The sequence below is a fragment of the Oryzias latipes genome, chromosome 6 (genome assembly GCF_002234675.1).
Source record: "Oryzias latipes chromosome 6, ASM223467v1".
In the NCBI taxonomy this organism is placed as follows: domain Eukaryota; kingdom Metazoa; phylum Chordata; class Actinopteri; order Beloniformes; family Adrianichthyidae; genus Oryzias; species Oryzias latipes.
The window spans coordinates 7,506,062-7,559,201 of NC_019864.2; the positions used below are offsets into that span (position 1 = coordinate 7,506,062).

The 53,140-nt window shown below is 40.0% G+C and overlaps 3 protein-coding genes across 4 annotated transcripts; 2 read left to right on the top strand and 1 right to left on the bottom strand.

Annotated features, from left to right (window-relative positions):
• Nucleotides 1–6,017: 6,017 nt before the first annotated feature.
• LOC101174827 (rhombotin-1) lies at nucleotides 6,018–27,032 on the top strand. Of its 2 annotated transcripts, XM_020703797.2 has the most exons (6): nucleotides 6,018–6,175; nucleotides 6,303–6,401; nucleotides 7,463–7,676; nucleotides 19,484–19,609; nucleotides 19,951–20,059; nucleotides 26,251–27,032. In XM_020703797.2, exons 2-5 carry the CDS (start codon nucleotides 6,380–6,382, stop codon nucleotides 20,054–20,056), a joined length of 468 nt encoding a protein of 155 aa, XP_020559456.1. In that variant the 5' UTR covers nucleotides 6,018–6,175; nucleotides 6,303–6,379; the 3' UTR covers nucleotides 20,057–20,059; nucleotides 26,251–27,032. The 2 variants fall into 2 exon arrangements, with proteins under 2 accessions (XP_020559456.1, XP_004069493.1); XM_004069445.4 differs by having other exon boundaries at nucleotides 6,019–6,401.
• Nucleotides 27,033–27,133: 101 nt separating this feature from the next.
• On the top strand, nucleotides 27,134–33,120 carry LOC101175074 (protein RIC-3). Its single transcript, XM_004069446.3, has 6 exons — nucleotides 27,134–27,571; nucleotides 29,227–29,453; nucleotides 29,626–29,704; nucleotides 30,092–30,185; nucleotides 31,648–31,775; nucleotides 31,861–33,120. Exons 1-6 carry the CDS (start codon nucleotides 27,451–27,453, stop codon nucleotides 32,274–32,276), a joined length of 1,065 nt encoding a protein of 354 aa, XP_004069494.1. The 5' UTR covers nucleotides 27,134–27,450; the 3' UTR covers nucleotides 32,277–33,120.
• Nucleotides 33,121–37,336: 4,216 nt separating this feature from the next.
• psma1 (proteasome subunit alpha 1) lies at nucleotides 37,337–41,852 on the bottom strand. Its single transcript, XM_004069392.2, has 10 exons — nucleotides 41,678–41,852; nucleotides 40,794–40,838; nucleotides 40,591–40,692; nucleotides 40,250–40,353; nucleotides 39,084–39,172; nucleotides 38,850–38,920; nucleotides 38,631–38,760; nucleotides 38,402–38,481; nucleotides 38,222–38,326; nucleotides 37,337–37,602 (listed from the first exon to the last, which is right to left on the bottom strand). Exons 1-10 carry the CDS (start codon nucleotides 41,678–41,680, stop codon nucleotides 37,540–37,542), a joined length of 792 nt encoding a protein of 263 aa, XP_004069440.1. The 5' UTR covers nucleotides 41,681–41,852; the 3' UTR covers nucleotides 37,337–37,539.
• Between the last annotated feature and the right edge of the window lie 11,288 nt (nucleotides 41,853–53,140).

A 53,140-nucleotide genomic window follows, 5' to 3' on the forward strand; every position in this document is an offset into this window, starting at 1 on the left:
ACAGCAATGCACCAACTTGGTTCTTTGCTGTGTGCCCAACATGAATTTCTATCCTTTATTGTGCTGGTTATTACATCCGCCCAATATTACTTTTACTTTCGATGAAACAGCTTTGGTTGTGACATGACTTCATATGAACATACTGAAATGTTTTTCCTTTAGGGGTCACTCCACAATTCACTCGTGATTTGACTTGTGTTAGCGGCAGAAGCTCTTCCTGACCCATCCATTGACCTAGACCGTGTCTGGATGGTGCGGCTCAATCTGGTCGCAGAAGTTTATAGAACCTGGTTGTCCCAGGTTGTTTCCGTTCCAGGAACTAACCAGATCCAATCCTGACCAAAAATCCACTACCATGACAATAATGATTTTTGGTGATTTAAACATGTACTTGTAGCATATGTCTGATGATGGAGGACGTATATAAAGAAAATTAAGATTAAAATAGCTTTTCTAAGTATTTCTTTGTTCAAATAGTTTTAGTTCCAAAGCAGATGAAAAGATATAGTTTGAAAAAGCGTATGGCTGTTTTGTACATGCTACAATTGGTGGGCGAAGGTCTCCCCGCTCCGTTTTGACTCGATCCATGCACGTCTTTGTTTTCCTCGTCTGAGCTGGTGTCTAGATCTAAACTGTAGGGCTGGTTATCACTGATATTGCTCACCATGTTAACTTGGGGTTGTTAGCGGCTGTAAGCTAGAAGAAGAGAGTGCAAACAAAAGCATGATGGGAAATGAGTGCAGGCTAATTCCACGGCAACCGTCCCGTCGACAATTTAGAGGAAACTTTCTGATCAACTCCTGCTGTTTTGCAGAAACTATGTCCTGGAAAATGACACATATAGTATGAATGTTTAGAGGGAACGTTTTTACGATGGGTGATCGGAGTGGGACTTTAAGCCTTGTGCTACGTTCACACCGGGCTCGGAATCAATTGGAAGTGACGTGTGGATGGCACCCTTTTCAAGCCATGGAAGTGCCAACCGTTTGAAAATTGATCATAGAGGAAAAATGAATCCTTGCAGAAATTTTATGATGCCAAGTCTTTCATATATTGGAATACATCTGTGAATAGAAAAATCCTGGTGTAAGATTTACAAGATTTGCACCACTTTATTATTTCACACTGAGATTCTTCCGACTGTTGGTACGTGTGCGAGTATCGGGTAACGACACACCAAAGTGAACACTGTGTGCTCAACGTGTTTTCTTGAATGAGCATGTAGCCCATGGAGGTAGAAGCTGAATTAAATTGTATTGTATCAGTTTGGGTAACACAATCCAGAACATAAAGGTAGTTCAGCTGTAATCAAAAATGTAAATGATGAATGCTAGAAACTTTTCTACCTGCATCAAAGACCCCAAAGCACTTTCAACAGTCCCGTTCACCCATGCACACACACACATTCACATTCTGCTGCATCTTAACCACTGAAAAATGAGTTACTTGTAATGAAATGTAGTCATTTTTTTGGAGGCATAATTCACATCTCAGCAGCATCACACTGAGCTGAAAGCAAAACAATCTCTGGTTTGTGCAAATTGGAACCAGGATCTTCCCTAACCCTTGTGCTATCTTAGATGACCCCACCCTTACTGTGACGGGTTCTCCCTACAATGACAAAGGTGAATAAAGGTGGAAAGATTTCATGTAATCCATGGACACCAGTGAAGATCACAAATCATTGAAGAAAAAAGGTTCAGAGCACTGTCTAGTGGGTCTAGATGACCCAACTCCCAATGTTAAAGTGCCTAGGATAGCACAAGGGTTACACGCACCAAAATGAGTTTGTCCACATGTCTGTGCTACCTCCAGCATCCATGCAGATGGGTGATCCACAAAGAGAAGGAAACTGCTCTCTTGTTGTGACACACTTTCCCTAAGAGGCTGGGAAGGGCTATACCAAGCTGGAATACATCCACTGGGGTCAAACATGAATCTCATCTATTCAAACTCCTCCCGTTCACTTTCTGCAAACAACCAACCCCCAGCCTGGTTAGTGAGCCCTGAAGTCAAAGGCTTTGGGGATTCCTCTTGGTTCATTGAGACGTACCTGAGATGTCAAACAGTGGGGGCTGCCTGCAAAGCAAGCAACATCCCTCCTCCGTGTTCCACCTTCAAATCTCTGAGGAGATCTGAGATGTGATCTGAGGACCTCTCTGCTAAAAGCTCACACAGATCAAACCCACCAAGGAGGTTCAACATCACTGCCAGACAGAACAGTGTCTCTCAGGAGGAACGCTGAGGTCTCTCTGGGCAGTGATAGCTGGCAACTATAATTAAATACACAAATGAAGCATTTTCATGTAGGATTTTGTTTATGCAAGTATTGCTCCGTATTCCTCCAACAAGATTTAAAAAAAAAACCTCTAGATTGCTCTGGAAAAGCTTTGGAACTTAAAAAATGTCACAAAGTTAGATGTTAGCTTTGCATGATTCTGTTCAGTCCAAAAAATAATAAAAAAAAAAAGATTTGGGACGTGTTGGAAAATATTTTTTAGACACATATTGATTTTGTGAGAGTAATCAGAGGGCCACAGATCAGGGACGCCCCAAGCCATTGTGCTATTCGATTACTTTAAATCACTTTTTATCTGTATCAATACACTATGTAATGCTGTTATAAAATAGTATTGATGTGTAGCTGGCTTGGTAAAGTAAATCCATTATTATATTTTCCTCCGAATAAATGACCTGGCAATTCCAATCCAAGTTTTTTACAAAGAAAGAAAAAACAAAAGCAGCAAAACATCCAGAAAAGACAGAAGAAACTCCGAGTGTGCATGTGGCGTGCACACTGAACTGTTGCTACCTGATACCTGCACATCTACCTGTACGTGTAAATCTCCTGAATCATGTTTTCTGTCACAGCTCTATTCTGATAAATGAAAGACTTGGTGTCACACATTTCTGGTCGGGCACAAACTCCTGTTATTAATTTCTCCTCCGTGATCAATTTATAAACATTTGGCACTTCCATGAATTGGAATCGATGGCAACCATACGTCACTACGGAATCCCTGATTGGTCAAAGTTCCGACTCTTTCAACGTGCGTTCAATAGCTGCGTGTTTTTTTACAACGGACAAAACGGACATGAGAGCAAGAGTTTTAAAGCCCAAAATGGGCATTTACTTCATTGAAAGTGGTCGCTTGAACGGTTGGGAACATAGCATCTAGGAAAACCACACCCTGTTGTATTTAATGTTCCTGCTTTCCTTGCTTCAAATTCAGCTGTTACAGCATTCGTGTGAAGCCTCTCTTGGCGTCGTTTTAAACCAACAGCCCATCTGCAGGACCTACTTCAATTTGTCTGCCCTTTTCACACAGATCACATGATGGCAAGCTGCAGCAGATGGCCGGAGAGGCTTCTTGTTTCCACAGAAAGCTAATTAGGGCTCTAATCACAGCTCACCTTTACTGTCATCCGCAGACTGCTTCTACAGCAATTAGAGCAGCAGGATGCGGCCCTGTGAATGGAGCACACTGGTTCGCCCTGGGCCTGTCGTTTCAGTGGAGGTAAAGAATGTATGTCAAAATAAAGGACAAAAGAGGTCTGATATACGGCCCATCTCTGCAGCTGATCGAGGATGAGACTGTAACCATGATTACCTACTGAAACTATTTAATTAGATGCATTAATAATTGAACTAATTAGCTCCCATGTGTCTGACAAATGAAGTGGGAACCCAGAGCTTCACTTGCAGCTCATCAGCTGATTAATTAGTATGTTGGTCGTTAGCTGCCTTGACTGCCTTTATGCGATCAGATGAGAGTGGATAATGAGGAATAGTCGGTCGATGGTCTTGGTTAATTAGTGTGCCCTGATCCAGGGGCCGTGTTGGAACAGTTGTTTATGCCGCAGCATCTAATGAGGAAGATTTAGAGCCGGATGATCTATTAGGAAGCAGACTGCAGTGTTGTTTGTGGATTGGTGTGAGTCCTGGCCTTGAAGAACCTGCGAAAAATCACTGTACTGTCCCAGTAAGCGTTCAGCAAATCATGTCTTTGCACTGTTCACTGTTAACTTAAAGTAATTGCTTTATGCCCTGTAGTATTTCTATTAATAAAACCTCAATAAAGTGGGACTTGACTTTGAAGGCTGCTTCCAGGCACCATCTATGATGTTCTTCAACTATTTACAGGAAGTTCTGTCAATAACTATTAAGACACGCCGTTTTATGGGATCTTATTGTTATTATAATATTGGACTTGACCTTTCATCCCGTTTAAACTCCCTCATTCCTTTAGATGAGTGAGGTTACAGGCATCTAACTTTACTCTTCATTGATCAGCTAATTGATTTGACTGAAATATGCAAACAGATGGGAACGTAACAGCATCAATAGTCATTTACTTAGTAAATTCCAAAGCATGAATCAAATGTATCCACTTTAAAAATAAAACTCTGCTCTCATCTCTCTGCTCTTCGCTTCTATGTTTAAACTGATGTCCTTAATTGATATTGTTAATTTCACATCAGTTTTTTTACAGGGGTTGGCCTTGTAGTGGAAACAAATCCGGCTGTTGGCTAAAAGTATGTCTAAATCTACAGAATTTAGGATAATTTTCCCTTTTTGTATTGGAATGCAACAGTTCACTTTCCCCATAATCCCTCTGAATACTGTCTGGAAACTGTTCTTTTGCACTTTTATATAACAAGAAGATCCAACTGTTTGGGGTTTAGAATTTCTCCTTAAATGTGCAAATATTTAGGCTGATTTCATAAATGAGTTGATAATGAAGCATTTTTAAATAAACATTGCACAAAATAAATCCTGATGCTGTGCAAACATAAGAAAACGATCCAGCATGTCAAGCTTTTGATGTGATGACTGTAAAGAGCAGTGTGTGGTTTGGGTTATGCATCTGATCTCTGCAAATTAGTTTTCCTTTTTGATCTTCATATTAAAACCAAAATGTGCAGAATAAAGGGTTTGTTTTGGAGAACATGATGGATATCTGGGTTGGTGGGTCCTCCATCTTTTTGTACTTTTCTATGTGTTCATCTATATTATTTAACTCGTTTATGCATATTGATGCTAGTATGCATCAAACCACTTCTGTTCCCAGTTCCCCCCCCCCCCCCCCAATTTAACATTTACTTGTAGCAAAAACATAAGTGTGACTTTTTTTTAGATAGATGGAAATAAATTCAGGCAGCAAGCGGTTAAGAGAATACGTTTTTGTTTCATGTGTGATTGAGCTGCTGGAATGATTATCATTTATGGGTTTTGTTTGAATCTGCTGACATGTCCAGAGTGCACCCCCCCCCCCCCCTCCTCTGGCCCCACATAAGAGGCTGTTCACTGCTCCCTTGAGGAGGATAAACAGCTTATTCCTGTGGAACTTTGAAAAGTTTCAATACAAGAATCTACAGAATATTCCTAGACTTCTTGTTATGACAACCTAGTTTAAGATCATCAAAACACGATCATGGAACTGTACTTAAAATATCCAACTACGGTGGCCCAGAAGGGTCACAACACAACACATTAACTTTATACACAACACACTAACACATTTTCTCCAGAAGAAAAAGAAAATATTGTGTTTAAAAAGGTTTCTCTTCATTTAGATCAGTCATCAATAAACACTAAATATGGGCAAGTGTGTAACTGCTGCACCAAACAATTGGGCTGTATTTTTAACCACAGCTTATCAATTTTGCATAGAAAAGCATATTGCTGTGGAGAGAAGAGGATGCGCGCATGTCAGCCACGGGCACCGGTGCGCATCTGCGCGCGCAGAGCTCCGCATCTGTCGCGCTGGAAAGCCCCGGCTTTCTACGGGTCGCCCCGGAGATAATTGGTGTCCTTGGAGTTGAATAAGCTCATTCTAAAACACCTCAGGCCGGGCTGTTCCGGTGTGTCACTGTGCATTGAATAATTGATTCCGAGAAGGAGGGGCGGCTCCTATCAGATCTGAGCATAATGACTTGATATAATTAGCGCTGAAAGAGGAGGGAGCAAGAAAACATTTGAGTGTGGGAGTTTTTCTTTTTTTTTTTTCTTTTTTTGCAGAGGGACAGAGAGAGGGAGGGAGCTGCGTGCAGGCAGAAGGGCTCGTTAGGGGAGCAGCCTGTGCAGATATACAGACATACTTGTGCTCTGACATCAGCCCAGATAGGACGCAGGCGCTCCCGCTTTCAGGACGCGTCCCCTCTGCCAGGAAAGGTGAGCCCTTCAGGACGCAGATCTCATTTATCCAGCGGATATATCTCACCGTCCCCCCCCTCGAGGACGATGAGGAACGAAGCCGGAGTTTGACTGAAACGCTCTTTTACGCGCCGCGTCCATATAGTCCTCGTCGACGCACGACGCAGGGAGGAGTGGTGTTTCTCCTGTGGCCGGACTGAAGCCCCTTTTTTTTGCTGAAGGATGGTGCTGGACAAGGAGGAGAGTGAGTTTCTTTTGTAGCTACACCTGCATGTGCTCCACTTTTTCCTGCTCTCATTGTTCCTGGCTGTGGTGTTCCACTGTCAAGCTGTAGTTGTGTTAAAGCCATTAAACTTTATCACTCTGGCGTGGGTGTGCAGGACCGCATTGCACTCACAGCCTTTAATTGACCACAAGACTTAATAAAAGAAATAGATGAAAGCAATAATTAGAAACAGGAGTTTCTACAGTGAAGAAGGACTGCAAAAATAATTACAAGAAACTGCCACAAATGAATTAAAAAAGTTCCTATTGTGGGAGTATTTTCAGTAAACCAAATTTTTAAAAATAGTTTTATAATACTGGAATTCATTTATGTCATCATTTGTGGTTGCCAATCTGATAGTTACTTGATATTAGTTAATTTTGAACAATTCGTTTCACTGAACTGATCCAGGACATTTTTAGCCAAAACTTCGGCAGTGTAACAGACATAAAATACCTGGTACTGAACAGTGCAGGTGACGTTTTCCAGATATCCTGTATTTCTTGTATGACAATCAATAATAAATCAAATATGTGTTCAAACAAACAAGTAAACAAGAGTTAATGTCAAATCCATTCACATTTTAGATTCCTAAAGTTCAGCCTCTGTTGTTTCTCCACATCCAAATAATCCAGAGGGAACATTATTAGAACATTCTAGCACACTGTTTGGTCACATGACTTTGCTAAATTCAAACACATGGACTGATCAGGTTTTGCTGTCATCATGTGGGTTGTCCGCTGTGACACACTTGGTCATTTTTCTGTTTTAGTAAAATAAACCTACCATGCCTCAATCCACATGGTATTTTTCAGTATCGATTGTAATCGATTTCTTTCATTTTGGAACGATTTTTTAAATGGTTTTGGCCGATTAATTGAATTTAATTAACAACTTGTCTAAAACCAATCAATCTGGTTGGATTGGAAGAAATCGATCAGTCAGTTAGTCGTCCCACTGTTAGTCTTATATACGGTGTGACTGAAGATGTTGCCTCCCAGACTTTTCATCAGTCTGTTGACCTGTTCATGTCTTTTCAGGCGTGTCTCTCGTGTCCCTTCAGTCCAGAGAGAAGCCGAGAGGTTGTGCCGGCTGTAATGGGAAAATCCTGGACCGCTTCATGCTGCAGGCCTTAGACAGGTTCTGGCACGAGGATTGTCTGAAGTGTGCCTGCTGTGACTGCCGCCTGGGCCGGGTGGGGTCCACGCTTTACACCCGTTCCAACCTCATCCTCTGCCGCAGAGACTACCTCAGGTGAGGCCTCCAAGAGGACAGTATGGCATCTTTGCAGCTTTAAGTCAAACATTTTGTACAAAGGAAATCGCAACAAGTCTGATGTGTTTCACCTGTTTGTTGGTGCAGCTCTACTGGGAATCTGCAAAAGAGCACATTGTACCTGAGAGGTTTAAGTGTTTAACCCTTGTGCTATCTTAGATGACCCCACCCTTACATTGACATGTTCTCCCTACCATGACAAAGGTGGATAAAGGTGGAAAGATTTCATGTAATCCATGGACACCAGTGAGGTTCACAAATCATTGAAGAAAAAAAGGTTCAGAGCACTTTCTAGTGGGTCTAGATGACCCAACTCCCAATGTTAAAGTGCCTAGGATAGCACAAGGGTTAACAAAGCTGGCAACTAATGCTTCAGTCAGCATTTAGCTTCCAGTTTGGAAAAATGAATGCAGTTATGGATCAGGCAGGCTGCTGACCTTTCAGCATGATCTGATCCATTGTTAAATCCATCCATCTATTTTGAGAATCCCCTTTGGGGTGACTGGCTTGCGGGGGGCTAGACCAGTTACTGTTGGGATAAGGTGGGGTTAACTTCTGACACACATTCATACCCAGGGAACAATTTAGAGTCACCTGTGAAGCAAGTTTTTGGACTGTGGGAGGAAATTGGAGTGTGCATCCACATGGAGAACATAAAAACTCCACACAGAAAAGACCCAGCTGGGATTTGAACCAGAGACTTTTCACTGTTAGGTGAGAGTGTTAACCACTACACCACCCATTATTTCTTATTGTTAAAGAAATATAAAAAAAAAATAACGTCAGAAGACAGCAGCTTGTTCTAAATGAGTTCCAGGTTTGGTTTTCCAACAGTTTTTAGTGAACGTTCACTCGATTGTATTCAGACTGCTGTCAAGTGGACTCTCCTGATCTGAACTAAAGCATGTAAACAAAACCGTGTGACTAAAGATCTCTTAAGTCATCGGTCAGGAATTACGAGGGTGGGGCAAAGCAGCTAGAGGCAGAAGTTATGGAAGACTTGCACTTTTAATTCATTCAAACTTTGCTCACAAATTTTGAACGTCTGTATCAACGTCAGGATGAGCACTTTGTACTTTACTTTTGGTCCGGTTTGAGTCATTCGGTTACTGGCATGACTCAACTGACATGACAAAATTGAATTAAGGCTTTGAATGAGTAAAAATATTGTGGTTACATTTCAATATATTAAAATCCATTTGAAAATCTCAAACTAATAGCTAGAGTAACAGTTCTGATTACACTTGGACAGGCGGTTACTGGCAAGAAGATGGCTAAGAAGGTACACTGAACAGTGTTTATGACGTATAGATTGTCATATCGATCATATAGAATGTATGCAATGTGTATTGATTAAACTGCATTCATCCAACCACATTTCATTGAATTGTTGTGTCTTATCGTCGTGGTGTTATGGCATTGTTTTTGAGAACTCTCTAAAGGAAACTACAAGGTAGCTTTTAAGTTGACGTCACTGTAGTGAGACCCAGGGAAGCATGTGAGAAATGTTTTCAGCGGTTTTAAAGAATAAGGGTCCAAGTAAGAAGTGGAACTCTTTTTTCTGTTTTATGTCTTATGACAACCGGCTACGGTGGCCTTTTGGTTCAGTTGTTCCACTCTGGGCACGGACCATATGAGGAATCCTGAGGAATGCTGAGAAATCTGATTTCCACTCCATTTGGAAATAAACAGAGAACACCTCAAAAAATGGGTCAGAGAGCGGTTCCTGGTCCCAGACCGGGGTCCGCTTGGGTGTATACCGACTGAATTTTTTTTCCAGATTGTTGGGGGGAAAAAAAGTTAGTCACAACTGCCCTTACGGGTGGCTACAGGTTGCATGGGGCACACATTTGGCCTGGACAACATATCAAGGTTGTCTCTGTGATGGCCTTGTTGAACCCACAGAGTAAAAATGTGCATGCACAGGTGAACACTTATACAACATGTATGAGTGAAGTAGGTGAGATGCAGGCATGTCTAGAGCTGTTATGTGTGGGATTTTTGATCACTGCGGTGATGAACAAGCAGGAGTCGCGGTGTCGCACTCAACCGCACAACAACATTCTTTATTAAACCGCTCTGGAGTAGAGCTATGACTGTGTGGGAGTTTTGATCACCGCAGTGATGAAGCAGCAAGAGTCGCGTGGTGTCAGGACTGTTGCGAATCCCCCCCCCAACGCAAAATCCTCAGGCGAGCGGCCGTGTCCCGTACTCAAGAACGCACGCAGCTTGTAATGGAAATGAATACAATGGAAATTAATAATTAAGACGCTGTAAAATTGTCGTATTTCCTCGCCAGACGGAAACTTCTGTTGTACAATGAGGATGTGTATGTGCTGAAACCGCACACCTGTGTAAGAAGAGAGAGCGCGTGCAGCGCAAGAGGGAGTGAGAGGCGCGGTACAGAGAGTGAAGGAGAACAGTAATGAAAGGTTTCCCCCAGAAGCCCTTTAACTCTGAACACAGGACTAGCAGAAAAAGTAAATTATCAGCAAAGATGAATGTGTTTAATGTGTTTATTATAGTTCCTATCACGCACCATATGCAGAACTTAAAAAAAAAAAAAAAACGTGCGGTGATGATCCGGTGATGCGGTTATTGTCACACCCCTAGGCATGTCATAAGAATTTGTTCTTTTTTTAACAACCCCAAATCCTGCGCAGGGAGCCAAATAGTGCTGTTGATATGATGAGTCTGGGCTACTTGCGTACAGTCCGACTATGCCAATTCCGGAAATTAGGTAATCAGTGTGTAGTTTGTGCGGACATCCTATGGGTATCTTACATATCACCTGCACACCTTGCGCGCTGCACTTGCCCAATGACTAGAGTGTGGCGTAAGGGCATGATGTGACAGCATCACATGCATGTTATAAGTGTATGTAACTTGCATTATCCTATATACTTCAAGATACACCTACCACATGCACAAGAACGGTGCGTTCCTTTTCCATCATGTTCCTTGAGGTGACCGTATGAGCCTCAAGGGAACTGCAAGACACACCTGCGCTCCCCTTAAGATGTGACCACCTAGAAACCTTGTCCGCCTACACTGTCAACCTGCCAACACACTAAACCCACTCAAGCCATCAGACAGCTATATGTTTTTGAAGACTTTTAATGAGCTGAAAATCCTAAAAACTCCTTAAACACTTTTGCAGTTACTGTTACAATAATACATAAACAAGTCAGACCTTTTAAAAATGATGATTTACTACAAATTCCAGCCTCATTTATTGCTTTTTCATACATTTATTTGATTTATATTTTCCCAAGATGAACTGAAAACCAACATTTAGCACTTGCACATTTCCGCATACAGAAGGTATCTGGGTACAAAATACATTCAAGGAGCTTACAGGATATTAAAACCTGGCTAATAAATAAACTCAATGATTTACGTGTTGCAATGAGGCCAAGCATGACGTTTTTCTTTTCAGAATTTAAATGTGGAGGTTTATCTTTGAAAGACAAAAGGTCAAAAGTGTGAAACTTGAGAAGGTCATGAAAATAAGTAAAAGCAGAGAAAAGATCCAGACCTCCCTCTTCCAAGCGCATTTATGAAAAAATTTGCTGTGATTTTATATTTATTTTATTTCTTAAAGAGTTGTTTTTATTATAACTTGATTTAGAACTTATAAAGGTAGTTTGCTGTGGTAACTCCTTTAAAAGAGAGCCAATAAATAGAATTTTTATCTTGTAATTTATGCAAAACAATTTACAAATTAACAAGGCCGGAAAGCAGAGTTTCAGTTAATAAAAAATTATAAATAAATAAATTCTTAAATAGTAGTGACTTATTTTATTTTAAAAAAAAGTTGCTTTTAAGACATTTACATTTATTACTATATGCTCTCAACATCTGTGTTTTCATTACACATGTGTGCAAACCTTTATTGAAATTCTACAAATGTTGAACAACACAATTTCACAATTACACTGTTTCCATTAAATCATAATTATGTGAATAAACATGGCAACAGATGTGATCAATACCTCGATTTACAGCAGATACAATAACATTTCTGTCATGGCACTAGCGCTCATCATCATCTATCAAAGGAGATGTCTGCGTCTTCTTCCGGCCATGGAGCGGCGAGCTCCTTACACATGGGAGTGGCTAAGGATAGAGCCATTTTGGTGATTTTACAGAGAAGCTGCGGATCCAACAATTCCACATGACGCTCTTAACTTCTGATGAGCTGTGTGATGCTGTGAGACCTCCTGTGGCGCCCGCAAGTTCCTACCAAGAAGCGCATTGGCATCACTACAAACTGGCTGGCTGTGGAGAGTTGTTGGTCATATGACTCATTTTAATCGAAAAAAAGTCTCTCCATTGCAGTTTTACAAAATGTTAATTTCGATACGCCTCAAAACTCAGGATAAATGTGAGTTTCTTTCAAAACTGTTCTGTTTCCATTAGGCGAAAATTACTATTGAAAATCCAATTTGTGCAATTTCATAGTCAATGGAAACGCAGCTAGTGACATAACCCTTGTGCTATCTTAGATGACCCCACCCTTATATTGACGTGTTCTCCCTACCATGTCAAAGGTGGATAAAGCTGGAAAGATTTCATGTAATCCATGGACACCAGTGAAGATCATAAATCATTGAAGAAAAAAGGTTCAGCGCACTTTCTAGTGGGGTCTAGATGACCCAACTCCCAATGTTAAAGTGCCTAGTATATTTATTAGTTGTCTTTCAACATATTTTTGGAAAGGTATTTTAGGTGGAACTTGCACATTCTTTGGCTTTTTTACAACAGCAGTTAAAGGATTAGAATGACACAGGCAAGAGCCTGTGTCATTCTAATCCTTTAAGAGTTAATATGATCACATATTATTATGTGATCATATATATGGATATAGTTAACTATAACTATTTATTAATATAAACTAAATATAAACTAAATAAAGAAATATTTTTAATGAAATATTAGTTATTTTCGCAACTCATTTTCTACCCGGAAGTAAGACGACTCGATCCTTGAGGCTCCGCCTTTTGCGCCTTGTGGGTGTCGCCCAAGCGTTTTTGCAGATCACTGCTAGCTCCGTGGAGAAAGTGGGTGTGTGTGTTAGCCTGAGGGCAACCCTAGCAGAACCGACTCTTCCTGGAAGGGGCTGTTCCTCACTTATCTGAGTCACAATGGGAGAACCCGCTCGTTTTTTGTGGATAGTGAGGGGCTGGTGCTCAGAGTGCTGGTTTTTAGAGGAATACTCAGTGATGCACGACTGGAGCAATATGGGGTTATTAATATAATACATCATAATGCACTAAAAGGCTCAAAAAAGGTGATTTTGCATGGTAAAGGCCCTTTACTGAGATGTCCTTTGCTAGCAAAGGTGCTGCTGTAGCTCACTCTAATGTGGTAATTATTTAAACCTTAAAGCACATGTGTCAAAGTCAAGGTCCGGGGGCCAAATGTGGCCCTCCATGTCATTTTCTGTGGCCCGCGAGAGCATAAACATTTTTAATTTCTTAAAATAAAAATTGGTGTGTATTTATTCATATTTAGGGGGAATTGGACTTGAAATATTGGATTGGGCAACTATACATTAGGACTTAAACACTGTCCATATAAAATAACCTGACAGAATCAAGTTTAAAAGGATTTATGCTAGAGTAACAAGAAAAACCTGTGTTTTCTATGCAACTGTAATTGTCACTTTAAAAAGTTATAATAAATAAATGAGTTATTTAACATTAAGGAGTGGGTAAGTTTATTTTAGTTACATGTATAAGTTATATCAGGCCCTTTGAGGACAACCACTATGCTGATGTGGCCCTCTGTGAAAATGAGTTTGACACCCCTGCCTTAAAGTGTCAAAGTAAGAATATTCATTTTTATGGCGTTTCTTTGAGAAGGAGATAAAACAATTTAAACTTCTGTTGCTATTAGCTAGCTTTTTTTATTTTTAGCAAAGCTAGCGAAGCCATTAACCACCCAAAAAGTTAAAACTCGTTTTATTTAAGACACATGCAGTGTTGTATGACCTACATCTCTTGACCTAATGCCAATAAAATGTGATAACTTTTATTACAGGCATTGTAGCAGACTACATATATTTACAAAACACAGTTTCAAATAAAGGTCTGACTAAAGCCTCTAGTGTCAGAGCTCAAATCAGTTTTTATTTTATTTTTTTACTTTAAAAACTTTCTTGTGGTGTTAGGTCAGCAGGAGAACTCCTGATTTCTCAGCCACATTGCTGAGCTCATGTGTTAGTCTCATGTACAATCCAGCTGGATTTGGTTGGGGCTAAGTCGCTCATTAGCTGTGCTGCACTTAAGAGACCAAAACCCTTTTGACAGTTAAATTGGCTAGATTGCCTCCTGTTTTCCTCATCATCGCAAGGGTGCAGACCAAAAGCCTTTGAAGAGCGGGATTAGAACCATGTGATTTTTTTTAATTGGACCATTAGTAGAGAATTAGCATTGAGCTTCGTAGCCTCGTTAAGGAAAGGCAAAAAACCCACCAGGTGCCCGTGAAGGACTCAGGCTCGTTAGATCAGAACATTCTGTTAATTAGGACTCGCTTTTGTTCCCGCGTTAGTCACTCACTTGATGACGTTTTCCATTTGTTGCCTTGGTTGTGGGGTTTTCAACGCTTTCCTCTGTTACTCTATGGAATCCATTTTTTTAATAATTTCCTCCCAAGACTCCCTTTTTTCTTTGGCCTCTAATAGACGATGCAAATCAGCCACTTGTCTTCATCAGTTTCAGGCTCTGAGAGAGCTATTTGTTCATTCTGCTGGAGGTGAATGAGAGGTGAAACCATCTGCAGATGGCTTGAACATTACTTTAAACAGCAGCTGAGGAGGTTCTCAGGTAGTTAGTTGGATTCGGAAAAGAGTGATAAATTCATCCTGGTGTATAAAAACTAAAATGAATAATTAACAATAGTTTCCTTTTTGTTTATCCCCACCAGATACGCTTATATTTTCTTTGTTATGAGAATTATAAGGAAATGACTCTCATAAAAAACAAACAAAAACGGTTTGCTAAAAAAAAGTGCTTAATTTGAACAGAAGGCAAACCATAACCTCCTCCTTATTAAAAGACAGGAGCACATTTACTTTATTCCCTGCTGACTGTCTGCATTGTTGGAGTCTTTAATCAAACTGTTTGCAACGATGGAAACTAAATAAGTCTTTTAACTTAACAGCCAACTGGTAACAGCTTAGATCAGACTGAACATGTCAGACAAAAAAAATAGATTAAACTACAACATTTTAATGGATGACCAATAAAATCAATTATATTTAGATCCAAGTGCAGATACTAATGAAGTGACCATAGTTTCTGGAGAAAAAGTCATATTTCTTTGCACAGTTTAGCTAGGGGTGCGGCTTATACTCAGGTGTGACCTATATGTGATTGTTTATCAATAATTATACTATGGTCCGGGTTAATACTTGATTCTGATTGGCTGTTGGGTGTGCAATAAAAACGGATATACCACAGTGAGAACCTCACACCTAAAAAAGAAGTTCCGATCACATGGATTAAATGTTCTATATCACTCCGCTGGATTCCTTGAAAGAAACTTTAGCTTCTTCAGTTGGACAAAAACAAGCGGTAAGAGGTGAACTTTCTCTCTGAGCTGATGTTTTTTTAGCCCATTGCGATGATCAGCATATAAATCCCTTTCCTTTGCCGCTGTAGTCCAGGTCTATGCCATGACAACGTGCCGCACCACGTAACAAATAGTCCGCTTTTTGTGAAAAAGCGATCCAAACTGAAAAAATAACAAGAATAAAATACAAAAAAACTGGTTACATTTTTGAAAGTGCCCATGGTATAAGCGGGTTAATGGCCAACAAAGTGTGCATTATCAAAAATTAACGCACTTTGCGTCGGATGGTTCAGGCTAAAACGTAAACACCTCTAGAGGGCACTGTAGCTGAGAGTATCAGTATTCGCTACTGCCGGCATTGGAGAGGCAGAAGCGCCGCTCAGTTTGATGCTGTGTTCAAACAGTCTATGGTTCACACTGATCATAATTAGCCTGTAAAATTTGCGTCCGACGCCTCTCTTTGGACATGCGTCAAATCCGCTGCTGGAAGCTTTTCCTAAAAATGTGTTCATAAACTTGACACTCCGGACATGTGTGGGAGGATCGTTCAAAGTATTTAGCCTCATCGCCACATGGAATAATTTACTGCATCTCATTTGCAATGTATGGAACACATGGATGATGTTGAGAGATCAGGTTTATTTATTTTGAAGAGTTCTACAAAAGTGTCGGTGATCACGTCTCCATGTCTGGATACATGAGGTCATTCAGAGACGCTCTCAGTACAGTGAGCTTCACCATCTACTGCTGGAGCTGCGTCTGAATGTCGGCCACTTTCAGCGGTACTTCTGTCTCTGTGACCCAGTTTGATGACTTACTGTCCCGCATTAGTCTGAGGAGAGAATAAATAAAAATTATAATAAAATTAAACGACCTTTTCATCATCATATTGATTTAAATACGAAAATATCATAAGGTTCAGGAGAAAAACAGATTGTTTTTCCATGTTGGTTTTGGGCTCCACTGCTGATCATGTCATCAACACGTGACACGCCAAAGCTGAGTGCCTGGTAGGTTGACCCAATGCGTCTTCTTTGCCAAAGGTCAGATTAATTAACTCTTAACGTGACGCGCCACAACGCCCGAATTGTGCTCCGATGCCCAAAACACGGTGCTACTAGGTAACGTGATGCGTCCAACACTCAAAACGTGCTGCAGGACCTAATTTCTCATCTGTTTATTGACTTAACATTGAAACTGGACGCCCCAGATCGCGTTTGATGGGAACGCAGCTTTATGTAGAGCTTGGCAGAATTGTTCCAAAGAGACATAGAGCAGTGTTTTTCAACCAGTGTGCCGTGAGATATAGTCAGGTGTGCCATGGAAAGTTATCCATTTTCACTGATCTAAAAATATTTACCATTGCCAGGATATCAGCTCTTTGTTCATCCAAACTGGCCCTGATAAAACACAGAGTAGTTAGGAATATGAAATATCATATTATTTGATTCTAATATAGACATTTGATAAGAATGACAGTGGCTGCAGCTACAGCTTTGTTTTCTGAAAAGACCCCCCCCCCCCTTCAACTGTCTCCACCAATCATTCTTGGACCCTTAATCATATGTCATCAGTCTGACCAATCAGAAGTGGTCAAAGTCTTCACTTCCTTGTTCCGATTTAGCTCATAAAGTCTCTGAGTTCTAACAAAAATACCAGCTAAAGTTCGTCTTTAGCGGTGTAGCTTTCCACAGAATCTGGTGTCAGACCGTGGAACAAGTGAACAAAACAATGAAGCTCAGAGATGCTAGTCTGTCTGCCATCTACGGCAGTTTATGCACTCCATCTCCCACAATACATTGGGTTAAAGTGACAGCATCTCAGCACAATGAGTCTTCCTTATTAAACGTCTTGAAACCACAAAGAACGCACATCAAACATTTTTTTAATATTCTTCATGAAATCAGAGGTCAACAGTTTCGTTTCTCCTTCAAGGTTTGTGTTTATTAACAGCCAAACATCCCAGAGTTTGGTCCAAGTCATCTTTCCAACTGAAACACTTTTCTTATAATGTCTGGATTGAAGGATTTGCTTTCAGACCTCAATCACTTTTGAAAATTAAAAGTTAAGCTTAAACAGAAGTAATAACAACATTTAAGAAACAGGATTGAGGTGAAGTGGTCAACAGACACAGTTAAACTAAATTGAAACAAATGAATCATCTAAAAAGAAATACAAAATTTTTGTTAAAGTTTTCAAGGACTTCATGTTTGATTTAGACAAGAGACAAACTAATCAAACTTCAATATGTTCACTTTTTGTGTTACAGAAAACATAAATATAATGTAAGTCTTTTGTGTAAAATTTATCAAACACATTGTAATCATATAATTGTTCAAAAATTACAGTTGCCTTTACACCAATATTTAAAAATAAATCACTATTTAGAAATAATATATTTGTGTTTTTGTGAGGTCACATAAAACTGCATGTTAATAAACTAGAGGAAAAAACAACTACAAGGGTAAATTTTCAAATAATTTAGTTGAAAATTAGTACTGAAAACTAACGTAAATTGTATTACAACTTTTAGAAAAAACAGCTACAACTTCCAGATCAGAAAAATGCACAAGAGATTGTGGAGGGACTGTACATCAATACAGACTATGAGTTTCTCCTTTTTTAATTTTTGGATGCTGGTGTGCCCCTAGATTTTTGTCAGGGATAAAGTGTGCCTTGGCTCAAAAAATGTTTAAAAACACTGACATAGAGGATGAAGAAGTCAATGGATTTATTGATTTGAAGTGACATAAAGAGACTTGGTTAACTTGATAGCATGTTCTTGATGCCGTAATGCAGGAGTTCTCAAAGTTTTTGTAGCGGAGGGCCAAATTAAGAACTCAACATTAGACTGGGGGCCATTTTTGGTGAAAAAAATTGCTTAACAGAAATCGTTTTTTTTAATAACTTTAATGACCAAGTGTCATTTGTACAGTTAACCAGGCCCTCCAGATGTTTTCCTGGAGGTTGCTGTCCAGATCTTCTACTCATTTAGTAATTGTATCATCTGACAGACTTTTGCTCTAGACTAACAATGTCAGCTACTTTCAGCATACATTGGCTTTTCCCCGTCACTTAAGGACTTGCTATGCCGGACCATTTCCAAAGCCACAACGTAGTTAGCTTCTGTCACTGCTTCACTGGATTTACCCATTTTTGTAAACATCTGGTGTGCAGCATAGCCTCATTGTTGGAGCTTATTGTTGAGCTCCTCGCCAGTAAATAGTTTTTATTATTTGTAACATAGTGACGATTTATATTGAATACTTAAAGCACTGTATTTACCTGCTTGCAATCAGGCACATGACTTTATCCAGCCTATGAGGTACGACAAAGTAAGCATTTGTCCACTTAGCTTGAAAGCACCTTTTCTCCTCGCCAACACAACCTTTTTCCTTAAAGGAACCTGCTCTGGCTCTTTGATTGAGGGCCACAAAAAATCTCCCATCAGGCCGCCATTGGCCCCCGGGCCGCACTTTGAGAACCCCTGACACAATGAATAACTGAATCATATGTTGCACTAATGATTCATGAAGCTAAATAAGCATCAATGAGTTACGGTAGAGTTTATTCAGTTTATTATTGTTATCTATACTGTTATTATGATTTGCCTTTCAAGATAAAATATCTCTTCTTGTTCCTGTACTTCGTTACATATATTTTTTCCAAAAGTACAACTTATACTCCAATGCGACTTCTTCTTCTTTATTAGTTTTTTGCTGCTATGATTTATACTCCAGATCGACTTATCAAAAAAAAATATAGTAATCGTAATAATTAGCACTATAATTTACTTTTAACAATGAGTGTTTTTAGCTGCTTTGGCACATTATAGCTACAAGTCCAGCCCTTTCAAATTCTCAGAGTTGGCGGCCAAACTTGGAAGATGAATAATAAACTTAATGGATTGTTGCAACCATAGTTTAATGACTAAATGGCAGTTCTTATTATGAGAAACTCACCGAGTCGTCGCTTCGTAATTGCAATTGGGAGAATGATCCAAATCGTTCTCCACACCTGAAGTAGCCAGCAAAAGTTCAGATCCTGGCTTTTAAAAGATTGTTTTGAAACGGTGCATGAGCAGCGTCTGTGAGACACAGGGGAACCCTTTATCTCAGCGCTTTCTTCTCCCTGCAGATGCTATCTGAAATGTATCCTTGTGTGCATCCAGATTAAAGGCCTGCTGGTCACCCTCTCCCCCTCTGCAGGCTCTTTGGGGTGACGGGGAACTGCGCAGCGTGCAGTAAGCTGATCCCCGCCTTTGAGATGGTGATGAGAGCCAGAGACAACGTCTACCATTTAGACTGCTTCGCCTGTCAGCTCTGCCGCCAGAGGTAAGATTAGGGGAGCAATTAGCCAGGGAGATCAAATTCAGTTGACTTATCTGGGAGGTGTACTGTGAGCTCATTGGTCATTATAAACATATTACCAGTGCTTTGTAATCAGAACGTGATGAAATCCACCCAGTGTGAAAGCTGGAGGGGTTAAAGACTTTGTATATCGCTCGGAAAGTTAATCAGGCCGCAGTCACGCAAGATTAATTTTCTAATTATCACAGCAGTGAATGCATGATCTATGAAAACACGGATGCAGTGCTGGTGGGGGATGTCATGATTAACTTCAAGCCAAGCGAGAGTCAAGGCTCCCTGTTTCATCATTTTACTTTTCTCCGCAGATTTTGTGTGGGAGACAAGTTTTTCCTCAAGAACAACATGATCTTGTGCCAGCTGGACTATGAAAAAGGCCATCTTAATGGTAGCTCTGAGAGGCAGCCTCAATAAGAGGTAATATTCTGTTGACGATTAATTGCAGCCTCAAACAGCTGACAGAATGAGGTAAACCATGCACACTCATATCTGGAAGACGGTGTTGTATGAGACCATATAAGGCTGAGGACATTCAAGCCCAAAAAGAAAACTATGACTTTTACTCAAAACTATGCAATAACAACAAATAAAAGTATCATTTTGTATATAAAAGTGCTCGTTTGGAGTTTAGTTTGACGAAGGCCTTCAGAATTAAATGGGGCAGCACTCCTCTGTATAAAGAGGTCCCCAACTCTCACTGACCTGCTAATGTACTGGCCCCTGGTGTCTTTCCAAACTAAAATTACTCAACATTGGACATTTAGCCAAAGAAGAAGGTTTTGTTTAGCATCAGTAATGCAACACACATGTGCATGTTATCCACTCAGGGACAAAGACATGCTACTCAGACATGCTACTCAACCCTATTCCATAAAACCTGATTTTAGCTCTGATGGGTTCACATTAAAGTGATAAAATATTAGCAACCATAACGTTTGTTTAAAAGAAAGGGCATTAAAATAGTCAACACACAGAAGATCGTGGGGAAAATGTGAACATGTAACATCACAATATAAAGCCTCATGGTAAGACTACACCAGAAAACTTTATGGTGACATTTGTAACTGTCATTGAAAAGGTTGATAAGTTAATAAAAAAACAAATTATAATTAATAAATAATCATTTAAAGTTATATTTCTGATGGCTTCCATCGGATTTAATGTTATTGTTTTATTTAATAAAAATATTTTGGATAAAAAAAAGCTTTTTTTCTGTAAGTGGCCCACTTTACACTAATGTGTTAGCATAAATTGAGCCAACCATTTCAGCTAAAATGAGCCAAATGAGCTATGTTATGAGTTGACCTTTGTCAAATATTTTGATAGCTCCCCTTATTAAAAGTTATTAAAATATAAATATATCAATATCATTATTAACCAATTTAGTTGTCACTCTAAATAAGGAACACTTCCAGCTTTAAAAGTTTAAAAATTCATTCTTTAACAGTTATTAATTTATAAGTGTCTATAACAAACAAGTTAACAGATGTCACATTTCAGATGAAACTTTTGGGACAATTTTTAATTAGCCATTTTGGTTTTCTCCCTAAATTCCAATAAAATAATAAATTCCATTTTATTTAATGTAGGTTTTCTTATTTGCTGCCTTATTATTTCCACCATATTGTAGCTTCCTTTGCTAGGGCTGGGTGGATAAAACCACTTATTCAATCTGGACCAAGCTTACTAAATCAATATCAATCCATAAAAGTAGAGATCGATCTTTTATGCTTTTCCTTTTCCGGTGACCTGATACATAACAGTAGTAAAGCTAAAGTCTGCTAGCTTGATGCTAACACATAATGGAATTTCCTAAAGGACGGCTAATGCTAACGCTTGACATACATTGCTGACTAGATGAAGAGCTTTATGTCCTCACAGGCATGAATTTTCCAAACTCTTTTAAGGAAACTTTTTTTTAAGTAGCCATTTGTGGTCTAAAGCCCAGTTTTTGCAAGAATCATCTGGAATCAAATTTAATGCTTTAGCGCCACCTACAGCCCAAACTGAAACGCCCTCCAGGAGAGGCAGAGCATTTATTTCTGTAATATGAGTTAGTTTAGAGCCTTTACAATGTTAATGATCTGCACATTTTTGTTGGAGCTTCTCTGTTTGAGAAACCATGAAACACTGTACAGTGTTAACAATCTCATTGGTGTATTATTTCACCAATACATGTTACACTGTGGGAACTGTATCAGATTAATAGTAATATTTTCAAAACATATATAGATTATTATTATATTTCTATAGAATATGTCTAATTGTGTAAACCTTGTAAAATTGAAATTGAATCAAACTGAGTGAATTGAATTGATTCAGGCTCTGGTCAATCGGATCAAATCAATTCTAGAAAATCATTAGTTTTACCCAGTCTTAGTCTTTATAGCTTTTGTATACATCATAACGGAATAGCGAATAACTCTGTCAGGTTATGCACTTTAGTATCTTAGAAAGCCTTAATTCATCTTAAATGAATGCCACTTTTATTGAGATATCATGGTTTTGTCTTTACAGTACCGCCCAATTACAAATATGTGTGATGTAAAAAAGAATAGCTACTTTAATAAAGTTGTTTCAAATTAAAGGCCTGCAAAATAAGCTCAAGAAACTTAAAATGTATGTGTTGTTTTGTCGGATAGCTCAGTGTGATTTGAACAGACAGTGGTCATCCTTATATGTTTATGTTGTCCTTAATTCTCCTGGTGGCGAGGTTGTTCTGCAAGTGTAAAATTAGAAATGCCATTTTTGGGTAAGCATGCTGTGATCTACAGGTCTATATTCTATGTTCTCTTGTAACTGTTTTAGTTTCCCCCTCACATAAAGCCCAGGGGACTCGTTAGGAACAGGTTATCAACAACATCCATTCTGTTTTTAGACTGATAGGAATGTATGTCATAGCAAAGGGGGTCAGGATGAATCATACCCTGATCTGCTCATCAGTATTTGAACTGAGGTTTGCTTTTCTGAAATGTCGATTTAGATGATAAAAAAACAAACAAGTTAAAAGACCAATTCCGATGAAAATGGTGTTTTTGGTGTTTGTAGCATGCATTTTTTTGATGATGAGGAAATATATAAAGAAAATAAGCTCAAAATTGTATTTCTGAGTTTTTCTTTATGCAAATTATTTTTAAATTTTGGATAAAAACGGCATAATCATGATTAAAAGACCACTGGGAACACTTTTAAAATCGATCAAAAGATGATCATAGTAAGACTTTAAACTTGTTGATAGACTGTATTTTTGCACATATACCTTTTATTCCCCATCTAGTCCATATTGTTATGTTTTACAATAACATAAATAAAAACCTTAATCTAAAAAATCTATCTACAATCACAGTTACACCTGATCATAACACACCACCGCAGTGCTGGAAGCTCAGGTTACTCTTTAGCAATACTTCTAATTCTAATGCTAATGCTAATGCTAATGTTAATGCTAATGCTAATGCTAATGATTATCCCGGTGCGGAAAGTCTTCACTTAGTGTACTAACATATATCAACTGACACACTAAAGCTATGAACAAACAACCAACAAGACTAGTTAAAACACAACTAAAACTGACAAACACAAAAACTAAACAACACAACATCTAAACTCCCATGATGCATCTCTTCCAGCGCTTGCCTTCCAGGGAATTATTTGTTATTAAAAATCAAAAAAGTCAAATGTTTGCACTCAATGACACAGATCTCCTCCACAGCACTTTCTTATTTGAAGATGAACTCTATCGTGTTTTCTTTTCTGAGTATTTAAATACTTTTTTTGTGGCACAGACTCACAATCTGATTGGCTATTGCCACTGCCTGGCTCTTGCTGCTGACTGCACATGGAAGCCTGCTTTTTGGCTCCTGGGGGCCTTGGGCAGACTCAACCCAGAACACAAACCAACAAAAATATGACTGCATGAAAACTTCTCCATCATGTACAAGACTGTCACATGTGACATTTTCTAAGAAGATAAATAAATGTTATTTACGTATTAATGAAAAAAACATAATAGAATGTACTTATACAAAAATATTTTGGCTAGCAGAAAAGATTTTGCTTGTGTATCACATCACTGGTTAAACACTGAAAACTTGAAAGCAAAGTAACAAACTGTATAGATGCTAAATTAGACTTGATTAAACTAGACCAAAGGAACAACAAATGACAATTAGGAACACAATCTAACAAACTACAAGTCAGATTTGTACTTATTTTAAAAATTATTTCCTAAATGTTTTTGGAAGAAGAATTTAAAAGTTAAGCTAAATTAAAGCCTCAAAACTTGAACAAAGAAGTCATTTTTAGCTGAGAGCAGTCATTGTTGTGTAAGTTTGGAAGAAACTGTCGTGGGATTAAAGACCTGTCAGTTAAGATGAAGGTCATCCCAAATCAAAGATGCAGAAGGCAGAGAGAAGAAGAAATAAAGGACTCACAGAAAAGCAACCTTCTAGCAAATCAAACAGGTAGAATGAAATATTTAGAAAGAGAGGTGCATGTCAGAATTTCACACTTTTTAAATCTCCCTGCACTTCTTTTAGCATTTAAGTTTTAGGTTTTGCAGACAGATCCTCCCTCACGGAGAGGACTCATGTTTAGAACTTTCTTTATATTAATCCAAACTCCAAGCACGTGTAACAAATCACATCCTCTGTCTAAAAATTGTTTTTCTTTTCTGCCTTTAGTTGAATCTTTCCAGGTTTGTGCTGAATGAATGTAGATAAAATGTGTCCTTTTAAGATACATTTTGATGAGCTGAAATCCATGATGGGAAAACTCTTGGACAAAGTGCAGACTAACATTTTGCTTGGACCGATGAAGTAACTAAAATGCTGTACTGTACTTTGATACTTCTCGCATATGCCCAAAGCCTGAGTCACATCCACCTGTACTGGGTTGATCCATACGGGTGCTGCATGTTTTTGGGTTGTCTGGGTCCGTGGAGGGTCGTAAGGAGGAGAATCCACATCGTAGGAGGAACACAGGTGTGTCTTGCAGTTGGTGTGGCCACCTTAAGGGATGTCATGACAATGGAACGTACCATTGTCGTTCATGTGGTGAATGTATTATTAGGGATTTGTAAGGATAATTTAAGTTACACGTACTTATGACATTCAGGTGAATCTGTCGAACGGTGCCCTCACGCTGCACTCTAGTCGTAAGTAAGGTGCGGGATGATTCAAAAGATTCAAAGTTCACATGAAAACAGAATGGTCTACAAACTTCTGAGGGGCTTTTTAACCCTTGTGCTATCCTAGGCACTTTAAGATAGCACAAGGAATAAAATAGATTCCCGTTCCGGGCCTTTGTCTTTTTGAATTTTGCGATGTATGGTTTGTACACAGCACTTAGTCATTTGGCTGCTTTGTTGCTGTGACAGCCAGCAGATATTATTCCATTTTTTCAGTATTGTTTACCAGCTTATGAACTTGAAAGAAAATTAATAAAAGAAATTCTGCAGGATTTCAGCCATTCAAAGCTGTTTTAATACCCAAAGCATTCTTTCAGGTTGGATGAAGCTACTGCGGCGGCTTTGTTGTCTTCGGATCTTCATCTGAGTCAGTGGAGGAGTTGCTTTAACAATCCCCCCCCACCCCCCCCCACACACACACATTGTTAGGTGGAGACATCAGTCTAACTTTAAGATGGAGTTGAGGCACGGGATTATAAAGGATTGGTTCCTTTTTTAAACATATTTGTCATGGTTTATGATCTGCAGATGTTCAGTCGGAATTCCTCAGACTCCACCTGCCTGAACAGCAAAAGAGCATTTTAAGATTTTGTGATGCGGTTTTGCTTTTCAAATTTACAAATTATCTTCTAAAAAAGTAAAAAACAATGATAGTAAGAGAAACGATGAGTTCTAATCTGCTAGAATATCTCATCATATTTTGATCTATGGTCAAAGTTTCCCAGTGGTTTTTTTTTATTATGATGACGCTGATTTGAGGCAAAATTAAAAAACTTGAGTTGCTTTCTTGGACATAGTTTCTGCAGAGCGGCAGGAGTTCATTACATATTCACTTCTAAATTGTGGACGGGACCATTGCTGCAGGGTAAGCCTTCCATCTTTTCCCATCATCCTTCTGTTTACACGCTCTTCAGCTGGCTTACGGACTGTCACAACCCCCACCTAACATTACCGGTGCAACAAAAATGGTGATCAATATTGGAGCCATCCAGTCGTTACAGTTAAGATCCATATTCCAGCTCAGACGAGGAATACAAGACGTACATGGATCTATTTGTCTGCAAGTGGATGCATCAGGACAGAGCAGAGCAGAGAGACTGTGGATCATCCAGTATGATTTCTATATCACAAATATGATATTTTTCAACTGCCATTTTCAACAATAAATCTGGAGCATAGTAATAATAATAACAAAGAAATACTCAGAAATACAGTTTTATGCCTAATTTTCCTAATAGTGTCCTCCAACATCAGAAAATGCCTCAAGAACAAAAAACACCAAAACCCATCGCTTCCTCTCCTAGTTTTTTACATTTCAAGATGAAAAAATCTAATATTTCAGGTAAAATTTAAATTTGACGTGATTCTGATTAGAACTATTTGATCTGTGTTATTCTTCCTTTTGTCTGTTCCTCTGCAGATGAAGAGAAGGAACCACAGCGAGGAGGCCAAACCCTGAAAGTGACAGCAGAACCCCCCCCCCCCTCTATCCAGCCTCTTTCTTCAGACTGAACCCTGCTGAGTGGGGAAAAAAAGAAAAACTAATTACACATAATGGCTGCAGCCTGATATTTGAATTTTTTTATTACAGAGCAGCTATCACTTCCCACCCAAACACCTCATGGATGAAACGCAGCCAATCAGGCCACACACAAACCGGAGCAGCCGGTCCTCTGTGGTTGTCCAGTTGTTCTGGCTGCAGTCAACCGTACCCGTTGGTCCGAGCAGGGAGCCTTGTCACGGATAAAAACATATTTCCAACTGTTTGAAGCTTCTGCAAAGGATGAGGAGTTTGTCACACTGCCTGCCTTTCGAGCTTGTAGTTATTTAATTCTTTCCTTTAATCTCAAGCTGATTTTTCTTGCCTTATTAAAGTGGATTTTTGTTAACTGTTCCAGTGGTTGTTATTGATCAGGACAGCACGTGCTTTTAGAAGAAGATCCGCATTTTCACGTATAGAATTATGGGTATGGAAAAGTACATTCGATTTTAAAAAAAATCATGATTTGTTTGTCTCAACCATTACAAATGTAAGCTCTATTTGCTGCTGTGTTTTGATTTTTTTGCTTTCCATTTCTATATAAATGAGTTTTGTTTTTTAGATATCAAGTCATTTTGTTGTTATGTTTTTGAACTGTGTAAATTATTATGAAAGTATTTAGTAATAGCCCCACTGGTTAAAATAAAAAGTGTTTTAGCTCCAGCTTTAAGCCAACATTTTTCAGACAATTTTATGCGACAAACGTGAAATACCTGTTTTTTTATGTTGCTAATGTAGGTGGAATGAAAATATACATCAGTAAGGATGCAAATGAATATAAATGTGTACATTTTCCTCTAAATAACCTTCAAGAACACGTGTATAAGAAGGGAAACACCAAACATTAAAGCAAAGTATTCACCGTCACATTTATTCCGCCTCTGCAGGATTTATGACGGAAAACATCTATGAAACAGGGGCCCTCTGGCGCCTCCCAGCGGGGAAACGCGGTAATACCGCTCAGGTGCACTTCCGGTCCCGCTGTCAAAGAGGAAGTTCAACTGAGCTCTGTTTATTATTATTTTTTTCCAGCTCAAGCCTCTCTTGTATGGTAATTTTCGGGTAATAGCAGTGATCGAGATGACGATGTCAACGTTCCAGAAAGTGACCCTGGCGACGTGCGTTGTGCTTTGCGTCGCACTGCTGCTGCCCAAGATCCTGTTATCCAGAGGGAGGAAGGATGCTGCCGAGCGGCCGGAGGGTGCGTCACTATTCACGGTCATTCTCTGACGGTCAAAGGGCCTCCGTTCTTCATTTTCACACAGCAAGGAAGCGGTCTTCAAATGCGGGCGGTCACCTTTTTGAAATGTGCTCAGAGATCTTTACTTAAAGAAAAAATATTAGCACGTCTTTCAAGCGTCGCAGTTCTAGCAGTTATACTTTCATCCCTGCAGGGGGCGCCAAATATACCTGTGTTTATGCACAATACAAAAACGACCGAAGAAGAAGCACGGACGCAATTATGAAATCGATTTAATACGTAATAAACCATTAAGCAATCTATCTATACCAGGAGTGTCACTGAGGGCCACATCAGCATAGTGGCTGTCCTCAAAGGGCCAGATGTAACTTATGCATGTAACTAAATGTAATGAAAAATAAATGTACCTACTCCTTAATGTTAACTCATTATTTATTTATTCTAACTTTAAAGTGACAATTACAGTGGCATAGAAAACATGTGTTTACATGTTACTTTGGCATAAATCCTATTAACTTTTTCTGCTAATTAAAACCCACATAACTCCAGTAATGAAGGATCAAACTGTCCAAGTGAATAAAGACAAACAACATTAAATTGAACTATAAAGAACATGTGTCACACGTGTTACATTTTACAAAAAAGGCTGCACACAGCCGTGCATCCAACTGATGGTTTGATGACAACAATTTGTCTGCATAAACACACATAAGAGGTGCAAACATTGAATAATTACAACAGCTACACATAAATAATATGTAATCGACTAAAAAAAAAATGTTAAGAAACTAAAAACTTTTATGTTCTCCTGGGCCCACATAAAATGACTTGGCGTGCCACATTTGGCCCCCGGGCCTTGAGTTTGACACATGTGATCTATACGAAGGAGTATCAGGGCCACCGTAAAAGAAAAAACAAACAAACTTATGAGAAGAAAATCATAAACCAATGTGAAAAACTGTCAAAGTTTTTTTGGCAATAAAGTTATAAAGTTATGGGGGGGGAGTCAGAATTTTAAAAATAAAGTCGTAAAATTATTAAAAAAACATCTATATTTTTTTGCAAAAAAGTTCATATAATTATGAGAAAAGAAGTCGAAATGTTAGGACAATGAAATTTTACAAATCCGCTTCAAAAGGTTGTAATTTTATAAAATAAAAGCCATGCTTTTTCAAAAATAAAATGTTTCACCAAAGACACTATTCTGTTTATTTTCATTGCAGACAACTGAGAGAAATGTACAACTTTATATTCAGAAATTACAACTTTATTTTCAAAAAAGCCCAAGTTTTTCTGGTAAAATCACAACTTTTTAAATCATACATTAACAATTTTACTCTTGTAAAATGTTGACTTAAAAAAATGTGTATAACAATGTCTTAACATTTTTATGTTTTCCTCCTATAATGTTATCACTGTATTTTTCTAATTGTACAACTTTATTGTTCTATATTGGTTTGTTTTTCTGTCATTGTGGCCCCACTCTTGTACAAATATCATGGGAAACACTTGAATAAATATATTTTCAAAAAGTTAAACTCATTAAATAAGTATAAGAAACAGATAAATAATAGACGAGTGAATGTTTTCGCTTCAGATGATTAAATACAGATTTCTGTGTCTGTTATTCCTTTCAACCCTCCTTCCCCTTGCAGGTTCAGGTTATTTCCCACCCAGGGTTCACCCTCAGATGGCCCCAGAGGGCAGAGGTCAGAGGGCCGCGGGGTCCAGCTTCTCCAGAGCTCATAGTCCAGAGACGTCAGCCAAGACCAAGGGAGGAGGAGCAGGACCAGGAGCCGGGGGAAAGTCCAACCTGGCAGGACAGATTATTCCTGTGTACGGCTTTGGAATCTTGCTCTACATCCTCTACATTCTGTTCAAGGTAAAGTAGATGCAGCTGCCAAAAAGATGGAATGAAAAATAAAAAAAAAGCGGTGACCGTTTCTTCATAAATATACTTCTGAAAAGTGTCATCGGTTTATGATGAAAGGAGGGGGTAGAAGTAGAAATGTTTACAAACTGTATCCAAACTTTTTGTTTTGTCTTCCTGTTAGATCACGTCTAAAGGAAGCAGCAAGCCCCCAGAGAGCAAGTTCCATCCCATCCGCTCAGAGAACATGAAGAGAAAGATCAGTGAGTTTTTATAAACTTTCAGTTATTTTGATCAGAATTGATAGTTTCTATGTTTTAAAGAGCATGTAATCCAGAGCTCCTCCACATCTTCATGTCACTGCCTGCTCCTGAAATCACAGACTTGTTTAGCAGATGTTAGGTTGTTCTATGAGAACTGTTAAATGAAGGGAAAAACCCTAAATGCAGTCATTTTAATGAGCTCCAACTGAATACTTCTTATTTTCGGTCCATTAGTTTAACAGGGAATGTGATGTTGGTTCCAATAACGGGTCATAAAAGGATGAATTCATCTAACCAGAGGAAAAAAAAAACCAAACTGTTCCCTGCTGATTTCTTCTCTAACGGCTCTTGTGGCTCTTTTTCCCCCTGAACCACATGGATCTCCAGCTGACTTTGAGCTGGCCCAGCTGCAGGAGAAGCTGAGAGTGACGGAGCTGGTGATGGAGAACATCGTCTCCAGTGCCCATCACAGTCCCGACAGGTGTGTTTAGCCCTTTTGATGCGTGGTTTTATCCTACCGCAGTAAATGCTAGAAACCAGGGCTGCACGATATGAGGAAAACTCGCGACTTGCGATATTAGTGATCAATGTCGCGATGACGATTTAACTTGCGATAAATGAAAAAATAGCAAAACGAATCAAAACATACTTTTCATTTCACTACAGCAGTTTAAAAATTATCCTCCAAATGATCCTCGTCTAGATAGGAGGCAAACATCCAACATTAAAGGGCTCCATCCCATTGGTCAAATGCATAAATGCATTTATTTGATTCGTTAAATATGTCAAGCTGCCATCAGATTCTTTTAGCACATTTATGGTAACCATTTATTGCAACTTTCGCCGTCTTTTGCGATATGCGTATTGCACAGCTTGCGATTTATTGTGCAGGCCTACAATAAATATAGCTGAAAAAACTATAGATCCAAACCTGCAGCTGCTGAAACTCTGATATGTTGGATGTCCCACTCTGATCATCTTTTGATCTATTGAAAAATCTTTTAATTATAATTATGTCGCTTTTAGCCCAAATACAAAAAGCTGTCATTTTCTCAGACATAGTTTCTGCAGAGCAGCAGCAGATGGTTATTCGAGGTTTGTCTCTGAAATGTGGGCGAAACTGTTGGAACTCCACCCCCCTTTCCCTCTTTGATGCTGAGAGCTGTCTGTTTACACACTCTCCTGCTAGCTTACAGCCTCTCACGGCTCCAGTCTAACATTACATTGAAATGGTGATCAATATTGGAGCTATCCAGCCGTACAGTGCTGATCCAGAGTCCAGTTCAGACGAGGAAAACAAAGACGTACATGGATCTGTTTGTCTGCAAGTGGATGCATCAGAATGGAGCAGATATTTATATGTAACAAAAACAATCTTTTGCAAACTGCATTTTTTTTATCTTCTCCTAATTCACAATGAATAAACCCTCAGAAATTCAGTTTTGATCTTAATTTCTTTGAAAATGTCCTCTATCATGAGAAAAATGCTACAGGAACACGATAAAAACACCAAAAACACCATTTTCATTGAAATGTTTTTTTTTTACTTTATTTGCTACGTTGTGTTGAGATTTTGTTTTTCCGAAGGTCAGTTTTATCATTATTACACTTGTTTTAACCATTTGAACACTTTTTTAATAGTAAATTCTTGGTCTTAAGGAGGGATACTATATTGGGAGTTGTAATTACTTGTAAATTCTTGGTTTTAATAACCAAACATTGACATTTTTTAAATTTTTCAGTTAAAATTATTCAAATAGTTGCAAATAAATTCTTTTGTTTTTTTAATGAATGATGGATGGATGGATGGATAGAGAGAGAGAGAGAGAGAGAGAGAGAGAGAGAGAGAAAGAGAGAGATGGATGGATGGATGGATGGAAAGATGGCCATCCTCACATATAGCATAATGAAAGACCAAACCATCTTCTCTCCCTGGGCTTCAGGGTGACAGGGGTGACTCCAGACCAGGAGCAGAGTCTTCTGCAGACGCTGACAGAGATCACCCGCGTGATGCAGGAGGGTCAGCTGGTGGACGGCTTAGCCCCCGAAAAAATCCACAGCGACTGGAATGGTGCGGGAAAGCAGACGAGCAAAACAAACAAACTGTTTGCTTGAAGGGAGAAGAAATGACCTGCAGCACTAGTTTCTGTTTTCAGATCACCCTGGAGACCATCATCAGTACTGGGAACACCCCCACTGCTGCTGTCAGCACCGTTCAAATGCTGGAGCAGAGCGGGAAGCGGAGGGAGACCCCGCGCCTCGAGGCGGAGGAGGGGGGGACACAGAGGTGAGCTCAGAGATGGTTTCTACAGCAGCGGCCAGTGCAGGCGCGGTGCAAGAGAGTGATTTAACACTAAGGGAGGAGGAGAACAACCATATGGAGGAATGTGGCGATGCTGGCATCCTGGAGGAGGAGCTGGACGGAGTCCTGAAGGAGCTGGAGCTTAGTCTGAGGGTGACGTCCACGAAGGAGCAGGAAAAAACACAGGAACCCGGGAATTTGACAGACAAATCCTGCAGCTCCGTCAGGCGGAGGAATAAGAGGAGGAGGACGAAGAAACCCGCACAGTGACTTCTACATGACCTCTGACCTGCAAGTCAGTTTTAACACCGCTGTTACAGACGGCGCTGTAGCAGCGGTTTCAGGCTGTAGTCATGTTTCTGTTCGCCTGACACTAGTGTTTTATGTGTTTGAGTTTCTGAAAAATGCTTGCAGTGACAAAAAACATCAGATTTATGATGCATTTTCAAATAAATAGAATGTTTCAAGTTCAACCATTGACTGTAAATGAGAACTGGACTGAGTGACCCCTCCCCCTGGTGTTCCAAACAGGAAGTACCTGCTGATTCCAAGAAGCCAAAATCAACTAACTAGAATAGTTATTCTGACCAACAGAATAACTGCCTTTTCTTTTAACACGTTCTTGATCATTTTTTTCATGATATTTTGTCTTTATTTCAAGTTCTAAAAGGACCAATCAGACGCCTCAGTGAAACTTTGTGGTCTCACGTTTGGAAAGTTTGACAGATTTTGTGTAGCCCACTGTCAACTGGTACGGGTGTGGACTTCCGACAAGTTCACTCCTGGTTGGCGAGAGTGGTTGCCATAGAAACACTGACTTTGATTGACTCGGCCCAATCACTGTTTCCTGACGTCCTCTGGTTCCAACATGGCGGGGTGCAGATCACAAGAAAAATGGCGACTAAGTGGAGTTTATTTTGTTGGAGCGAAGTCGTGTTCTACGGATGACATCACACTGACGCCGTCCAGTTCTCCTTTACAGTAAAAGCTTCTGGAAAGGTGGCGAGTATCTCCATCTTCTAAAACATTGAACCTATCAAAGCCGATCCTTCATGCATGAAACGCTGCAATCAATGCTGTTAATAAACTACTGGAAGTGAGGTTCAGAACACGTCTTCCATGGGTTTTTTATTTGTTTTTGATCCCTGCCACACACTTCAAAACTCACCAAAATGTGCACACACACCTGTTACCCGGTGAAAAGGACATTTGAGCATCGTGGAAAACCCTACCTATAAAAAATGATGACATCACAGCGGGAAAAACCATCAAAAAAAGTAAAAAAAAAAGAATGTGGCCAGAAAACATCAAAATCCACTAACAAAACCAAAACATAGGATTTCCAAAGCCGGTTTTGAAATTATGGGTTGGCCACACGATCTACAGCTTGGCAGTTTTTGGCAATGTGTCTACCGCCACAACCAAAGTTTTGTTGACCTCTGACCCCAGGAAGAGGACATGATCTTGATTTAAAAAAAAAAAAATCCCCGTTTAGGATTTTGATCCATCGCCTCCTAACTCCTCCAGCATTGTTGGGAAGCTACTAGGTTTTAAGGTTTTGAATGGCGTTTCCGTGGTGAACTCACCAGAGGCGTTTCCCTGTTAACAACACTTTTTTTTTTGATTGTGAAACTTTAATACTCGAACCATTGGCTAAGGCTGAACAAAACGATAATCAAATTAAATCAAATCAAACTTTATTTATAAAGCACTTTTCATATAAAAATATAACACAAAGTGCTTTACATTAAAACAACAAAATATAAAAACAAGCAAGCATTAATAAATAAATAAATAAATAATAGGGCCCCCCTCCCCGTACCTAGCCCCCCACGCCTTTCACACCTCCCACTCTCTAACTGATGGGAAATGACAATGAAAAATAGGCTGTAAAACATATGCTGAGCACAAAAACATGATGCGGGAAACGCTAGTAATTGGAACCTCCCCCCCTCTGAACAGCCGCATAGAAAGCCAAATGCAGCATCACAGGCGGGGACCACTCCACCACAGCTAAGCGGTGATGCAGGTCCCCATCTAGAGCCGCAGTGGCTGAACAGCAGCCGCCCCAGAGGGAGAGGTTCCAGCTGAGGAAGCACCGGAAATAAAAATGAATAAAAATGAGAATCAAAAAGTAAACATATTGATAAAAACGATAAAACATTGAAATAAGGTAAATTAAAATAACACGTTAAAAATCAGGTTCAAGTTCATAAAACAAGATAAAATGGATAGATAAATAAATAAAATAAAAATAGAAAATACATATAGATAAATAACTGAATGAATAAATATAAGTAGTAAAATAAATAAATAAATAATTAAAATTAACTAAAAGCCAGGTTCAAAAGATTGGTCTTGAGCCTTTTCTTCAAAGCATCAATGCTCTCTGCGGCTCTCAGGTCCTCTGGCAGACTGTTCCATAAACGGGGGCCATAGTGCTGTAAAGCAGCTCTCCATAGGTTTTAGTTTTTACAGTTGGAATGGTTAACAGACCAGTGCCGGAGGATCTCTGGGTCCGCGAGGGTTCATACTTTACTAAAAGATCTGATAGATAAGAAGGCGCAAGACCGTTAAGACATTTAAAAACTGTTAAAAGTATCTTACAATCAATCCTGAAGCATATGGGGAGCCAATGCAGGAATTTCAAAATTGGGGTGATGTGAGCCCGCCTTTTGGTCTTGGTGAGAATTCGTGCAGCAGAATTTTGGAGAAGCTGAAGGTTAATATTAGTTTTTGGAAGACCAGCAAGCAGGGTGTTACAGTAATCAATTTTACTCATGATAAAAGCATGCATTAACATCTCGATATTCGCAAGAGAGAGTAGTGGGCGGACTCTAGCCAGATTTCTGAGATGATAAAAACCAGTTTTAACCACCTGTTTTATATGTGGGATAAAAGTCAGCTTAGAGTCAAAGATAACACCCAGGTTTCTGACTTAAGGAAAGTTCCTGTAGCTTCAGAAACTGTTTCTCTCTCTTGGCTTCAGGACCAATAACTAAAATTTCAGTTTTTTCCTGGTTGAGCTGCAGAAAATTATTTGCCATCCATAATTTTACATCTAAAATACAGTTAAAAAGTGCTTCTATTGGCCTTGTGTCATCAGGAGACATAGCTATGTACAGCTGGGTATCATCAGCATAGCTATGAAAACTGATGTTGTGGCTCCTGATGACACTCCCCAGGGGAAGCATGTAAATGTTAAAAAGCAAGGGGCCCAGGATGGAACCTTGAGGCACCCCACAATTAATTTCATGGACCCCAGAAAAATATGTGTCCATGCTTACCATAAAGCTTCTCTCCATGAGATACGACTCGAACCACTTGAGAACAGTCCCTGAAAGGCCAAGACTTTTAAGTCTGTTTACAAGGATCAGGTGATCAACAGTATCAAATGCTGCACTTAGATCTAACAGAACTAGTACTGAGATCTGACCTAAATCCAAGGCACACCTAAGATCATTAACAATTTTTAACAAGGCTGTCTCTGTGCTGTGGTTCGTTCTAAAGCCAGACTGGTTTATCTCAAAAATGTTGTTTTGTAAGAGAAACTCGTTTAGCTGAATAAAAACGAGTTTTTCTAAAACCTTACTTAAAAATGGCAAGTTGGACACAGGTCTGTAGTTATTAAAAACGGAAGGGTCTAAATTAGTTTTTTTGAGTAACGGTTTCACCACTGCCGTTTTAAAGGCAGCAGGAAAAATACCCGTCTGTAGAGAGGAGTTCATGATATTTAAAATCTCACTCTCAAAAGACCCATAAAATGATTTAAAAGTGATGTAGGGATGGGGTCTAAAAAACAAGTTGTTGGATTAGCTTGGGAGAAAACTCGACCAAGTATTACAGCACTTTGGTGAACCTTGTTCTGTTTAAAGTGCTTTATAAATAAAGTTGAGTTGAGTTGAGTTGAGCTTCAACCAGGTCAAAACTGTCCAGTGCTTCCTCAGGTAAAATCAAGCCAACATTTCCAATAAAAAGGCTTTTCTGTCCTTTTATGATGTTCACTCTGACAGAATCAATCTTGCTCCTGAAGTGGTCTGCAAAGTCCTCACACAATGAGGCGGAGGCTGGCATTGTGTTTTTGTTCACATTTGAGTTAATTAAAGATTCAATTGTGGTGAAGAGGACTCTGGGGTTATTTTTATTTACAGAAATGATGTTCGCAAAATATGAATTTCTGTTCTGTTTTACTGTTTGATTATATAGTTTTAGTTGGTTTTGGTATAATTGATAGTTTATTTCAAGTTTGTGTTTTCTCCAAAGTCTTTCGACAGATCTTCAACGTCTCTTCAATTGTTTAATTTCCTCATTTCTCCAAGGGTGCGTGGGTTTGATTCTTAGATTTTAGAGGAGCAACTGAGTCGAGACTGGATTTTAATTTACTGTTAAAACTTTCAACAAGTAGATCACAGGGGGCCGGTAAGACAGGTGGAGAGTTGGAGCGAACAGATGTAATAAATTTTTCGACCACTTCAGGAGTCAAGTAGCATTATAATATATACAATATGAACATAATAGGAATGTGGGCGTGGTTAACAAAAAATATTTGTTCCCACGACAATCCCAAAATTTACTTTTGTAGATTCTTCCAGTGATGAAAGTGAGGCAATGGAAAAAATCCCTGAACTTTTCTTTGAGCGATATGGCGGGTGCGGAGCGAAATTTTTGAAAAATACATGGTCTTAGATGAATTCTGGTACATTCTGGCAGCTAGTTCTTCACTTCTTAATCAAGAAACTAAGACTAATTGGAGCTTCATGATTTGTCATTCAAACCCCTAGTTTGACTTGCCATTAAGGACTTCCTGGTCCTAAAAAAGAATTTGGATAATTGCTAAAAGTAACACAATCCTACAATCTACGCTTTTCCTTAAAGCTGCAAAACATACAATTGCTAAAATATAGTAACATCAAAACCCCCAAATGGCAAAAAGAACACCAGTAACTATGATATTCTATGAAAGTACCTCATTTATTTGAACGATTTCTGCTTTAGAAATACCGTTTTCTCAAACTATAATTACATCAAAATAAGGGATCTGCTTTAAACTATCTTTCTATAACATATCTTCTCAAAATTAAATAGATCTGTTTGTCAGGAGACCAAAAACTAAAACGCTTGCTATGGTAAAATACTGACAGAGAAGTCACTATTTTTGAAAAAAAGAAGAAGTGTTTTTTCAGTAATTTCTCCATGCGGGGTGGCAGTGAAGACGGTGGGTCGTGCCTGCGGGCCTCACTATGCTGCTCACGGCTTTAATTTCCATTTACTTTTCCTAAAACATCCTTAAACCCGTGTGTTTGTATTCTAGAAAGGAGTGCACACAAAACTCAAAAAAGACAATTTATTACTTGTATGATGGTGAACTTTGACCCATACAAAAGAAACATCACATGTTGATGTCAGTAGAGACTATTGTGGAGAAACAGTGGCACATTAGGACAGCTTCCCTCTAGAGGAAATTCTCTGTGCTGCAGCAAGTCTCAGTGGGTTCGGGATGGACAGGATGCGGATGTGGGGTCGAGTTCCTGCCTCAGTGCTCCATTGGCTCATCGGGAGCGTCTCCAGCAGGAGGATCATCAGCAGGCTGGACAGCCTGGAACACAAACAGAAATGTGTTACATGGTCACCTGTGTTTGCATTGAGCTCGATTCCCTAAGCAAATGTGCTGCTTGACTGCCAAAAAGCCATTTATAAACTAGATGTTCCTGCAGCGTGTGGTGTGGGAGGAGCTACTGTGTGCAACTTCCAGCCTGGAAGCATTGACAGAATATCTCATTTACAGTGGAAGACACGGCTGATGTTGAGAGATCAGGTCGATTCCTTTTAAAGAGTGTCTGTGATCCCGTCTCCATGTTTTGGGTTCATTCAGAGACTCTTCCACCATCTAATCTGAAGGACAGACGATCTCAGCGCTTCTCTGTGACCCAGTTTGACGACTTGCTGTCTCGCTTTAGTCCGAGGGGGTACAAAATAAAAAACGTTCAGGATGAAAATGATCAGATTCTCGTCCATGTTGGTTTTGGACTGCATCTTCATCAACACCATGCAGGCTAAAGCGGAGTCCCTGATTGGCTGACGTGCTCAAAAGGCACACTGACCACTCTGAAAGTGGACGCTCCTGATGCAAGAATGGTGTTTGGTGTGAACGTAGCTTAAGATGCGTAAACAAATAGTAGATGTTGATGGTGGTGATAAGAAGTTCTCTGTTGCACCTTTCTCTGTGGCCTCTCCTCCAGTCCAACCAGGAACGGAGCAACATCATCGTCATCATAGATGGTGAACTCCATTTCTTTTCCCACAATGCCAATGGAAACATTCTGAAAGGGAGTCTCAGGTTCAGAACATGCATAAATGCTCTGTGACACTGATAAGGGGGCCTTGGGGCTGCGTACCTTGGTGGTCAGGTCCTGCTCAGCTGGAAGAGTTTCTCTGAGGGCGCGGAGGCCATGTTGGACCAGGTCGTTCAGATTACCTGACGACAGAAAAACATTCATCAGTTTCATTTCAGACTAATCTTTTCATTGAAGGATTGTTTTAAATAGGAATCATCAGAAACTACAGACGTTCTTTAGGTGTTGCATCTGAACATGCTGAAGGAGAGAACTCCAAACTCAAACCTACAGTCAGAAAACTTGTCCATGCACCTCTCCAGGTACGTGCGTGCAGACTGGGAGCGCGCTCCGATGGACATGGCTTTGCAGTCAAAGTAATTTGCTGATGGACAGGTCTGGAAGATGTGAGGTCCCATGTCCTGAGTCAGAAAAGAAAAAACGGTTAGCTTTAGGTTTTTTTTTGTCTGAATGTAGAGAGAAATAAGATTAAAACCATGAGCGTACTCACATCATAGCCAGCAATGAGGAGTCCCACTCCGTAGGGCCTCCTTCCATACCTCTGTGTTGGGATTTGGGTTTCTGTAAACTCAGTCAAGGATCACTGCTGCCGTTTCCATTTCTGGAAGCAATCTAACAGAAAAGACCCAACTCCTGGTTGTCCAACTTAGTTTTACAAACTCAGCTTTTTCTTGTTTCTTGTAACGTAGCTCCTTGAACAGGAGAGTGTATTTTTAGAGGATACTGCTGCCGATTAAAGACACGAGGCGGGATGTGGGGAGAGGCCTGTCGAAGACAAATCTGGAGTCCAAGCACTCCTGACGCATGAAGTTACTGCAAGACAGAAAAGGTTTTGGTCTTCAGACAAAAGGCCGTTCTCAGGTTCGTGCTCAGCACTTGACTGTAGATGCTGCTAATGATGAGGCCAACAGCAAACATTCAGCTGCTTCTTCATCGTTACAGAACAGAGCTCCATACTGCAACGTTTGTTTGTTTCCGGATTCTGTAGTCCGGGCAGAGAATGAGAGCTGCCTGTTGGTTGTTTCTCATTATTAGAGAGGAGAAAAGTGAACTGGGCTCTCATCGGCTCTACAGGCAGTTTCCTGATTGGTTTTTCTGCTAGTCCTGTAAAAACACTGTCACAGTCATCAAGTCCACTAAACGTGAATGCATCAACTAGTTTCTCCAAGCTCTGTTCAAGACATCCGATCTTTAATACTTGAACTATTTTTAAGATGTTAGTCTGCAGATTTGGTGACTGCCTTAATGCATTTATCAAAACATAGGACTGTATCCATGACTACACCCATGTTTCTGGCCTAGTTGGTGGTTTTTAGATGAATAGATTGAAGCTCTATATGACATCAAACCACTTCTCTTTAGCCCCAAACACAACAAAAAGTGTCTATTCATCATTTTCCAAATATGTGTTTCTGCAGCTCATCGCTTCTCCAGTGGATGGATCAAACGCAGAGAACACTGTTCACCAATCCAGGAGCGTAGCTTTAACTTTCATTTTAAATACGACAAAATGTAAAAATGGATGCACTTAAAATGCGTGCAGGCAATGCGCATCTTGGCTGCAGTTTTTGTGCTGGTTGCAAGTAAATACATGCGAATAACATCAGCCAAGGCAATAACCTCAGTTTTGTGTTTGTTCAGCTGAAGTAATTGAGGCACATCCAGTCTTTCATATATTAAATACTTTTACCAAGAGCTTGTAGAGGGCCTTGCTCTCCTGTGATTTCTATATCTGTTTGTCATCTGTGTAACGCCATAAATTAACCAATGTTAGTGTTTAGATGTACAGTTGACACCCATGAAAAGTGACATTTCTCCCCAAACACAAGAAGTTTAACACAAGAAAACATGGAAAAAATGTTCAGGTCCATGGAAGTCGCTGCAACTCACCAGAGCAGCCGAGCGTCCGCCGTCAGTCCAGCAATGGAGATGCCAATGTGGTTATCAACATGAAGGATCTTCTTCTGGTGGGCAGCCAGCTCAGACTGGGCTCTCTGCAGACCAAAAAGGCACAACAGTAATGTGTGGTGTGTTACAGATCTTTAACGACATGTTTTAATTAATAAGAAAGACAGGAAAGTGCCGGCTAGTATGAATATTAATGGGTGTAACCAAACACTGTCATGGAGGTTAAGGCTCAAATAACACTAAAGGAGAGTTGAGCACGTGAAAAGAGCCGTTTCAGCGTAATGGAGGCTGGCAGCAGTTCTAGTCGTGTTGAGTGACGTTACCTTAAGTGCAACCAGGACCGCGTGAGTTCTGGACTTCAGTCCGACGGTTGCAGAACCTTGTTTCACAGCCTCCATGGCATATTCGATCTGATGAATGCGGCCCTGCGTTTGCACCGACAAACCAAACAGTCAAACTACACACAGCCGGACAAAACCAACACACAAACAACAACACACGCTCCAGTAAGTAAAGGGCAGCTTACCTGAGGACTCCATACCGTTACGTCGTTGTCGTACTGATTGCGGAACTAGGAGGGAACACAAACGCGCGTTATGATAATAACACAGCATCCTTCTCATGATCTACAGCCAGGCTTACATAGTTGTCCTGCATTAGTACGGTTAGTGTTCTCGTCTCTAGACTCCAAACCAACTGCACCGTGTTCGCGGTCAGAACGTCTCATAAGGATTGGAAGGACGCGTTTCAATTACTACAGACTGAATAATTAATCAACCTGTTCGTGTCATCCTCAAGAAAAACGATTGAATCCAGCAGTGGATGCAGCAAACCAGCTAGCTACCTGCTGCTTCTACTAATTTAGTTCGGTTCTTATTATCTGTAATAAAATCAAATGATTTAATATGAATATCATCATCATGATACGTGAAATGATCCCAATGGCTGTAACTCCATAACTGACGGACTACGTTGTGTTTTTAAATCTAGAAGAAAGCGAAGAGCTGAAGAAAAACGAAAGTGAAGACATGACTGGACTCCCGATGCTAACTTTTAGCTAGCTGTTAGGATTAGCTTGTTCGCAACAAGGTATTCCAAAAATATTACATTTCTAATCTGCTATTTGCAATGTTTTCTCACTATTAAACCTGTTTTACTTTAACAGTTTAAAGTACTTAACTAACTTCTATTGTTTAGAGTGAGCTAATACTTAAAGCTAATGTTAGCGGCTGTTTTGCTTACTCACAGTGCAGACCAACTTAGCTAAGCTAACTTTAGCATGGAAATATTTTAACAATTTCTTGAGGCTTAAAAAGTAACAGTTTAGGATCGAATGCGTTTTCTTACATTCCTAGAAACGTTTTCTGGTACCGAACGGAGGATTTGTCGTTAAATTTCCCTCACACTTACCATCTCTGCTAAAGTCTCGCTTCCTCCGCCTGCGCCGGGATCTCGATTTAGTTTCCTGGGTTCCTCGGCAGACGGCAGGGAAAAGCAGCAGAAAGCCGATTTCAAACGATCGATGATTTCAATGATCGATGCCTTTGAAGAGCCGAACAGAACCAGCAGAGCTATAGAATAGAGCAGAATAAAATAGAATAGAATAGAATAGAATAGAATAGAATAGAATAGGATTAAAACACAAACAAACAGACTCGTGGTTTAAATGTCAACATAATAAACAAAACACAAGTAATACGTCAGAATTAAAATACTAGTTAGACAATTCTTCTAAACTTTAAAAATATAAAAAAACGTTACTAACCTAATGGCGTCCATACCAGTTAATAGACTAATTAAAAACCATATTATTTAAAATATTGTGTAAGATGCTTAATACTTGGGCAAGACACTGAACCCCCACTGAAATACTTAATATTAATAATTCTTTTCCTTATTTTTTCCCTTTTTTTTCCTTTTAAACATTTTTTGGGGTACAAAAACCATCACTTTAAAAACAATAAACAATAATTTCACAAGAAACAAATTCTATAAAAGTCTTTATGGTCAAATAGTATCTAAAGAGTAAATGTTTTTCTATCAATTTTGATGTTTAATATTTTTAAAACAAGCATGTCTAGTTGTGCAACAGTACTAGGTTAAGCGTGAAACATGCATGTCTTTACCAAAGGAAAAGAAAATCCAAATGTCACTGCACATGCTTCAAACCAAAGATTGATTTCGGCATCTTATTCTGCAATGGTGGTATTTCATAATTTACTATCTGGACCACATGGTTGAGATGTGATTGTGCTAAAGACACTGATTTAATGACAGTTGTATCTGGACATGAAGAAAACTGTTAGTAGTTTTATTGTTCTAAAACTTTAATCAACTAAAACAAAGATAAAAAACAGTGCAGCAAACCTGCAAAAATCTGCAAATAAATAATAAAGTTTTGCATGATTTTATATTGTTTTCAGTCTGAATATTTCACCCTCTGGTGATTTTGTAGGAAGTTTGTGTTCAATTACTTAACGAGCTTTCAGAGCAGACAGGTTAAATTCACATCATTTCCACATCATCCCTGTAGTCTATTTATTTATTTGAAAGCTGATCTCTGAGGTGACCCCTGAAGGGATGTGCTGACAGGCGAACAACAGCAGCAGCATTTGTCATATTTGTGTTATAGTCACCGTTTACCCCGCTGCGGTTTCTTTACACATGAATTTGAAGAAGGAAAGCCGAGAAATGGAGAAAGAGGTTGCATCAACATTTCTTGGTAAAAAGAATCCTAAATAAAGAGTATTGAAGCAAAACAAAACAAAACAATGTTATTAATTCCAACGTCAGGGTTGACTGTTTCTTCATTCAAGTTTGTATTGTGGTAACAACTTTTTGGGGGGATTAATTTATTGATTTTATCTTCTAACATGCAGATACAATTCCAGCAAGGAAATACTGTTTAAATAATAAAAAATAAATAAATAAATAAATAAAAACATTAAATGACATCATAACAATAAAAACGAAAGAATGAAAATATTTCTAACAAAATGTGGGCATGAGTTTATTAAAGCCCACCCCTTTTCCATTTTCCTGCTGTCTTTACACTTCCATTGTAAATAAGTATTTTCCTAAAGTAACAAATAATGGAGGAATTTCTCAAGTGCGTTCATGCAGTTTGTTGAAAGAAACTATAATCCTTTAGCACATTTAGATTTGTGCAAAAACAAATCTGTGTTTGGATAGGCTAAAAAACACAGTTACATCTTAAGGAGTAAGAATTACTCTGAGGATAAAAAAAATTCTACATTACTTAAGTTTGAACATTCTTTTTTATATTTTTCTTTTACTTCAGTCGTTGTTTCCTTTGGCTCAACTATGGTAGTGTCTTCAGATGACCACTAGATGGCAGCAGTCAATTGGAGGTGTTGTTTGCATGCTCCCTGCATTTTTTTTTGGGAAAAATGTAAAGATTTAGTCACAAACTACCATCTGATCTACACTTTGAGTTTCAGGTGCATTTATCAGTTTTTAATCTCCAGTAATTTTCACATTGTTTTAGAAAATGACCTAGAAAATAAAAAATGTTGACAAAGGCATGAAAAATCTGTGTCATCATTCAGTCACAAGAAATGGCACGGTTTTGTGCTTCAAGTTGTTTTTCTGCAAACATATTGTGTGTTTGCATTTATGTTGCTTGTCTTGTCAGCTCAGATAAATCCGGTTTAGCCATAAAAAGGTAAACTGCACCTTATTGTGCTTTTGTCTGCGCTTTCAGAGAGATCAAGTTAACCTGATGAGAGGCTTTTCTTGTTTGAATAAAGCCAGTTTAAAAGAAAACAAAAATATCAATACATTATTTAAATGCTGATTAAAGGAGAGCTTCAGTTAGTAATTTAGAATCAACTCTGCCTGTCGTAGAGTGTGACATGTTTGAAACATGAGCTGTGTGTCTGTTTGTCTGGTTTCTCCTCAGCCACATTTCCACTGATGCCACTTTATCAAGAATCCCTGAGGAGCTGCTCAAGAGACTTTTAAAGTTGACTGATTTTCTCTTTAACTATTACAAGTTTTCTAAAATAATGTCATTATTTAAATTGAGAAAAGTAATGTTATGGCAATAACACAGCATCCTCAAGCATCAAAGTTGATGGCTGGATTAATTGAAAGTTAAGTGAAAACGCTCTTCAGTTTTTTTCTCATTCAAGGTGATGCCAAATGAGGGGGGTCAATAGATGAGCCACATACGGCGTCATTCTTCTTTTCTTTACTTCCTCAAAAACTATGTAAAACTACAAAATGAATGAACTCAGTCGGGGTGGGATTATATAAACTTGCTTCTTCCAACTCTTTTTCAAGCATTCAATAAATCAAGCTCTGCTTGAATTTAGTTAATGATCACTATATTTAATTAAGAAAATGTGACTTAAGTGTGTCTTTGTCTTTCTTCCTTTTTCATCTATGCTTTTCATCATTTCTGTCAGGAGTTTGATAAATATGTGTGATTTTTTAAAATGTATTGACTACAATTAATGCTTGAAATAAAGAAAAAAAAATCGAATCTTTTCCATGAACCGTGTTCTGATTTATTCTGATGTCAGGATCTTAATGCTGACAAAGTTTCAACCATGGACACATGACGGACACGCGTGGGGAGGGGAACGGGACATTTCAGGCGGGGACTTCCAGCTTTCGGCGATCCCTCTTATTAGGCTCCACTTTTGATCCTCTTTTTCTGTTTCTGTTGTTTTCCATAGACAGTGCCTCTGCCCCTCCACACTCCGTTGATGATATCTGATGTATCTTTGATCCAGGAGGGGGGGAACGTGGAAAAGAGGAGGGGTGAATTAGTGAGACTGTGCTGACGAGATCCGCTCCTCTGCCAAGGCAGCAGCGGCGGCAGCAGCAGCAGCACGACGGCAACCATTACATCAACGCTCCAGCAGCCTCCTCCTCTGTGATTAAGATTGTAGAGGCTGTGCTGAGCTCAGCAGGTTTTTTTCCCCTTATTAAACTCTGCCAAAGAGCCCCCCCCCCCACCCAACCATTTAATTTTTCAAATGGAGGGCAGCCTGAGTCACTGCATGATGCGTCCAAGCCACATTGTGAGCCCAAACTTGGAGGATTAAAGCTGGACTTGGAGGAGTGCCTTCAAATGTGCTTTTAGTGCACAGAATCCCCCCCCCACAGCCACACATCCTTCATGCATGCAGACACATGTTGCACTAAATCCTTCATTGCTAATATGCCTTTTTTTTTGTTTTTATTTACACGGGTGGGCTCATGTTTGGGGAAGGTGGCATCTTTGCCAAGGTTTGCATTCGTCTGGCAGCTGTTTTTTTTACATTCCAGGTCAGAGGTTAACTGCAACCGTGCAGCCAGCAAAGGAAATGAAGAGGTTCCAGGAGTCCGAACAGGGAACATTTGACGGCTAAAAGCCAAACTCTTACGTCAGAAGAGTCCTGCAGAGATGTAGTTCACTTCCGTCCGTCACTTCCCTGGTGTTGATGAAAGCACTTATGCGGCATTTTGGTGGCAAAAAGCTCTCTGGCTCAGTTGAATCCGGACATTGTGTGCTTACTTGTGTTAGAAGTCTCTACGCCTGCGAATAGACAGCGAATAGGTATGAAGCCAAAAAAAGGGATTCCATTGATCTTTGCATGAATGCACAGCAGCCTCTGAGTCAGTCGAACTCCTTTCACCTAAAGCTGAAATGGAATTATGAATGCAGTTAAACGGAGTCATTTTAGGAACTCCAATCATCATTTTTATAATCTTTTTCCGGGCGCAAATGTCGTGAAATGTGTACACAATAGGGCCGCAGAACCGGAGCGCATCGCATTAATTTTCTGATTGAGGCTGACCTCAGCTCCTGGAACTGAAGTTTGAAGATTTCCTTTGATGGCAGCTTTCCTTTTTTCCGAACCGTTTTTTTTTAACCCTCTCTGTGGTCATGAGGAGCAGGAGTCCATCTGTGTGACACAGCGTCATGTGACGGACAAGAAAAGACACCAAAGGGTCATTTTTTTACAACGTATTCCCCCAGAGCAACACGCGCATTACACAACATTCAAAAGTTTCAAACAAAATTTTGAAGCGTTTGAATTTGCTTCCATCATAACTTTTATTGCTTTTAATTCTTTCACTTCATGCATTTCCATGAAATCCAGAATACTTCTAAGAATGGATAAATAGTTTGATTTGCTCCAGGGCGTCTGCAACAGTGGTTTTGCTTTGATATTTCAGAGGTTTTTCCTTTCTGAATTTCACAAACAGGCTGCTCGGTGTGTAGTGGTTAGCACCCTCACCTCACAGAAAGAGGGTCCTGGTTCAAATCCTGACGTGTTGCAACCGCTTTTTAAGAATCCGCTGTGTTCTGAATATAAAAACAGTGATGGTTTACTTAAAATATAAAATATAAATTTGTCAAAATTTGTTCTGACGCAATGCATTGTGGTCTAAGTCTACCAATCTAGTGAGCATCAATGCACACTGGTTTTTCGCTGAGACTTCTGGGAAATTTCTATGGCACTGGATTTAGGAATTGTAGATTCGGACAGCACTACAAAATTGTGAATGCACTTTAGTGCACTATATAGTGCGTAGTGAAGGAATTTGGACATAACCTATGACACATGGGCGCACATGTGTGTGGATTTTCTCCAGGCTCCTCCCACAGTCCAGCAACATACTAAATTGTCCATGTTGGCCTGCAACAGACTAGCAACCTGTTCCGGGTGAACCCTGCCTTTGCCCAGCTGGGATAGGCTCCAGCAACCCCTCCTCCAAAAAAAAAACAAAAAAAAACCAATAAACAAAAACAAACAATCACACTCACACACAGTTGAAATGATTGATAGATTTTCTCAAATCTTGGCAGGTCATTATTATCTCTATACATCAGACTTTATTTAGGTTTTTAGAGGCTCTAACATCCAGATTCTTGTGATTTTTGATTGTTACTGACAGTAGACTCTGTTACTCCACACAAAAGTCAGTTGAGGGTTCAGTGGGCAGCAGCAGGATGAAGCGGGGGTCTGTGAAGACAACTTTGGTGGTAGAAAACCAAAGGAGACCCTTGAAAATGGCTTTAATAGAGACGTGTGGACATTTCCATGGTTTGAAAAAAGTTAAATTACCCCTGATGAGCACATCTATAAGTTCATTCAAATCATCTCCATAGAAAATTTTGAGTAAAAATATGACTTAGAATTACAAAACGGAATCTGTTGCACACATGCTTTTGTAAATCTGACCATTTATCATGTTTCCTACACTATATGGCGAACCTTAAAGCCTTGATTTTCTTTTTTTCTGACATTGTGCCTTATGATCTGGAGCGCCTTGTAACCCTTGTGCTATCCTTGGCACTTTAACATTGGGAGTTGGGTCATCTAGACCCACTAGACAGTGCTTTGAACCTTTTTTCTTCAATGATTTGTGATCTTCACTGGTGTCTATAGATTACATGAAATCTTTCCACCTTTATCCACCTTTGACATGGTAGGGAGAACACGTCAATGTAAGGGTGGGGTCATCTAAGATAGCACAAGATTTCATGGAATCCATGAACACCAGTGAAGATCACAAATCATTGAAGAAAAAAGGTTCAGAGCACTGTCTAATGGGTCTAGATGACCCAAATCCCAATGTTAAAGGGCCTAGGATAGCACAAGGGTTACATTGCTTTGTTGAAAATGGAATAATACAAATCTTAATACAGCGATCCCCGGCCGCATTTTCTTCTTTGCCGGGCGTCAACAGCTGATCGTGTAAACAATGCACCAGTGGTTCGTTTTAGACCCAGAAGTGGTGGAAAACAGTCCAGAAAGAGGGCAGCAGACATGCCACTCTACTCATTATTGTAAAAAAAAAAAAGGTCCATGTCTGTTAAAAGAGTTTGTATTAAGAAACAAAAACAGCTAAGCTAACTGCCATAAGCTACTGTAAAAAAGATCAAATTAAAAATATATATAAATAAATAAACGTCATTAGTATCAGGATACCTAACTGTCTTTCTTTTTTGAATTTCTTTCCTTTTAAATATCGCTACGGTCGGCCACCATTTAGCTGACATTAGCTCTGAGCTTCTTGATTTTGTTTTTTCCATCCATCATCATAAACCGACTCTAACCCTGTCGGGGTCTCTGTGCTGCCAGAGTCGTCCCAGCTAAAGTGGGGTACACCTGGACAGGTCCAGGGGCTGGAGTGAGTGAGCCTGCTCCTCCTGTTCTGGGATTAAACTGGCTGGCGAAGCAGGGATCCCCCGCCCCCGCTTCACTGCCGCTTCCCGCTGCCCGGTGGGCCGGCGCGCGAGCGGGTATCCCCCCCACCGCCTGCTCGGGTTTTTAATAAGAAAAATGTCACAAGAACATGTTGAAAACACACTTGAACGGGAGATTGCAATACATCAAACCGCACAGTAAGTTGGCGGGAAACACATGGGTCAACCTGACTGCTCAAACCAGCCAGGTGGAAACAAGGCAGCAACAAAGGTGCACCCAAAGCGACCTCACATCATCCTCTGCAACGATCATTACAAAAGAGATACACTCAAAAATCATGCGATAGAAGTGATAGAATACTCCAGACTTCTTATTTTTGTCTGTGTTTCTTTGTAATTTTCAACACAAAAATACACTGAGATTCTTTTAGTTCTGACTGATTTCCAAACTTCCATCCTTTTCCTCAGTTTTGTTTGTCTCTTCTTATCAGCATGTCTGCAATCAGAGAAATCTGATCACTATTCTGGCTCTCTTTAACAATTTTTTGAACATTTTTATAAAAGTCTCTGCTTTGAAATCCAACTAATTCACCATCAGAGATGAGAACATTATGTTCCTTTATACCCCAGAACAATTCCAAACTGGGCTGATCTCAGCTGCGCGGTCTCTTTACATGATGACACATGATTTGACGACAGCAAAAAAGCTGGAAGAGGCTCAGGATGAGTCACTCTTTCTAATTGAATTTGATATTCCTGAACAGATTGTCGTTGTTTTTCTTGTGAACAAAGGTAGAATTTACAACAGATCAAACCAAGACATGGATGCTCGTCTGATGCTGTCTGACAAAATCTGAGTTCTTGACTCATGAAGATCTTTCAAGTGAGGTGGATACTGAGGTCACTTCTAGAAATGTACTGTACTCATTGAACAGTACTGAACACCATTGACAGAAAACTGTGATGTTCCTGTTTTATGTGTTTTTTAGAAAAAAAAACTATTTACTTAGTGATTGATGAAGTCAAATTAAAGCTCAATGCACAGGAGACCATTGCTCCAAACCTGAACTTTAAAGTGACGCCATCCTGACACAGATCAAGGAAGTTACCATTAACCCTTCCTGCACACTAAGCAATCTAACCGGTCAGATGCAGTCAACAGTGGGGGTGGGGGGGACTTGGTAGTGTTCCCCCTCCCATGGTTGCCTTGTGGAATAGCCCCCCCCCCCCCTCTCGGTTTTAAATGCACCTTAGACAAATAGGACCCTTGGTGGGGGGGGGGGGGGGGGTGCCTGGACATCACTGCCAGCAAGCAGGAGATGTCCTTTTAGCACCCTACCTGCCAATTTTAACTGCCCCCCCCTTAGTACACACACCCTTTAACCCTCAAAATATACACTCCAACATTTACACACATACATGCAATTCATAAGTAAGGTGGGACCTAGGACCATCTGTCCCCTACCCCATCCCTGGTAGGGGAACTGGGCCCTTGGCAGCGGCGACCGTGTTCCCTGGGTGCTGGTTCCTGGGCCCGGCGGCCCTCTCTCCACGCAGGGAGAGGGATCCCTGATCTCTCTGGCAAGACCAAGAGCCGGGGATCACATTATATCTGAGTCAGGGGATGTCTGTGTCCCTGTAGAGTGGGTTTTGGTCCTTTCCCCTGAGTGCTGGGCCTCCCCAAATTTCCAACTATGGGTGAGCCTGGTCGGGCCATGTTTACAACACCTCTTGTGGACCCCCTCTTTTCCTGGGTGCCCTCCTCCTGGGCGGGGGCGGCTGGCTCCTTCCTAGACTAACCGTGGGCCGGGTGGGTGGCTGCCTGGAGCGCGGGGCGGGTCTCCCTTGGGGGATCCTGGCTTGTACCTGGGGTTGGGGTGGGGGGATACCCAGAACTCCTGGGTGGTGATGAGGTGCTCGTCTGGAGCTTGGGGCGCTCTTCTGGGGCGGGGTCCCGCGTTGGGCCCTCCCGGTGCATGGGGGGCTGCTCTCCTGGTTGGGCTGGAGCTGCACTCTCTGTCCCTCCATGCGTCCCTGCTCTCTGGGTTTGGGGGCCCCCGTAGCAGTCCTGCTGGCCCTGGCCTGGGTGGCGGATGTGATCACCCGGGGGGCGGTTGTTCTCTATTCGCTGCCGTGCGGGCGTTGAGGGGTTCTGGCTGCCGCTGCTGCTGCGGTGGGGTTCTTGGTGTGGGGATGGCTGGGCACTCCCCCTCCTTCTTTTTAAATTCCATCATCCATTTAAGAGGAACATAAACACTCACTTGAGCCTGAGCACAGGTGTTAGCTCACCTTTGCACAAATATTTTGCGTGATTGAATGAAATATTTCACACTAGTTGGTTTGAATGCATAAGTGTGCATGTGTGAACATTATTTGTATTGTGTACATGTTGACATGTGAACATTTTTGGAGCCAACAGGTGTGTTTATAACATTTGAGTGTCTGTGTGGACAGGCCCCGCCCTTATAGACTTGTAGTACATCTGAACCTCACTGTAATGAGTACAACCATCCAGCAACTTATGCTGCTTCATGGTTTTACCCCCCCCCCCCCCTCTAATTTCCCTCTATCTTCTTCCCTTCTTTCCTTTTCCGTCCGGTCCAACACAAAAGATTTTCAAATATGATTAAAATGAATTAAGTTTGGCCTCCATTACAAAAGGGGTTTATTCAGACATACCTCTGGTTTGTCAGAAGATTCATAACCCCTGTTGTTAAAGTAAAATAGGTCAAACACAAGAGGCCTTCAGCTCTCATCTGTATGCCCAGCTGTTGGACAGGACAAGAACTCCCTTTCAGTCATTTGTTTCACTTTTTTTTACTGTTAAACATTGTTTTTTCCAATGACCCTCCTGGTCCTTCAAGGGTTTAAAGCCATCAGGATGGATGGGATCAGGTCAAAAAGGTGAAAATGTACAACATGAACTAAACAACTGTAGGAGTGGAAGAAGAAACCATTTTTAAAAGTTTAAGTGTGCATTTATTAACAAAAAAAAGGTTTACAAAGGTTTGTAGCTGAGCACAGATATGCACGACTGGCTTCAGCGAGTGCCGTAAACAACCCGAGCTGCAGTGTGTGATCATGTCATCAGCCAGGATGGAGAAATGCATCCTGACATTACGTAATATTGTGTATTTGATGCAGCAGTGCAAGCATGAGAGCATGTTAAGGCACAGAGGCTTTCCAATCAATACTTTCAGATAAGAAACCCAGGCAGCAGCCTCGACATGAACGGATTCTGGGTAACAGGGAAAGGTTAGCTCAATTTGACATTTATTCTTTTTGACTTTTTCACTTGGTTGTTCATAAAATCCACTTAAAAAGCTCAGGAGTCTAGACTCATTGGTATACATTTGTTTGTATTGTTTTATAGACTTCAGAAATAAAATAAAAGTGATATTTTTGGTCTTGCTTCACAGCAGCTGCTGAAACAAAGCTTTGGGGTGAATTGGATCTTTTGTGGGCGAGTGTTGCTCTGGAGCCACCTGGCTGCTCAGGCTAATCATTTCATTAAAGTCCCTTAATGGCTTCTTGTGCTTCAGGATCTATCATGTCAAAGTAATGGCTTTTACGAGTGAATGTTTCTTTTAAATGCACTTGACTGATTGGAAAACCTTCCCTTGTTGGGTGGTGAAGAACGGACTGCAAAGGCTGAGTACACCTTATTAATTTCACTGTCATGCTGGTTGAATCATTTACTGGTGGCAGACATAACTACCTAAACACAGGCGACGTAGCACGGAAAAGTTGAATTCCACAGATCATCTAGGTTTCATTGGCAGCTGATGGTTTATCAAGTGATATAATGGACGAAAAAAATAACACCTTTTCAAAGTGATCATGTAAACATTTTCATCAGGTTAAAAGGAAAACCTCATGTTGAAAAAAGGATAAGGGTGAATACAAGGATCAATAAAGACATGAAACAGAAAAAGAGATGTATGTAACCACATTTGAATCCTCTGAGTTTCTTTTCCCCAAATGTTGAGGATCTTTGTTTCCATTTAGTAGTGTTTGAATCCAATGACCAGAATATAAAGACCCACTGATGTAGGACCTAAAATACAGGAGACCAGGCTTGGTGACGCAAAGGTAAACGTAGACATTTAAGAAGTTAACCCAGAACATGTCAAAAACCCCATGGGGAAGCAAAGACAGGGACAATGCGGGGCAGAACAGAAAACCCGACGCTTAAATACACTCAGGGCAATTGACAGAAATAAAAACAGCTGTGGATGATCAACATAAACCTGGAGTGACTGATAGGGGAACAACTCAAAACATGACCAAAACCAAGGACACAACTGGAAAACCAAACGAAATAGCAGGATCCTTACACCCACTCCAATACAAATTGTGTTTTTGGTGTTTTTTTCTGGCATTTTTCTCATGTAGAGCTCAAAATTGCATTTCTGAGTATTTATTTATTCATATTGATGAGCATCAGAAACAAAAAAAAAAGCCATGTGAAAAAGCTTGTGGGTGTGATGGAGGTGCTACAGTCAACATGGCCACAAACTTCCTGCTACGCTCCATTCTGATGCATCCATTTATCTCCTTGTCTGTTTTCCTCGTCTGATCTGGCATCTGGTTCAGAACTGTACAGCTGGATAGCTCCAATACGTCTCGCCATTTCTGTTGCACCACTACTGTGAGATCGGGAGACAGTGTAAATAAAGGGATGATGGGAAGTCAGGGCAGGC

Coding starts and splice junctions, on each gene's coding strand:
- LOC101174827 (XM_020703797.2), top strand. CDS start 6,380: ATGGTGCTGGACAAGGAGGAGA. Junction 6,402..7,462: donor GGTGCTGGACAAGGAGGAGA/GTGAGTTTCTTT, acceptor ATGTCTTTTCAG/GCGTGTCTCTCGTGTCCCTT. Junction 19,610..19,950: donor TGTCAGCTCTGCCGCCAGAG/GTAAGATTAGGG, acceptor TTTTCTCCGCAG/ATTTTGTGTGGGAGACAAGT.
- LOC101175074 (XM_004069446.3), top strand. CDS start 27,451: ATGACGATGTCAACGTTCCAGAAAGTGACCCTGGCGACGTGCGTTGTG. Junction 27,572..29,226: donor TGCTGCCGAGCGGCCGGAGG/GTGCGTCACTAT, acceptor TTCCCCTTGCAG/GTTCAGGTTATTTCCCACCC. Junction 29,454..29,625: donor TCCTCTACATTCTGTTCAAG/GTAAAGTAGATG, acceptor TCTTCCTGTTAG/ATCACGTCTAAAGGAAGCAG.
- psma1 (XM_004069392.2), bottom strand. Junction 40,354..40,590: donor CGGTCCTGGTTGCACTTAAG/GTAACGTCACTC, acceptor TTTGGTCTGCAG/AGAGCCCAGTCTGAGCTGGC. Junction 38,482..38,630: donor CATGGACAAGTTTTCTGACT/GTAGGTTTGAGT, acceptor TTCTGTCGTCAG/GTAATCTGAACGACCTGGTC.